This window comes from Catharus ustulatus, chromosome 1, assembly GCF_009819885.2.
Source record: "Catharus ustulatus isolate bCatUst1 chromosome 1, bCatUst1.pri.v2, whole genome shotgun sequence".
Classification (NCBI taxonomy): Eukaryota; Metazoa; Chordata; class Aves; order Passeriformes; family Turdidae; genus Catharus; species Catharus ustulatus.
In genome coordinates this window covers 113,646,051-113,706,998 of record NC_046221.1, presented here as the reverse complement: position 1 = coordinate 113,706,998, position 60,948 = coordinate 113,646,051, and the positions used below count along the sequence as shown (strand labels likewise).

Sequence of the window (60,948 nt, the reverse complement as noted above, 5' to 3'; positions counted from 1 at the left end):
CGTGGGCTGTGGTATCCTGTCACCGGGTGGCCAGTGTCCTGCCAGCCACGGAACACACACAAGAGCAGCCACCAGTCGGCTAGAGGCAAGGAATTCTGCACCCACAGCCTGCAGTGTGGCCCTGGAATGCACACAGCCTGAGCTGCGGATGTGCCCAGGAAAAAGCAGGTTTAAAATGCTTTGCTTGGGGACTTCGAGTGTCCCTGTACCCATTGCCCGTTGCAACTGTTCATTCTCCCAAAAACTGTCTTGGACGGTGCCAACCCGTCCGTGAGGCTCTTGGGCGACACGGAGATTCCCTCCAATGGCTGCACTGAAACAAATCAGTGCCGGTTTCAGCACTTCCCGCGTCTGCAGCTCTTTAATGTTGCAGCCGAGCTTCTTCTTGCTCCGTTTGACTCTCACGGCAGCGGCCCAACTCATCGGGGAAAGCGGCCCCAAGCCCAGGGCAGCCCCCTCCACTGCTCTGCCACGCTGCATGCGAGCAAGTCCTTCCTCATGTTGAAATGGAAACTTCTTCTTGAGTTTTAGCTTATGGTCATTGCTCCTTGTCTTGCCGCGGGGCACCACTCTCCTGGCACCCTCCTTTGAGATGCTTACATGCATTAATGAATTATCTCTTCTCCAGACTAACAGGGTCAGCTCCCGCAGTCTCTCCTCACGGGAGATGCTCCAGAGCCCCAACCAGATCCCCTCCAACTCCCAGCGCTGCCCCTCCTCATCTCCGGCCCCGTCCCGTCCCGCTCCGCCCCGCGCTACCGCCAGAGCGGGCTGCCTGGGTGCAACCAACTGCGGCGATGGGCAGAGGGGGGAGTAGAGATTACCGCCCGGTACAGCGCGAGCGTGTCCCCTGCAACGTGCACGCCACGGCTATCACGCCCCCCCAGCCGGCCGTACCACTTCCCTGCTATGAGGCGCATCCAGCCGGAACGTACCAACGCAGCGGAGGGAGAGGGGGTAGCCAAGAAAGGCGCGTGACAAGACTGTGTGGGGGGGATCACTTTCGAAGCGGTTCAGCGTCACCTCTCGGTCCAGTTGTTCTGGCCGCGCCGTGCGGGGCGGCCAAGGTCTCACCGAGGCGCCCCCTCGCCAGGTGAAAAAGCAGGGAGGAGCCGCCGGTCCTCCTTAACCCCTTCCCCCAGCGGGATGGGGATGGGCCGTCCCACCGGGCGCGCGCCCCCGCCCCCCCGCGCGCCGCGTTCTTCCCGGATCGCCGCCGCTGCTGGGTCCGTGGGGCGCGCGCGCGAACGGGCGGGAGCGGACGCGGAGGCTCCCGGTACCCGCCAGACATGTCGGTGGCGTTCGCGGCCCCGAGGCAGCGGGGCAAGGGCGAGATCACGCCGGCCGCCATCCAGAAGGTGAGGAGGGCGCGCGGAGGAGGGCCCGGCCCGGCCCGGGCGGCCCCGGGGGCTGCAGCTGCCGCTTCCTGCCGCGCGGGGAACGGGGGCGGCGGCGGCTCAGGCCCGGAGCGCCGAGGCCCTGGCGGGGAAGAGAGGCGGCCGGGCCGCACTCGCTGTGCCGGGGGCTCGGCCCCGGCGGGGCGCTTGCCCCTCTCTGCGCTTGGACACTTGTTGGAGGGTCCCGGGGCCGGCGGGCGATGTCCCGGGGCTTCTCCAGCCCTCATTTTTCTTCCTCCGCTTTTTGGCTGCCCCGATCGCCCCCGCGGGCCTGAATTAACCCGAGAGGATTCGGCCTGAAAGTGGAGGAGTTGAGTAAGTCCTTCCTGCGGGGGGGCCCTGACAGTGGGACCCAGCCGAGTTGTTCCAGACCCTGTGTCCGACTCCGGGCGCTGCGGGGTAGGAGGCGGCTCCAGTTCCCAAACTTGGTCGACCTGGTAGTTAAGGCTGCCTTCCCACTAAACCTTAGGTGTGATTGAAGGAGAATATTGCGGTCGGAGCCAATGACAGCAGCTCCGGACGACTCCACCTAAGCTTTTGTGGGAGGGAGCAAGTTAACTCGCTAAAGCGATCGAAGAAAAACGCATACAGGATTTATAATAATCTACAGGATTTTTTTTTTTAGCAACAAAGGAGCATGTTCAAGTTCACTGATCGCTATGTGGGGTTTGGGAACTTTACTGAAGACTCGTACCATCATTGGTATGGCCATGGATCAAACAGATATCACATTGCTACGAGCTCCTTATGTAGTGGAGTCCTTTGGGTAGATAGAGCTAGCCTCTGATTTAAAGAATTAGAACCTCTACGAAGTAGATGTTGCAGGAATATGGACCTCAAAGAAGACCCTGGAGTTGTAATGGGAGCCTCCAGGGTACCGTAGAAGTCAATGCTTGGGAAATTTAGATGAAAAGTTACATATCCACTGGGTGGAAAGCTACCCAAAGTTAGTCAGTGGACTTCAGGATGCTGGGGTGCACATGGAGAATACAGGCAATTAAGTTTTTCTTGTGCTGTAGTCAAACCATTAGTTTGCAAGTGCTCTATTAGACTTTGGTATCAAAGGTATTATCTCATTTTTTCCTTCTTTTTGTGGTGAAAATAGCCACTGTGTTTCGTACAAAACTTAAAGTTAGTGCATGTGTTGTGTGCCACTATAGCAGTGGTTTGTGATCCTCTTCAGAAAGTGCAATTGTAGCTTTGCCTGTTTTCTGAGGCGCATACAGCAGCTGAAAATACTGCGGTTATGTCTGTGTTTAGTGCTTAATGTATCTTTCCAGATCCAGCAGTTTCCAGCAAAATACTTGCACTGGGATCGTTCTAGTCCATTCTGGTGAATTACTGTTTAGAGTTTAAGAAAACTTGGCTGGCTGGCTTGTTCCTATGTTGATAGAAGTCCTGAGTGAACTGCTTAAGGTTTCTGACTCCATACTCTTTTCGTAGTAGAGGTGGATTAGGTAGAGAAAAAAGTGTCACTACTTTTATTTTTTCCCTCCCTGTGGAATTTGTTAGGGAAATAGAGGTTGTATAATGATGTTGTACTTTCTTCATGGAAGTTTGGAAGAAGGAGAGAATCTGTGGGATGTTTAGGATTCTGCTAGTTTTGTGAAATTCAGCAGCTGGGTAAAGGTATCTAAACTAACTTTCCAGTGAGAGAAAGCAAAGGAGTAAATTGATACAAAATTTTGCATTTGACAGTGAATTTTCCGTTTCATTAAGTTGACTTGGATAACTTGGCTGGTGGCTCGGATTAGCCATGGTTCTGCTGAATCTTGCCCAGTCGGAGTGCAGAGCTTGAGCTAGAAAGATGAGTGTGGGCACATGCACTCTAGGAGACCAGGTTGTGCTTATTTTTCCTATTTACAGAGCTTGGAACACTGACTTCTTGTAGAAAGTTGTGAAATGGGCCATTTCCCATGATTTTTAGAACTACTCTTTTTTTGGTTAGAAAATCAGTTAATAAGTGTTCGTTTTTATGGACACTTTCTGAAGTCTAATAGATTTATTATGCCTGCTTGTCCTGGTTCTTGCCACTGAAGGATTAATTCTTGCAGCAGCTAGGGGAGGGGTCATGGCATGGACCTGGAGGTTATTCTGTAGCACCTCACTTCATTTTCTGGGGATCAGGAAAGGGATCATGTAGTGTGGTGTGGTCAGGTGCTGTTCGGGGCTCACTGTGAGTGCTTGTATGTGAATCATTTGCTTCTCCTGTACCCTCCATTATTTGTATTTTTGCTGTTACTGTTTCTTCTCACCTCAGTGCTATTGCCAGTAAATTTTTACTCTCTAACAGGTGATCAACCTTTTGTATCTCCAGTTCTCCCCTCCACCCCACCAGCGGGGAGAGGGATGCATGGCTTGGAGTGTTTCAGTGGGATCACTAAATTTGGCAATACCATTCCTAAACCATAATGTGTCATTATACCAAATATTCATAAAATGTGGCTTAGTTAGAGATTCTCCATGTAAATATTGCCTGGCTTTGCTGTGCATTTGCTTTGAACAAATCTGGTGTGCTCAGTCTTTTTCATCAATAACAATTTTAGTGCCTTTTCAAATTAAATTTATAAGCAGTTGCTGGCTTTAGAAGGAGAAGGGAAACTGGGGGCAAAGTCTTTTAAGTGAATTTCTTGTTAGCAATCAGATAACTTGTTAGCAATCAAGAAAACTTTTAAAACTTTTTAAGAACTTGGTGGAGAATCAGCATAGGTGTTTGAACAGGATGCTTCACAAATGTAGCTGCTGATGGTAGTGCTATGAAGTCCTTAAACCAAAACCTGTAAGATTAATCAGAGAGGGGAAATGGGAACAAAGCAGCGTTCTGTAAATTGGTGAAGTAGAACTTTCTGGATAGCAACTTTTTTTGTTGTTTTTTTTAAAACTAAGAAGAGGATCGTTACTCAAGACTCAAACTTACCTTCAGTTTCTTTCCACAAAAAACATGAAATTTACTCCAAACTTCTTTATTGTTTCAGATGTTGGATGAAAACAACCATCTTATCCAGTGTATAATGGACTATCAGAACAAGGGAAAGACTTCTGAATGCTCTCAGTAAGACCTTAATCCATATCTACTGTGGACTGGGTGAATTTTCATCTAGATCATCATTCTTGATTTGTTTAGCTTACCTTACAGGAGAACTGTGCTGTGAAGAAAAGTATTGCTACAGATACTACACTTGAAATTTTTGTGGGGTGTGGGTGGGTTTTATTTACTCTGTGAGTATCACTTCTGTCAGTGAAATTTTGCAACTTGCCTACTGCAAGTTGATGTTGTGATGATGATGCTCATAAAAATACAGACTGTACAACAAAGATTTTTTTTCCTCTGTATTGTAATTACATTGTTAGAAAGAGGTAGTTTTGTTTGAAAAATTCTCAAAATCATGTAGGAAAATGGATCTTTCTGCTTCCTGAGGCCTGTCTGAAAACGACGTGCTTTTCACTTGGCCGAGAACAAACAAGCTTGTCTTAAAAGTTTGGCTTGTCAAAATATCCCTCATGGGCTTGCTGTCTAGTGGGGCCTTTGGAGAGTGATCTGAGAGAGCTACAGAAGGAGTGAATTGTTAAGGAGTGTTATTTTCCCATTACTCTTCTCTGGCATGAGGTGATGATGGCACTCATATAATCAGACAAATATTGACAGATAGGACATCTTAGTTCCTTGCCAAGAGAACTGGTAGTCTGGGAGTAGGAGGGGCATCATAAATAATAGGTACTTTTGGTTTAAGGGACTACTTTTGTTTGCAACCCTGTAGTTATGTACTTGTAATCTGCTCCAGCTTTCAAGGTTACTTTTGTGACTGTGGGGTAGATACTGAGAATTTGGATTGTGTTACTCTACCAGAAAAATTATTCCATAGCAAACTTCCAGAACTTGGGGTCCTGATGAAATGTGGTCACAATTCAAATAAATCTGTGATATCTTGAATATGGGCACGTAATAAAAAGCTCTCTTTCTCTAGTGTTTGTGATGGAAATTACACCAGACACAAACACACTCCCTCTATGTCTTCTGCTAATTTAGGTTAAGGCAGGAAGTGAAATAAGTGAGAACAGTGTCACCCAACTTTAGATTTTTTTCATAGCATGACAGCAGTACAGGTAGGCACAGATATGATGGAGACATTGGGAGAGATTGGATAATAGATAAATGTGAGGGAAAAGGCTTAAGATTCCTAGTAATGATATTGAAAGCCTCTTGAGTATTGTGTTATATAAGTACAGTAGTTTCACGAATACAAGCCGCACGGATTATAAGCCGCACCCCCGGTGCCTCGACAATGTTGCTGTCTTTGTCAATAGATAAGCCGCACCCCGAATATTAGCCGCACTTTCGTTCGTCGCGAGAATCCGTGCGCAGCTTTCACAAATTGGCCAATTAGTAAGAGGATCGCGGCATAGCGGGCTTTACTGGCTCAGGGCGGGGCCAGGCAGGCTCGGCCCGCTCATGGTTGCCGACGGGGCCGGGTGGCCCAGCTCAGCGCCACGGCTCGGCGGGGTGGCCGGGTGGTGCTGCCGCCGCCGCCGGGCTCGCTGGCCCCCCTCTCCCGTCAGCACCGCCCCGCTGCCGCGTTCGCTCGCCCGGCTGGCAGGGCTGCCGCCGCCGGGCTCGCCGTCCGTCCCGCTGCCGCTTTCGCTCGCCCCGCGCCGCGCCTCGCGAGCGCCGCGCCCGCCCCGCGCCGCGCCCGCCCCGCGGCGCTTTCGCGGCTCGCGGTTCGCGGCTCGCGGCTCGCGGTTCGCGGCTCGCGGCTCGCGGCTCGCGGTTCGCGGCTCGCGGTTCGCGGCGGCGCTTTCGCGGCTCGCGGTTCGCGGCTCGCGGTTCGCGGCGGCGCTTTCGCGGCTCGCGGCTCGCGGCGGCGCTTTCGCGGCTCGCGGTTCGCGGCTCGCGGTTCGCGGCTCGCGGCGGCGCTTTCGCGGCTCGCGGCTCGCGGCGGCGCTTTCGCGGCTCGCGGTTCGCGGCTCGCGGCTCGCGGCGGCGCTTTCGCGGCTCGCGGCTCGCGGTTCGCGGCGGCGCGCTCGCGGCGGCGCGCTCGCGGTTCGCGGCTCGCGGCGGCGCTTTCGCGGCTCGCGGTTCGCGGCTCGCGGCGGCGCTTTCGCGAGGGCCACTTTCGCTCGCCCCGCCGGCAGGGCTGCCGCCGCCGCCACCAGGCTCGCCGGCCGCCCCCTCCCGTCTGCACCGCCGCCGCGTTTCCTCGCCCTGGCCGGCACTGCAGGCCCCCGCACCGCCGGGCTCCCCCACGCTGCTGGCCCCCATTCTGCTGGGCTTCCCCCGCTGCCAGGCAGCCCCACCCGCCGGCCTTCCTGCTTCTGCCATGCTCCCCTGCACTGCTAGCCCCAGTTCTCCCAGGTTCCCCTGCCCTGCTGGCCCGGGCTCTGCCGCCCCCCTGCCCCGCCCTGCTGGCTCAGGCTCTGCCGCCCGCCCCCCACACTGCTGGCCCCGCCTCTGCCAGGCTTTCCCACCTCAGCCGGGGCCGGCCGGGCTCCAGCTTGGCTTGGGGCTGCCGCGGGCTCTCACTTCCGTGTTGGCAGCTTTTAGAATTTTGTTAATAGATTAGCCGCCCCGGAATATTAGCCGCACTTCCGGGTTTCCACCAAAATTTTGGTCAAATTGGTGCGGCTTGTATTCGTGAAATTACTGTAACTTTCTTTACATTTATGGAATTAGAGTAAATTCTGATGTTACTATATTTATGAACTAAGATTTGTTTTGCTGTGTTTATTTTGATAGATACCAGCAGATGCTGCATACAAACTTGGTTTACCTAGCCACTATAGCTGACTCCAACCAGAACATGCAGTCTCTACTACCAGCAGTAAGTACAAAATAGTGTAAGAAGTACGGAATATATTTCATTCGGATTCCTGAAGGAAAAAAAAACCAAACCAAAACAAAAAACAAACCAGACGTTTGTGATAATGACCAAACACTTGGCCTCTGATTTATTGTACAGTAAATACATGGTGCTGTCTCTTCATGCTGTATTTGGAGCAATCTCACTGCTTAGGCCTTGCGTAAAATTTGACTTAGTTAACTGTAGTCTCTTACTGTGAAGGAGATATGCAATGCTCAGATATCTGGTCTGCCTCAAAGACAATTTTTTTCCCTTTTTGTTTTTGTCCCCTCAACTGAGAACTGTAGTGGTATTGTTCTTAGTCAACTCCTACAGCAGTGCTCTTTTTCTTTTTAGATTAGGGAAAGGTGGGGAAATGAGATTTTTTCCTTTTATTTTTCACTGAAATATCATCCATTCTCTTGCCCAGTGGAATGAGGCTGGGTAAATTTTTTTCTGCTTTTCCACCTTCTGGGTGAGTCTCAAATTCTTTGCCTTCTCCTGTGTTAAAAAGCAACCCTTTTTAAGGTGGATTATGATAATAGGAAAGAAATAAGGGCCCACAGGCCCTTGAAACACTGCATCGCTTTACCTGTCTTGATATTACTTGCTATCTTTTTTTCAGCCTGAATTTTTTCCTGAGTCTGTATTCCTGAGCTCTGTATTTTATAAGATGCCTCAAAATTTTCCTCTTTTCCATTGTTTATGCAGCAGTAATAAAAGAAACAGCAGTGTTAAAATATCTTTCTATCTCTTTGCTTTTTGTGCTAATCAGAAAGCTTGGGGAGTTCATTGTGAGTAACACAAGGAAGTTCTTTGTTTTTTGGTAATAAGACTTCTCTTGAATTAATATAGTCTTGATTCATTTCTGTAATATGAAACTAAAAAGAATGTCTATAAAACAACCATTCCTAGATACTAGTTTTCACCAACTGAAATTGAATTACTTTTTCTTTGGTCTCTGGAGAAGTGTTCTCCAATCTTTGCTACTAGTGAAGCATCCTTTCAAGTTGGTACCTAGAGGACTATAGAAACAGTGCTTCATTATGTCCAACCTGTTGTGCCTGTTGAGGTTTCTCTTTTTATAAATCCATGCTTGTAGCTGAGGGGGAGGAAGAGAAACCTTTAAGAGGGCTGTGTGTGTTCCTCAGCTAATACATTTTTGGAGGCTTAATTCATATACTGGTTCTGATGACAACTGGAAATGAATTTGACCTTATCCTAGTCCCTGATGGACAGCCCTGTTGTTAAAGTTGAATGTGATGACATTCTCTTCTTAAAAGAAAATGGAGATAGGGCTGGGAAAGGCTTTTGCAGATCTGGACAGAAGTGTGTTTCTGATCTTCAATGTCAAGAATGTTCTGTGGTACTGAGAAAAATACATAGTATGTGAGTGCGTAGAGAAAGTCTCTTTTGGAGATGCGGAAGGGAATAAATGTAGCTTCTTGGGTTTTCTTTCAAAAATACTAAATGAAATTTAGATTTTCAGTCCTACCTAAATGTAGATGCTCTGACAAACAGTCTTTAAAGATTGTCCTAGAATGTAGCGTAGTCAGACAAGACGATTTTTGTTGGGGTTTATAGGAAAATATTCTTCAAATTCTTTCTGTCTTCCTAGTAAATTGTAGCTAACAGAATTTGGGAACAGGTGAGCTATCATGTTATCTTTCTTTTTTCAATGCAAGATGAACTACTTCAGAGTCTTTTCCTTCACTGGCTTTCCACGTAGGAGCTGGTGAGGCTCATACTGACTTCGAAGTAGTATGATTCTCTTCACCATACTTGTGTATCAGCAGTTGATCAGTCTTACAAATTTTAAGGTATGAATGGTAACAGTTAAATACAGAGCAAGATAATGGGTATGTAGACATCTACTTTTTTAATACTAAAATACATCAATTTTATTTACTGCTATTGCAGTTTCTTTCCACAGAAAGGTGAAACAGGTATAGCATGCCACTCTAGGGTCTGGATGAAGGGAGCTAGGAAAACTTTGAAAATCCAGTGTCATAACAAAGATCCTCTGGTCTTGTGTGCTTTCTAGAGTACTAAATTATTACTTTTGGGGTAAGACACCTTCTTTCACATGAAAAGATGAAGTGTGAGGTTCTTGAGTCAAACAGTCTTTTCTTGACTGTGTGAACAGCAGCATTATTAAGGGCAGGGCTGTTATGTGATGTTTTCCCAGCTGGATAGGAGCAGTGACTACGTTCATGCGTGAAGCTGATGCAACTTTTTGTTCTCTCTTTCTGAGTTGTGGCAGGTATTCTCTTTCTTGGATCGCAATCAAGAGTCTCTTCACCATCACCTTATGAGATAAGCTAGCTTCCCAGAAAGGGCTTTTGCACCATGAGGACCACAACACTTGCTTTCTTGTGATTTTTCACTGGTGCTGCTTTTGAGGGAGGCTACAGCAAGATATTGATGTCCTTGAACCATAGAGAGCAAAGATGCAATTAAAGTGGTGCTGAGGTATTATGTGTGTGTGTGTTTCTAAACACATGAAATTTCAAACTACAGAACAAGCATCTTATTCTCCTTAACTTGTATTTTTTTGTTTTCTGAAGTATTCAGTGCCCTTAAAAGGTAATTGAAGACTACTGAAGAAAAAACCTTCAGCTTTTCTCCTTGGACATCTTCCCACTCTTGTATGTCTTAATTTTGCCAGATATTTTTAAGGAAACAACCCGTGACCATCACTTCATTTAATATGCAGTGGGAAACTTTCCATTTTATAATAGGCAGATATTGATGTCTGCAGGAATTATTTGGGAGCATTTATGTGTGGGTTTTTGTTAGTGGTTTTTTTGGGGAGGGGTTTGGGGTTTTTTGTGGTGGGTTGGATTTTTTTTGGTTTTTTTCTGAGGGGAGGTTGTTTGTTTTTGTTTTGTTTTTTCTTAGTATAGGAAATGATTTTCTTTCAGCTTTTCTTCTGTCAGGGTGCAGAGCATGGGATTTCAGTGTGTCTTTCAAGAAGATGTTGAAAATAAGTGCTTCTGATTATTACTCACTTGTGTAACATAAAGCTTTCTTTTATGTTGAAAGTGCCAGTTTCTTCCAGTACTAAGTTACAGTCTGTATGTGTAATGACTTCCAAGAAAACTTACTGTGTCCAAGTTGTAGAAGAATCTGGATATTGCATTAAATAGTTTTTCTAAATTTCATAATAGAAATGAAAAAGTTATTAGTCAACTTTCTAATTACAAAAAACCCCTTATTTTCTTGAGCTATTTCTTCCAAAAATAAAGCTTTTTGTAGGGCTTCCAAAATCCCTTATTTTGCACTGTTCCCAAACTTGTCACACAAATTAGAGAGAAGTCCATGCCACTTTAGTTACAAAATACTTCTCTATAAGATAATGATTGCTTTTTATAAACACCTGATAGCAACAAGCACTGAAAGGCTGGTTATTTCCAAAGCAGCTGCTCCAAGAGATAGGAAAAACACAAACCAAACTAATACAAAAAAAACAGAAGACAACCACTGCCCATACGCAAAACAATAAAATACTTTCAAAAATTAACTTGAAGACAAGCTTTCATGATGTGCTAATTATGATGTTTAATGTTCTAAGTTGTGGAGCTCTGCAGGCTAAATAGGAATCTTCAGTAAAAGCATGGTTTAACTCAAACAATGAAAACTCATATAATTTTAAACACTAGATTTTTCAAAGGGGTGATGTTCAATCTGTGGTTTTAACGCAGTTGTGATGTGGTTGTAGAAAAAAAACGGAGTCTTAATAACCAAGCTATGCACTCTGTTTTTGTAGCAACCTTTATTTTGAACATAAAAGTTGTCTAAAATATATGTTGACTTACATCGACTTAGTTTTTCTTGGAAAAATGGAAGATGGCATCATGAGAATAAAAATATGACTCAGTTTTCACACTTCAAAAGAAAATTTTGAAATAAAACTTTCCTTACTGATGATGAGAGGAATCCTAAATTAATAAGATTCTTGTCCAGTTCTGTACCAAATGCCTGGGAAAGTTTGATAGCTTTCAGCTATTAACCCAGCTGCTGTCTAAGTACAGTAATTTCACGACCATAAGGCGCACCGGACTATAAGGCACACTTTTTTTTTGCAGCGAGGAACGGTGTGGCATGCAACAAAGTAACGAATTGCTGGCAGGTGCTCAATTTGCAAACATTTTTCAAAGATTGGTGTAGCCTTTAAACCCAGCCCCAGGCGCCCTCCCCGTGTAGCGGGCCCTGGCACTCCCGCCCTTTCCCGACGCCGTCTGGCATGGCTCCCGGCTCCCACTGCACAGCCACGCTACATCCTGGCTTCCACCCGGCCAGCAGCGGCAGCGCTTCTCCCCACTTTCCCGCGGCGGCTGTGCCGCTTCTCCCTGCTTCCCCGGGGCTGTGCCACCGCTGCTCCGATGCCGCCGCTCAGCAGGCTCTGCTCCGGGTTCGTGGGAAAAATTTAGTCAAAAGGGTGCACCTAGTCATGAAATTACTGTACTATGCAGCTGCTTGGTAACCCCTCACACCTTCCTTCCCCTTACAGTGGGCTAGGCAGGAGAATCAGAAAAAGTAAAACCTATGGTTGAGATAAGAACAGTTTAATAATGGAAATACAATACTACAGTGAGATTGTAATTAAGAATGAGATTGTAAAACCAGTGCCCAGCCTGAGTGTGGTGCTCTGTGGTGTGGATTATCCCTTTGGCTAATTTGGGTCCACTGTCCTAGCCATGTTCCCTCCTGGCTTCTTGCACGCCTTGCTGGCAGAGCCTGGGAAACCAAAAAATCTTTGACCTAAGAGTAAGCACTCCTTAGCAGCAACTAAAACATGGCTGTGTTATCAACATTATTCTGTTGAATCCAGAACTGAGCACTTCACTAGCTACTGGGAATAAAATCAACTCTATCCCAGCAGAAATCAGGACAGATAGCAGCATAGCAGAAAACCTGTTTCTGGTATGTGCAGTATGCTGTGTAATTCTGCATTAGCCTATCAGAACACAAGTCTGTGCCCAGTTCAAGTTGAACTATTTGTAGACTGAATTAATGGAGAACAGAGCAAAAGGAGGGTCGAATGTTTCCTGTCAAGAGGCAAGAGAGCTATTAGTCATTACTGGAGCTTGGATTTTGAAGAATAATTGCTTTGATTAAATGTTAAATAGTTTTGAAAAAAGCATAATAATTTCTTAAGTGTTACAAAAGTGAAAAAGGTGGCTGCGTTGGCACAAGTGAAAGGGTGCTGTTGGAAATGAAGTCACTGAAGGGAGCTTCTTAACCTAGCAACTGCACTAAGAAAAAACATAAGTACAGGAATTGAAGTTGATAGATGTTAGGACCCACTAGCTGCCACTTTGGAGCAGAGGATCGCTCTAAGTTCTGTAAGCTACTTTGCATGTATTGTTAATCAGGTGTGTCCACACGGGGAGCTAGTGCACTGTACACAAAAAACTACTTCTATTGCCTATGAACTTCTGTGGCTGATTTAGAAATCAGTAAAAATCACTGGCAATATGAATGAGGAGTATGCTCTAAAGTGTAATTGTTTCATACTCAAAGATATGATTTGCCTCTCTGTAGTGCAGTATCTGCACAATAAATACCTTTTGAACTGTAGGCAGTTTCCTGAGAGCTGTACCAGGTAGTCTGGTAACGTAGGTGCAGAGTCTGTATGGTTTTGCTCTTTCCCAAATGCCTTGCTGTGAGGGTTCTGCAGGATTCTCTCTGCTTCAGTTGACTTTACATAAAACCTTTTAGCTGGAACAGGGTTTTTTTTTCTTTTAGGCTACTAAATGCAAGCAAAACTTGTAAATATCAGACCAAACATTAAATCATGTTAAAAGCAAAAGAGGCAAGAGCTGTGGAACACAAAGCTTCTGAAGATAGATAGCAACTGTATTTTATGGGGGAGTTACAGAACACCTCAGAAGTTGTCTAGTTTCTATAATTCAGTGATCCCTGAGTTAACATCCACAGTTAACTTATTCATGGTCACTTACAATAAACTCATATGAATTCATACAGTTTTTAAAATTTCTGATTTAAATAATTTTTAGTTCTACTAAAGCCCCCCAGAGAATTTTTGGGGGATTCTCTTTTTAAGTATCAGAGTAGCTATTGCTAAGAGTCCATCAGATATTTTTAGGGTTAAATTTTGTTCGTTAAAGAATAGTGGGACAATAAAATATTTTTATGCAGTGACATACACAATTTGAAACAATTAAAGATTCCAATTTCTTCTTTAAATAGAATGTTTAAATATTACATTATGCACTATTTTAACATTTGTTCAAATATTAAGTAAGAATTTCTCTGATTTTTGAAAATACTGATGTAAATCAAGATGTATAAACTTGTTGTCATTCTAAATTTAGAATTCCTTAATCTGAGAGTCACAACTGGTAATCCAACAGTGAGAGCACAATTTACATTTATAATTAACATCACTGTTTAAACACGTTTGTAAATGCTTTTCCTGTAGAAATCCTCCCTACCCCCAAATACTACACTAGCTGAGAACTGATACAGGTTTTTTATTTTTTCATTTTAAGACATTCAGTACTGGAATACTCTGTACCTTGTAGAAGAAGAGTTGTCACCCAATTAAATCTCTGCTCTTTCAAATCTCAAAGCCATATTCCTTTACGATCTTATTTCCCAGTCTGACACCTCAGTAAGTACTCCACAGGTGCCATCGCCACCTATCAGCAGAGTACAGCTCTCTGAGACTGGGACAGGTCCTATGATATTAGCAATGTGATATGAACAGGGCAGAGTAACCCCTGGGAAGGGGTGTTTTGCTTTGCAGAAAATGGTATTTGAGAATTCAAAACAAAGATGATTGATTAAATCCTGAGTTAGGGCTTCTCTCGGAGAGAAAAAAACCCCCTATTTATATTTGCATTTCCTGTAGCTTTTTATTGTTATTCTGAAAGAATTTCAAGAAAACTACCTTTTTGGTAGTGTAAATATCCATTACTAGTCGTATTGATCAGCAATATTGTGTTTTAATGTGCTTAATAGTATTTCCTGGGGTGGTTTTTTTTGGTTTTTTTTTTTTTTTGGCAGTTTTTATAACAATAGATGCTCCATAAACAAATCTTTGAACCTGCTGTTGGTGGTTAGAAAAATCTTACCATCTTCAGGTGCACATTTCCATCCTAGGATATTTTATTGTTGGGTCTTGCTTTGATCTATTTTATTATTTAAAAGAAAATCTCTGAAAAATGCAGTGTAGCTTTTGCCTTTAATGCATACTGTCAAATAACTGTTGGATTTAGTAGATTTTGTTTTCTGGAGATTGTCAGTTAGAATCTAATTATTTTTCTTGTCTTTTTTTTTTGGTCACAACTATTGGGTCAGTTTCAGTCTTTTTCCAGTTGAGATTTCCAGAGTTTCACTAAACAGCTTATAATTATCTTTTTTATGCTCTGATAAATTTTAAATGGTCTTAGTGGCTATAAGTGTAATCTGTGTGTTTGGGAAAATGAGCCAGAAGTTAGTGTCTATCAAGTGAAGCTATATGTAACATTTTCTAGGTCTTTAAATTACTGTTTACTGATAGTAAAACATGTGACATTTTCAATTACATAGTTGGAATAAAATCAGCAGTTATTTTAATTTTCATTCCTTTTTGTCACACATCCAGCAAAAGAAGGGAAGTAGCTTTTCCTTTGGTTCTGTTAACCTAACTATGTTTGGATGTAATTTCACCCTTCCATATATAGGCTTAATGGCTAGGGTTAATTTTGGGCAGCTTTTCTTTCACAAAGGGTGGGCTTTTATTTTTGAATACTGTGTGATCATTTTGCATTTTAAAAAGTCTTTGCTGTATGTAGTGCATGTTCCTGGGCATAGTCAATTTTCTTTACTTCTGTAAAGAACAAAAAAGGTTAAATAATCTAGTGTATGTAGCTGGGTGGGGTTTTTTTTGTTGTTGTGGGGTTTTAAATTCAAGTTAACTTAAAGAAGTTTATTATCTGTAAAAGTCTGGATAAAGTCCAATAGAAATCGGGAAGTTGCCATTTAAAAACAATTTTTTCTTGTTTTCTTCTGTCTGCATCCACTAGAAAAGTACACTGGAGGAATTTCACTGGGGAGTAATTATATCTGCAGGAGACATTTCATTTTAATTGCTATCAGGTAGTGATTGGTTTATGATCTGATAAAAAGGCTTGTAATGTTCTTTTAAAATATCCTATATAATATCCTATGTTACTGTTTCTATTGCATATATGTATGTGTAATTATCTCTTAATCTTATTTAAACTCAGTTCTAAGATACTGTGTTGATGAATACCTCAGGTTTATGTGATTTATGGGATGTCTTGTATGTTTAATGTTATTCCTCAATTTACTGACTATTCTCCTGAGGTTTTCTTTCTTGTTAAACCATAAATTGGATCATCTACTTTTTGTATGTATCATATATTCAATTGTATTTCTGTCATATCCTCTTATGTTATATTCTCTTATATGCAAAAACAAAAAAAAATCTGTCCTTTTTCCTGTTTCAGGTGTAAACATTCGATGTTTTTGATCACTAATTGCTTCTCTTTATAATCCTTCTATTTTTATAGTATCGTTTCGAGATTACTTTGCCCAAACTGAATGTGTATTATGGTATCAAATACATTGGCATTTTTTTCTTTAATATTCAACCTTGCTTTGGTTATTACTGAAGAGAATCAGAAACTGACCACAGGTATTATGAATAGATTTTATGGGGTTTTGAGTTTTCTGTTCCTTTTGTTGCGTTTTTTGTTTTGGGCTTTTTTCCCCAGCAAACTGTCTGGATTGTGGTCAATTCTTTTTTGTTTGTTAGTTTTTTTCTGGATTAATGGCACTAGGAGCTTCCTCTTTCTGAAGAAAGTGGTTTATAGTTCAGTGTAATTGCCATATATTTATCCGTCATTTGGCACCTTCTGCTTATTCTTTCTTCCACATTTTCAGTAGTGTTGCAGTAGCTTCACATGTTGACATTTATGAAAATATATTCAAGAGATCTTTGTATGTTCTTTTGCTCTGAACTTCATGAACTTCCCTTTGGGCAGTTTCTGATCAGTGCCACCAGACAATGTATTGCTCCAAAAGGCTTTGTCAAAAAACTTGTGTTAAGAAGTTTTTGTAAATTATGCAGCTAGGTATTTTAATTTATATTTTAAAAATTTTCTAGTAAATTAGAAATGTTTGACTTTACTATATTGTCACTTTGCTAACTCAGCTGTATCACCCTTAGAATTTTATGATATTTAATTATTTTCATCATTTTACCTGTAACTCTGAGAACAAGGCTCACAGGTCCATAATTCCTAAAACTGGTCCTACTCCTTTTTTATAAACAGAGGTGCAGTGTTTATCTGCCTTCTAGTCATATGATAGGGTAGTTTCTTTTAATTGAAGATTGAATTTTTTAGCAGCTTGGACCCTTTTCTTGCATTGTTTTCGAGAATCTGATATGGATTCACACAAGTCTTTGGGCTGTTTCCATATCCAGAAGCTCCTGTTGATGAATTGCTTTCTGGTTGTACCTTTTTGAGTGTTTTTAGTTGTTTTACCAGTTGTCTTAATTCCCTGTGGTTTATGAAGTCTCTTGTAGGGTTTTGTATCTAAAGTTCTTAAACACTTTTTTCTTCTCTGTCCTTGCACGTGTACACTCCCTCATGCTGTCTTTTTGGTAATTGCAATGTTTTTCTTGAAGGACAGTTGTTTTAAAAACTTCAGACTAAATAGAGTTGGAATATATGTGGTTTTGTCTAAATAATCCTTGGAGCTTTTTTGTCCATCTTTCCACAGATGAGGGCATGTCCATGTTTGTAAAATAGTGTATGCAGGATAGCTAAAACCTAGCTATGAGCTAATCTTCTTTAGTACTTCATTGGACTTTCTAATGTTTTATGCTTGGAATAGAAGAAGTTAACTTTAATTCTAAAAACATTTAAGCTTGGATGATTTTTGACTTTGCTCTCAGTTTGCTGGCATGGGTCTGCTCTGAGGCTGACGTGGGACAGGCTCTGAGCTCTGACTGTTCATGTGGAGTTTACCAAGTGTGTTGGTTTTGATAGTATTCCTAAACATACTTTCCAAATAAAAACGAAAACAGTCTGTTTGTTTTCTTTTTTGTTTGTTTCTGTGTGTATCAGTTTTAGATAATTCCTGTTAGATTTTGTTAGATGCAAAATTAGGGTGATAGTGAGTTTTGAAGGTGAAGTGATGGAAGACTTAACTGAGGTGAAGCAGCCTTGCCTTGATTGCTCACTAGTGGAGAAAGAACAAGCAAAGTGGAGCAGCATTTCAGTTACAGTGTTCAGAGGGTAGAGCTACCTTCACCACCGTCTGCTATAGGCTGAGGAAGGAACTTTGCTTATAAAATGTCATTCTCTTCATTATAGAGGAATTAAAGGAATAAGAGTAGTAGGAATAATAGTAGAAGTTGCCTACTTGCTTATATTTTTCTTCATCTTCTTCCTTCTTCCTGCTGAAAAAAACCCAAACTAAAACCTTCATTAATTTCCTAAGGAATTTTTTAAAGTACTGCAGGGAAAATAATACCTGTTTCAGGTATTTGAAGAAATGTTGAGACAGTAAATTACTATTGTTCAACCCCCTTCCCTGGCAAGTGAATATGTCTGTTTGTCTGTGTTACCCTGCTGTTACCATCTCCAACATACGCTCACTAGGAAAACCTTAGTCTTTATTACTATATTGTATTTTGTCTTTATGAACCACTTATGTAGGCATAAGTGGGGACTGGGCTAGACAGGAATTTAGGATTCACCTCCTTGGTTCTGTCTGTGAGGGGAAATGTTGAAAAACACACATCTGGTTGTCTCATGGGGAGAGTTTTTCATAAATAGTTATAACCTATAGACAGAGTCCTCAAAAGCCAGAGAGCCAGGAATCTGCTCTCACTGAGATGATTTTTACTCCCCTGGAAGTGCTTGGCTAAGGTATGTGAGGAGGATCGTGGAGTCTCACAGGTGTTTTTAGTAGGAAAACAAAGCTGGCTACTAGCAGCTTCTGTGTCTCCTTACATTGCCATGAGTAGAACCTACCAGTAAATTCCCCCTTGCATTTATTGTTTTTCTTGCTCTCCCTCTCTGAACTCTCAAGGTTATTCAGTTATTTTCCTCACAATTTCATTAGGAAATTTGCCAAAAACATCCTTTCTAGGCAGCTGTCTCTGGACCTTTGGAGGCCAGCACTAATGTGCTTCCAGTCTGTAGGGGGTGTTTGGCACAGAATTATGAACTAGGCCTTCATCGCTTTGGGGGAGAGTGGGGAAGAGATCGCTCGCGTTTTACCACACCCAGGTGCAAATTTTTTGCTGGTCTATGAGCATTCAGAGGCTTTCATCTCATGTTGTACCTGTTTTGTCCCAGTGCAAGGTCTGTTAACAGCAACAAATTGTTGATGTGAGAGAATTACAGTGAAGACTTATTTCTCTGTTGAATGAGAGCTTTTTTGTGTGTGTGAGGGAGTGACTTAAGCAGTCATAAACTGTTCAGATGTAATTTTTTAATGAGGCATTGATTTGTGTTTTTTTTCATTTTAAAGTGTTGCTCAAAGGTGCTGTGGTGTTGTCTGCATGTAATACTTCATGTAAAATTGATTAAAATGTTAAACGTTTTGCCAGAATTAATGTTGGGAGGAGTTAAACATATCAGATAGAGAAAGAAATGCGTTTCAGCGCTTTCTTTCATACACCATTGAACAATATAGGCAAGTGCTGTACCATATGTACATATAATATATTTGTCAGACTAACTGCTTCTCGTGTTTGACTAAACTGTCTCTTTTCAGCCACCCACACAGAATATGCCTATGGGTCCGGGCGGGATGAGTCAGAGCGGCCCTCCCCCACCCCCGCGCTCGCACAACATGTCTTCAGATGGTATGGTAGGTGGGGGCCCTCCTGCACCACACATGCAGAACCAGATGAACGGCCAGATGCCTGGTAAGTTTTTCTCCTCTAAGACATTAACACCAGCGTTGCCTGGCAACTGAAACGACATGGGGGCTCAAGGGATACTAGATTGTTGATGACAAAACTGCTTTGAATGCCCCCGAGTACAAGCTCTCTTAGAGTTTGTTAGCTACAGAGCTACGTGACCTGTATTCAGTGTTTATCAGGCTGCCCTTGGGCTTTGATGTAGCTGACACACAGCATTCCTCTGATGAACAGAACTGGCTAAATTTAGTCTGTTTGAAACCATGCAGTACAGCTGGCTTTAGAGGGCTTACTGGGGAAAGGTATTGGCCTGTGGCTGAACGAACACAAATCCTTCCATAAAAAGATAATGTCAAATCATTGTAGCTAAATAATTAGATAATAATAAAATAGATACATATGAAAGATGCTGTTTCTGATTTGGGTAAATGTTTAAAAGAAAAAAGGATTGCTTTTATACAGCTTCCACTAATCTCCTGTGTTCTTTATTATTGAAGATGTGTTGAATCGTAAGGGATTTGTAAAGAAATGGCCTCCAGATTATTGTTCTAGGTGTAAATTTTAAGTCAGTTTCTATGCCATCCTGTTTTGTAATAAAAAGAAAAGTACTTGGGAGGACAGAAACAAAGCAGAGAAAGAGGATGATAAAATTCCATATTGTACCTACTGATACTGGCTTCAGGGTAACTATTCCCTTTAGCAGTCAGATCAGAGTAGAGCAGGCAATGGAAGAACATGCTTCTTTATATAGAGGCTATTTTCCTGAATTTCCACTTGTAAAATCATACTGTCTATTTCATGTGAAATGGCTTTCAGCTTAAAATTGCATTCCCAGGATTGCTTTTGTTCAGGATCCCTTTTTTTTATTATTATTATGGAGGAACTACTAAAGCTCCTCAAGGTATTGATACTTTCACGGAAGGGAGCTATTGTCAAAGGATCTTTGAAAATTCATCTCTCACTGGTGTCAAGGATAACCTTCGTGACGGCAAACACAGTAATAACTATACAAAACTTAATACAAAATAAAAAATGTAACAATTGCTGTAATCTCTAATTTCTGTGCAAATCATGATAAAATAGACTTGATAATTGCGGCTTTTCTGAAGGAGTAGCTTGAATAGCCTCCAGAGGCTGTGTGTAAGAAGTGCAATAAAAGATCTAGAGAAGTTAGTTTCATCATACATGTTGGTCATGGTCTGCATTTGGAAGTGTAAAGAGCAATATATGCTGTTCCCTAAGTAGGGCAGAGATATTCTGATTATGGTGTCCTTTATCCATCTAAAATCCATGAGTTCCCATGGAGAATAACATTGCCTCTCAAAAATCAGTCTCTTTGACCCTCAAGTGTAATCATATTATTGTTATTATAGTGATCTTTTCCAAGGAGAAGGATTACTAAGTCACAATGTGAGCATAATGACTTCACTGCAGAGCCACGGGGGAGAAAAGTCTCTCCTTAAACATACATATTTTGTAATTAGATAGAATAAGAAAAGAGCTCTTAGGAAAACATGTGAAAGGTAAATAGCTTTGTTTTGGTATTCACCTAGACAGATACTTAAATACAGTTTCCAACTAGGCTTTAATTTAGCCTTTCCTCCAACATATTCCCTTTTTGAATGTCTGTTCTTTCCTTCTCAGTTTGAAGTTTTCTCGGAGGATGTGAAGATAAACAGCTTAGGATGAGGGCATCTCTAATATCAGAAAGGCATGCTAAAATCCTTTCATAGGTAGGCATTGGAAAAAAGGAAACAGAATCATCTTGTTAAGTGTATAGCTGAATTACACATCTCTTTTCAAGTGTTGTTAGTTTACCTGCTTGTGAGCCTTTCTGTATTTCACAGAGATGTATTTCTAGTAATTTCTGCAGTGTACACATTCGTTTTTTGGTTTTAGGGCACTTACTCTGAACTTACATAAACACTTGTACTAAAAACCAGATACGAAATCTTAAGTATCTGTAGAGATGATCTGTATAAAAGGAGTAAAGTCACTAATCTTAAACTGAGAGAATCCCGGTCTGACATCAGTTGACCAGCCTGGAGAAAAATAAAATGCAGGCTCTTAAAAATCCCAGCTAAGGATTTCGGGTATTACCTGAGCAGGGGCTTCCACAGACCTGAGCATGGGCAGAAGAGAAGGGTTGACGAGGATTAGAAGAACTGCCTAGCGATCATCAGGGCATGAGTAATTTTAAAGTTCTGCTATAGACCTGTCCCATTGCCTGAAGGGCAAAGGATGATTTTTCTTGTGCTTGTGTCCTGGTTAATACAGAACCTGAAGTGCTGCTGGGGCCCTTAATTGCATCCCCTGACAAATACGTGTCTGTATTCTCTTGCCAGGGAAGACAGTCATGACAAACCTTTTTCAGCTGGTGATATGCTTGAGTGTTATCTGTACCTGTGACAGATTGTGGTTTTTAGCTGAAAAAATTGCTGTCTGAAGAGTTATTTTGAGTTTATGTGGTGGAAAGTAAGGGTGATCTGGATTTGGAAGGAGATGAGGAACTAAGATGTGATGGGGGCAAGTTGTCTTCCTGATTTCTTGAGGTTATTTTCTCACATGTAAAAAGTTGAAAGGTAAGACTAGCTATAGGGGTCTCTGACCTTTGTCGTGGCACTGATAGGTGACCTTCCTGAATACCAAGTTGTTCTGGTTCCAGCCAGAACAAGGTTAATTTTTGCAGTAGCCAGGAGGAGGCAGTAACCTGGAAGTTATTCTGACCTGCAGGATATTGTCGGGGATTCTGTGGTGAGCAATTTCCTGTGAATCCTTTGCATCTTGTACACTGTTACTAATATACTGTTGCTGTTACTGTTCTTTTTCTTGTTTCATTGCTGTTTCCAGTAAATTGTTCTTATCTCAACTCGTAATCTTTACTTTTTGTGCCTTTGGTTCTCCTCTCCAGCCCAGCACAGGAAAGGGGATACAGGGGAGCGAACAAAGTGGTGTGTGGTTTGGAGTGTTTTAGTGGAAATGGTAAATTGGGGAATAGCATTTCTATACCACAACGCAGGTGTTTTTGTGTTCCAAACAAGTTGTCTCAGAATCATCTTCCTGTCTGCAAATGTTGTTTCAAATGTATTTAGTTTGGATTACAACTTCTTGGAGGTAAGGTGCTGTGCATAGGTGGTTAAGAGGAAAAATTGCTTCTGTTTATGCTCAGGATAGATAGTTACTCTGCTAACTTCATTATAACACAAATCTAATTATATGTATCTGAGTGTAGCATTTAAGGCACTTATTTTAAAGTGGAGATACATACTTCATGCCTCATTAATTCACTCACAGTTCATTCATATTCTCTTCTTCCTATTTCATTTATCCATATAAAAAAAGAAAATCAATTGTTTTGTCCTTATGTGCAAGAGAACTTCAGATGTATTTTGACAAACCCAAAAAAAATGATATGTGGTTTTAATTATTAAAATTATTAGTGTGGTTTTTTTTTATTTGCAAGGTTTTTGATCCTATGGTCTTAACTTTTTCTCTGTCCTTGTTTTCTAGCTTCCCACTAACAAACCCCCAGATTTTGACCACAGAAAGTACACCTCATATTTCATATGACAGCTTTTTCTTATGAGTACTTTCTCCTGTTTTAGTGAAACATGAAGTGTAAACCAGCCTTCCTCATTTTGCTTCTTATATTACCAGTTTTTAAAAACTTGCTCCCCTGTGTACTTGCCTAACTCTCTGAAATATATCATTGACAATGTCTTCCTTTAATCAGAAAGAAGCGGAACCACTCCCAAGCCCTAATTTTGTGGCACTAACCCTGTGTGTCCCTTCCTTTAATTAGGGAAGTAGTCTCCTAGTATATCTGCAATAGTTTCTTGGCACTACAGTGGGAAGCTTTTCTTCACCTAAGTGCACATTCATGATTGAGCTCCTGGTTAGAGACTAGCTCTCTTTTTCATAATTAAACTGTCTCCTATTCTCATTATTATGTAATTAGGCAGTGTTGAATTGAAGAGGGACAGTATGGGCATCCATAGTACTCTTGTGGGCATAATCCTATTCACTGAACTACTTTTTCTCTATTTGTTGGTGGACCTGTCTTTGTACATTTCAGCAATCTCTACTCACCTTATTTTGCAGGAACAGTGAACTGCATTTCAGCTTTTACACTTTCCTTGACAAAGTAGATTGGTGATTTTTTCAGTAAGGTGTCTAAAAAAGGGCAAGAGGATAAACACATTTTTAAACTTATTTTCTGTTTCTTAGCTTTGGCTTTAGTAGCCATGTTCATTTATCAGTTGTCTTTTTCTTCTGCATCTTCTTTTTTCAGTCAGTATTGTCTTTGTGACCTTGTGTGCAACTGTGTCCTTGCTTCTGCTTTCATTCTACCCTAGATTAGTGCAGTTTTTTCATTAGCCAAGAACTTAGGTGCTGTTTACTTCTGAAGGCAGAGGGGCGTGTGTGTGTGGTTCTTTTTTTTTTTTTTAATTTTCACTGGGAAATATGTAAACAAATCAGTACCTTCCTACAACTCTACTAGTGTAGTTTCTTTTAGATTCCTCTTCTTAGACTTTCTAGCATAACAAAAAACCTGTGGCATGTGTAACAACAGCAGCATCTTTTTGGTGAAATCTGTACAGCATCTTTTTGGTGAAATCTGTACATATCTGCATTTACCTTGTTTACAGTTGACCTGGTCTATAATTTCCACTGGTTGTACATATTTTCATGAGGTCTTCATGTGGTACTTGTCATGGGCATAATCCATAAATTTCATCTACTTTTTTTACTTGTCCTAGTTGTATCCAGTCCTGCCTCTTACTAATTTTAGTTCTAGTAGCTGTTCACCTATTCTACCTAAAGTAATGAGTAAATTGCCCAGGTGGTATTGTAATGTCATACTTTTTAAAATACCTATTGAGAGTAGATTGAATTCAGATAATAATCCAAATTCAACCTTTGTTGTCAGGAAGAAGGGAAATAAAAGGTGAAAAGTTGTAGTTGGCTCATGGTTGTGTGAACAAGTTGCTTTTCCTTTGCGTCATCACAAGTTGAACTAATGATGAGGTCATCATCTCCTACACTAGTAATCTGCAAATAGAGTTGCAGAATATTGCCTGTATAGTATATGATAAAAAATGTTACATAGTTCTTCAGCAATTTTTATTCTACATTGTTTCATACTGTCTGAATCACTGCAATGCGTCCATCAAAAATCAAAAGCATTGATTTTTTGTTGTGTTGAAATTCTCCACCTTTTTTGCTAATAGAAAAGATGCAGCACATTGTCTGTAACATTTTCCCTTTGTTTCTTTTTTCACACCTTTCTCTGATTTCCAGAGTTGTTCTTTTACGCATGCACAGAAAGGTGATGTGTTTACTAACATAGGTCACTAAATGCTTTCCATTTATATGTCATTCTTATAAAAAAGTCATGATTGAAGTATCAAAAAAAAAGGTCTTGATATCTTACCACGAAGATTTGTTCTCATTCCCATCTCAGGAGATAAACTCAGGAGTTGTCTTCTTGTCATGAACAACTTCTGGTTAGATTTTTATCTACAGGGGCATTAATACAGCTCTGTAGAAGAATGAGTTTGGCTCACAGGTTTTCCATAAAAGCCTTTGCTGTTGTATCTGGTCCATGCAGTCAGTGCTTGTCACCTCTTTCTTCTATGAGTAGCTGTATAATAATTTGAATGAAAGTTAGCCTAATTTAACATTTAGTGGTGTTCTTGGCAGTGTTTAATTTGTTGTTGGACTTGACAATCTTGGTGGTCTTTTCCAAACAAAATGTTTCTATGATTCTATGTGGTTATGCCATGTCAATATTAATACTGTCTGCACTTAATAATAATTGTTAGTTTCAAAAACTTGTCTAACATGGATTGTTTGAATACACAGAAATGTTATAGCCATTGTAACAAGTACAGCTCTGATGGAGTTATCAAGCTGTCTGTTACACTGGTCTTGTGCCATTCAGAATGAAATTCAGGCTGTGTTATACACGTATGAAAATGACTGGTTTTGTATAAGCTATGGATAGAAGATTAGCTATGTGATAATGCAAACTGTATTTTAAATTTATTTTCATGTAATTGTGTTTAATGACTTCTGTTCAGTTTTGTGTTTCAGTATGACTATTTTCACCTGCTTTTATGCTGCTTAATGTACAACTTTTTTCCCTGTTTTTCTTTCTAAAGGACCCAACCATATGCCTATGCAAGGACCTGGACCTAACCAACTCAATATGACAAACAGTTCCATGAATATGCCTTCAAGTAGCCATGGGTCCATGGGTGGCTATAATCACTCAGTGCCATCATCACAGAGCATGCCAGTGCAGAATCAGATGACAATGAGCCAGGGTCAGCCCATGGGCAACTATGGGCCCAGACCAAACATGAATATGCAACCAAACCAAGGTAAGTGAGGTGTTTGTTAACTTCTGTAAAAGGAAAACTTATTAGTGGGAGATTTTTTTTAGAGGTCTTATCTTGTAGATTCCCTTCTTTGAATGCATTTGTACCCTGAGGTTTGCTCAGTTGGTTAGAGCATGATGCAAAGAGCACAAAGGGTGTTACTTCAGCCACCCTAAGGGCCATTACATAACATGTGGACTCAATCATCCTTATGGAAGGATCATCTCAGAATACCCTGTGAATATTCTTTACCTATGGTTGGAGGATTCTCCATCTCTTTTCTCCTATGTATGTGTGACTTCTTGTTTATTTGCAGACATTGAACTATTTTCAGGTATTATGTGAGAATCTGCGCATGGATCTACTTTCATCAGTTATAAGCTGGAACTACTGTTTGTCTTTTTCAAACTTTACACTTCTAGCTAGTCTACACTTCTAGTTAGTCTTTACTTTCTGCTGCATGCTGTTTTAGCGTGGAATGTCTGTTTAGTCTTAGAGAAACAAAATTCAGTTCCAGTACTCTCTTCTGTTTTCATGAGATGTCCTTGTGTAAGTAGTAAAAGTCAAAACTAATTTTGTATCTAAGATTATTTCTGTTGGTGTTTTGATGTCCTTGTTGAAGTGCAAGGACATTGTGGAATTAAAATACTGCATTAGAGCCACAGCACAGCAAATTATTAAGTTGTATATGCACTTCGTATTCGTGTAGAGTTGCTTTGCAAGTCAGTGATCAGTATTTTCAGCTTACCTGTTAGGTCTATTATTACTGCATTAGATCTGTACATAGCACCTGCTAGAAGACATATGATAAACCAAAGCTCCACTTTTTTATATGTAGATACCATCTGTTCCTGAGGTGTACAGACAGACCAGGTCATACTGATGGTTACAGAAAGGTGCAAAACAGATGAAAGAGTAGCTTAATGAGAGGTTAAAAAAAAACTCATGAAGAGAGAAGCTGTTTCTGCACTTTTCTTACCAGTAGAGAAAGTCGGAGGTCTAAAGACCTTCAACATCCATGTTAATAGCATTTTTCTTAAAGTATAACAGCACAAGAAACAAAAGATAGGCACATAGCAGTGGAAATCATAAGTGGGAATATTTTTAACTATCTCTCTGAACTGGCAAGTTATTTCTGTATTCTGGGCAATACATAGTGTAGTAATTTTGTAAATGTTGTAAGGTGCTATGTAAAAACCCTGTGTCATTTCAGTTCAGATTTTTTAGTTGCAGAGTTAGCAATAATTATGTAAGAGTATGTGTGAGGGAGCCATCTAGTAAGTCACTCCACAGAAAAACAATTTTCTGTGACTGGCCTAAAATTTGGGAGATGATTCCATCTCAAAGTAGCATTATTTATTCTTCCTCATAATATTCCCCTTTTGTGTTTTCAGTACTCTGTCAAACTTGAAAATTGGAAGCAGAAATAAACTTAAAAGGTTTCTGTTCTGATCAAATAAGGGTACTGAAGTGACTTTAAGAAATAAAAGAATAAAACTGTATTAACCAAATAGGTTCAAGAACAAAAGCAAAATGTTTAGTTAGAACAATGGTACTGTTACCATTAGGGCCACAGCAAGCTTTCACATTGTGTAACTCTAATTCTGCCAAGTTTTGACCTTTTAGGCTGAGACTTTTTCCCTTCCAAGTGTCTGCTTCAAGGCTGGTTCTGTTTTTGGTGGAGGTTTCACAGAAGCAGAGGGGTGAAAAATTATATTCTTTAAAATGTTTCAGTGTCTCAGAAAAACATTAGTAAACAGAGCGCTTATTTTATAAGTGTAGGAGTGCAGGTTCCCCTTTCTTTAGAGTAAGGCTTTGAAACTTGTCTGTTATTGCAAGCAAAGTGGTATTTGCTGTTAAATGAAAATACTGTTCCAAATATCTGTGAGAGGAAGCCGTAAGTCTGTAGATGGGCATGTTTGTTACTTTGATCTAAGATGATTCCCAATCAGGTCTGCTTCGTACGTGTCCTCCATTTTCTATTCTTAGTTGTTACATGTGTATAGAAGTTTGATGACAAATTAGAGAAAGTATTTTTGTATCATCTTCACTCTCTTGTGACTCCAAGACAGCTGGGCATAGAATGACAGAGTACAGTAATGCCATGACTATAAGGCACACCCTTTTGACTAAAATTTCCCCTGAACCCGGAAGCGCACCTTATAGTCCGGTGTGCCTTATATGATGGACAAAGTTTGGAAAATTGCAAAGCCGGAAGTTTAGAGCTGCGAGCCATGGGGGGACCCGGCAGGGCCACAGCTGCCAGGTGGAGGCAAGGCAGAGCCCTGGCAGGCATGCCCCGGCTCCGTGGAGGCAGGGTGGAGTGGTGGCGGGCATGCCGTGGCCCTGTGCAGGCGGGGCGGCCCCCCCACAGGCATGCCCCGGCCCTGCCGGGTACAGACGGGCCCGGGGACCAATGGCTGCCAGGTTGAGGCAGGGCCTTGGCCAGCAACCGCGCAGGGGGAGCTGGGGGCGGATCCTTGCTGCAAAAAAAAAGTGTGCCTTATAGTCCAGTGCGCCTTATGGTCGTGAAATTACTGTAATCTGTGAGACCATGAGAAATTCAGAGGTAGGTAGCCAAGCCAAGCATGGCCACTTCAGGCTTCTCACCTAAGTAAAGAAACAAGAATGAGCTGCTAGGAAATGCACTCAGTGCAATTTAACAAAAGGGGAATAAATGGATCGTGACTCAAGGATTTCTTAACTGGTCACATGTGCAACAATTCACAAACACAAGTGAACCAAAATTTCTGAACCTCAGTGTTGTTGTCAGGAGACATTTGTTAAGCCCTAAGTATGCTTTATTTCTTTGTCTTACAGGAGTGATCTATATTGAAAATGAGAGATCCTACTACATCTGTCAGTTAATAAAATCACTAGCTAAATATAATGCTAAATATTCTGCAGGATGAGGTCTTAGCATCTCAAGTTGGCTGTTAAAAATTAGTAGATGTTTTTGACCTTAATCTTTCCCTATATGGACTCTTCATCTGTAGAGGAATGAATCTGGTGGTAAATTACGATACCATCTGATTTCACAGGAGAGTTGTCAAAGTATATTCATTATGAAGATATGGACAAATTACTTATGGGTGTCATAAGAAAACCTATGAATAAATTAATAATTCTGTCTTCGGTGTTTGACTAGGCATCACATCTCATATGAACTATTAGGAAGAAACAAAATACTGAAATAATTTTTCAGTGGGTAATACCTACTGTGTATTGAGTAAAGCCAGTGTTTCTAGGGGAAAAAACGCCTACTATTATATAATACATAAAACCACCATAACACTCAGAAAGGCTTGCTCTGACACTTGGGTTATGCTTGAGCATAACCTCTTTATGTGCACTTGCTACCAAAATATCTTGCTGTATATATGCCTTGTGAAGCAGATGGTGTTAGCAAGAAAAAAAATGAAGAAGTACTAATTAAGAAATAATATGCATAGTAACAGAACTGTTTGCTGGATTTACTTCCTATATCCACTCTCTACTCATTATTGATTTGCGCTGGTTATAAAATGCTATTCAGAGGAATACCTTAAATGAGAAGCAAAGTTTTCATGGGATTAATTGTATATAGTCAGTCCAGTTTAAAAGAGGAATTCTAGTAATTTTGGACTTAGATAGCGGAAAATGTTAGAAGTGGAAGATTCTGCAGATAATATCATTGAAAAGTTAATATAGCAGCCCGGGACATCTGCAAGGAATATTGGTTACCTTTCTGGAAAAGATAGGAAGCAGAAGAAACTGAATGAATTGGAAGAAGCTGTGTTCTTATGGGTGCATTTCTTCTTGCGTATGATAAACTACTTAGGTTGAAAAAAAATTTTAAGTGTTGCCAGTTTTTGACTTTTCAGAGAGGAGATGTAGGCATGATTTTTCTGAAACTTGAAACTTGCATGGAAATTCCTCTTTTTTATGTTGAACAAATCTTTCACACTCAGGGAATAATACTTGATAGTAAAATTAATACATTTTACAAGTAAGGGCCAAGAAAATGTAGCTTGGTTTTCTCAGAAATTCTGTTTGCTATGTGTGGCCATCCCACAACTGTTTCTTATTTCTCACATCCTTTTGCTGGGATTCCATTCCCTTGCTAGAAGAGTTTGATACGAAGTTGCCAAACTCCCAGCCTCTTTGAATGAGCATTATGTGTTGCCTGTGGTAAGGGATGGGAGCTAGTTTACAGGTGACTTCTACAGGACAGTATCATGTTGACACAGTCGTTTGGAGAACAGTTATCAAATCTGGTGCTGAAATTTTTTTAGTGATAGTTTCCTTTATATAACCTTGGAAAAATTCCATTAAAATTTCAGACCTCTTTCACTTATGAGCAAATATGAAGATATGGAAAGAGTAGAGATGAGGCAGATGCAGCTTCTGGTTCTTTTGCTGTGCACATAAAGAATGGAACGTAAAGATAGGAACATCCAATGTTAGCTAAAATATAAACATATTCGGGTATGGCAGACCAGGATAAAGTGATTTCTGAGTTTTACTACCTTTTGTGAATGTCTTGCCATCTGTTCACTCCCATGTAAGCTGAGACTGTTAGGTACCAGTACCTTGACTGCTTACAGCAGTCAAGATGTTATAGGAAAAGCAGGGCAGTCTTACTTATTTTTGAAATCTAGCCTATTAAAGGGAAATAAAATTGCCTCCATGTTCTGAAACACCATCATGCTATATCTGCATTGCATAAGATGTCTAACTGTAGAAGACGCTGTAGTTTTGTCATGAAAAAACAAAACATATAAACAGCTCTCACAGAGCTTGTGCTTTCATCTTCTTTCCCTAGGGTAAAACATGAAAGGCAATGTTGGTAACTAAGGAATATTTGTATGACATTTTATGTTATAACGTTTTTTTTAAATCATACCTGAAATTATGGTTCACTTTGAGATGAGAAATTTGTGGAGTAATAAAGTGTGCAGAAGTGTCTACTGTCTTCAGTTTGCAACCTGAATCATACATTAGGAGCAACAAAAAGTTTTGTATCCTCAAAGTCTTTTGAGATAGTGTTTAAACTGCTCGTGGTGTTAAAACATCTTTAGGATAGTGGTTCATTTGACTAAGCACATCTGAATTGTAGTGTTTGTCGAGTTAAATTGACCCTGCATTATAGTTTCTGGGATAGCTCTCACAAGGCTTAAAACTGTCATTGAAAAAACAAGTTTGTTTTTATTTTTAACATGAAAAAACAGCAAAAAAGTTTTGCTGAGGGCTGCTACAGTGATATGTATTTTGTTATTCTTGTAACAGTAGACACAGTGATGAGATTGACCATAGTAAGTCTGGCATGGTGGGCTTTGCTGATACTCTGCATATGGATATCCAGTTGCTTCATCTATACAGGTGTACATTGTGAAATGCCTAAAGAATAGACCTCTGGGCAACACTACCAGCATAGTTTAGAAGACTGAAGAATCAATAGCTTGTACTGCTGCTTTTTGGTCATACCCACCTATTCCCATAGCTCTTTAGTCAGAGCAACAGAGCCACCAGTTCATTTGTGAGTGTGGTTCCTCACTTCTCTGCTTCTTCAAAAGGTTCAGCCATGTCAACAGTTTTTCTTGTCCTCTCATAGTGTTTATTGCCAGTATCTGAGCTTCAGTATAAGGACCAATGCTAAGGAGACATTTTTAAACCACTAAACTTTTCTGCAGCTCTTTCATCCTCTGCACTTCTGGTCTCAGGTTTGTAAGCTTTATCTAGGACCTACTTTCAGCTTGTATTTCTGTTTCTTTCTGTCTGTCTTACCTGTGTGAAGACTAGGTTATCAGTTTCCAAAAGTCTTGTCAGGAGACTTCCACTGTGTCACTGTACTTACAAAAGATCAGGTAGTAGTCCATAATCCACCTATCTTTTCTTCCTTCTACATCAGACCTCCTTATGAGATACTGACTGTAGCAGAAGTTATTTTTTCCCACAACTGCTCAAAGTCGCCTACACCTACTCAACAAAAATGTCTATTCTTGACAATGTAGACCAGTTAAATTCTGTACTTGCATATTTTACAGAGATAATATTAACACGATATTTCTTTGGATGCATTTTGAACTATGTACAATTAAGATACTTTGTCCTCTCTGGATTAAATCATTCTAGAAATTTACAAAAAACAGGGTTTCTATGGAGAGTTTTTGTGAGCAGTGAGCATTCTCTTGCAGTTCACAGTTATGTGAGCTTTGTATATGAAAGTCTTATCTCCAGGTCTGGAAGAGATCATGACTTCCACTAAATGTAGTTTGTTGTAACCTGATTGGAGATTCAAGAGCTGTGTTTCAGGGTGCTTGTAAAAATATCTGCCACAAATATTGGAAAACGTTATAGAATCATTGAATGGTTTGAGTTGGAAGGGACATAAAATGTCATATAGTTCCAGCCTCCCTGTCTGTGCTACAGCTAACGCAGGTTTCTCAGAGCCTCATCCATCTTGGTCTTGAAGGCATCCAGGGATGGAACATTCACAACTTCTTTGGGCAACCTGTTCCAGTGCCTCACCACCCTCACAGTGAAGAATTTCCTCTTAATATCCAACCTACCCTCTTTCTACTTAAAACCATTGCCCCTTTTCCTGTCACTATCTGCCTGTATAAAAAGTCCATCTCCCTCCCTTTTATAAAGCCCTCTCAAAATACTGGAAGGACACAGTGAGGTCTCCCTGGAGCTTTTTCTTCTCCATGCTCTCTCAGTGTTTCCTTATAGGAGAGGTATTCTCTCCCTCTGATAATCCTTGTGGCATCCTCTAGACTCACTCCAACACGTCTGTGTGTCCTGTGCTGTACACCCTGGAGCTGGATACAGCACTTTGGGTGGGATCTCACCAGAGCAGAGAGGGGCAGAATCGCCTCGCTTGACCTTCTGGCTATGTTTTTTCATGCAGCCCAGCATATAGTTGTTTTTTGGGCTGCAGGCCCACATTACCAGATCAGACCCAGCTTTTCATCAATGCAAACCCTCAAGTTTTTCTCAGGGCTGCTCTCAGTTAGTTTCCCACTCTGAACTCATGTCTGGGTTTGCCCCGACCCAGGTGCTGCACCTTGCACTTGGACTGGTTGAACTTCATGAGGTTCTCTTGGGCCCGCTTCTCAAGTTTGTCCTTGTCCAAATAGATAATGAATTCATAGTCTCAAGATTTTTATTAAGTTTTGGGATTTTATGTCATATTAAGTATTACACAACGAATAAATGTAGCTTTTTCCTAGGCTAAATTTTTCAAATGGAAGAATAAATTCAAAGTTCCCTCATCCCTCAAAACTGCTGCATAAAACGATTATGTTCCATGAGGCAGTAGAGACTATGGTGATTCTTTTAGGTATCTTCTTAATAAGAAGAACCAAACTGGAAGAAAGCCAGGCCGTCTGCTATGAGCACAACAAACAGCCTGATACAGGGTAGTGAATTCTCATTGTGGCTCTACAAAGCGTTAATGAAGTTCTAATTTAAAAAGCAAACAGAAAATCTCTACATTGCACCATGGGGACCCAACACATTTTATCACATTGTATTGTGACTAATATTAATATTGTTAATTAACAAGCTTTCTTCAGATCTAGGAATATTATGGCAACAAGTTTCTTTTTTTTTTTCAAGACTGCCTAATGTTTCTCAGTAGCTCCAAACAGAAGAGCAGTGAAATGGAATAATTGAAATTGCCTACTTGTTCAGAAGATCAGAAAAGGAAATGCATTTTGCCAATAACTAAGTACATCTTTAACCCTTTTTTTTAACTTTAAAGTCAGGACAGAGAAACTTGCCCTACTGAAGGATAGAAGCATAACTAGATCTTCTTAAGAGTGGCCAATGTTTATCTTTAGAGGAAAATGAAGCTTAGACCACTTTACTTCTCAAGAAGAGATCTCACACAGGGGTTTTATGGGATTTAACTAATGCACTTTGAATTCATACCATTAATTAATTAGTCTTAACTTTCCCTCATAACTCTGCATAGACAGGATCTAAGTGACTGCATGTTCCTTTGCCTGTATAAATCCACTGTCACTTGACTGTATCTAGGCATTTTCCCAGTACTGTAGTTTCACACAGGACTTTCTGCTTGTTCTTCAGCACCTACTTATTTACAAATACTAAATGGAACGGAAAAATCTAAGCATATGGAAAGTAGGTGATATTTTCCTTTGTCTCCTTGGATGACACTTAAGGGTGACTCTGCTAGTTTGATGTTTGATGTCATGGTTTGTTTTAGTTTTTTTTTAGTGAAGACTGCTAGTTATTTGTTGTCTTTGGGTTTCACCATTATAGACTGGGTATATCATACATATAGTATGTGTGATGTGGTTTGAATTAATACATTACAGAAATCTGTTCTTTAAAAACATTTAGCTCCTTGTCACAACTTTCTCCTCCTCATGTTTTTGATACTGGACTAACTCTTTTCTGAAGTGGTACTACAGAGGAGCCACAGAGGCTGTTCTTTGTTAAATGTTATATCAGTCTAACCTACAATCTCATATAATGAAATGGTGTAATCATCATTTTCATTGCTGTGTGGTGTCAATAGGGTGCTCTTTAACTGTCTGTTTTCATTACTGAAATTTGCATTTCTCCAAGTACAACCTTAATCAGATTTTGTCAGTTGATGGACAGTACTTGATCTTTCCTGGTCTCTTCCTGTGGTTCAGAGAAACCTGGTGCAACTTGGTGTGAAAGATTTTTTGTTACAGGCTGTTTGGGACTGTTCAGTGTCAGGCAGAGCCTGTTCTGTGGATCTTCTGCATATACCTGTTGTGTAATTGCCTGTCTGGTTCACGTGGTTGGAGGCTAAATAAAATTGTTGATTTTGTGATAAAAGCTTAGTGGTTTGTTGGTGGAATATAACAGCAACTATGTGTGTATTGAAACTATGCTCTAAGGAGATCACAAACATTAAACAATTTTTCTTTGACTTACCAAGGTTTCACAATCAAGTTTTCACCTACACTTTTTTTGAAGGTACTTTTTTAAAACAAAAAGTCTTAAAAGTGTTTCAATTATCTTTGTGTATGTGTAAACTAATATTTGTGGTTTTGAAAAAAAATAATCTAAAAAGCAACCTTATTTAGGCTGACTTCTCTTTTGTAGTGTGAATTGTTCACCTACATTTGCATAGGTCCAGAAACAGCAAACCCTTATCAGAGCAGTGGATATACAGAGTCTTTTTTGGTCCATTTTTAAAGGTTGGGTTTTCCACATTCTTTTGTAAAGGTTTAATCACAAATAAGTTTTGTATATTTGACATTTTTGCTGCTTCTTCTTTTGCAGGTCCAATGATGCACCAGCAGCCTCCCTCCCAGCAATACAACATGCCACAGGCAGGTGGCCAGCATTACCAGGGGCAGCAGCCACCGATGGGAATGATGGGCCAAGTTAACCAAGGAAATCACATGATGGGGCAGAGACAGATTCCTCCATACAGGCCGCCACAGCAAGGTAGGAATTCACTTCAGTATTTTTAAGTTGATTTTAAATAACCATGTTTAAAACCATTCTACACCACTTTCTTGCTTACGACAAATTGCTATCAAGTCATTTCGTGTGACAGACTTTGCACACTCTTTTTGTTACCCTTTTTAAGGGTGGTTCTTGCAGCAAGAGATTACTGCTATCACCGTGAAATGTGAAGACATGTTTTCTTTTTCTTTTGTTTCTTTCTGAGATTATGCATTCTGAAATATGCATCTCAGATATGCTGATGCAGAATTTTGTTTTGATATTTAAATGATAGGTACAGAAAAGGAACAGAAGGAACAGAACTTGGTTCTGAATTCATTCAATTACAGAGAAAGGAACTATGTTCCACGATATTGGTTCTCTTTTTTCTTTTTAGTCCTTTCCAACAAGGAATAATTTTATTTTTAACATCCTAGTCTGTTATACACATATTCCTAAAATGAGCTCAAAACTGAAGTTTGATATATATGTAGTCTCAGTCTAGTGCAACCAAACAACTGTGTGTTTGTATATGTAGATAGATACATTTACTTATTTTTTTTAGATAAACCAGATTACATATGTTGTCTGTAATGCAACAATATGGGTGGGGAATACATTTGAGAAATATTTCTCATACTAAAATCAGAAATTAGCAGGCATTTTATAACAGAGAAAACAAGTTATTTACGTATTGACTGGTTGTGGTTTTTCAGGCCCACCACAGCAGTACTCAGGCCAGGAAGACTATTATGGGGACCAATACAGTCATGGTGGACAAGGTCCTCCAGAAGGCATGAACCAGCAATATTACCCTGATGGTAATCTCTCATAAATGTTAACTTTCCCATTTTCTATACCTGCCCAATACTAATGTAGTCATATGCCCAAAGTTAGGGGATGAGGCAAGAATAGTAATTGGATATCATACCTCACGTTTACAAAACCTTCCAAATTCAGAATTGTTACTGCAGTTTAAGTTACTGTGACTAGTTAAATTTGCAACTTAAAGCATATAATCTGTATTATTCCCATTTGAAACTCTCAACAACCGTTTTAGTATTTCAAAATAATGGAAATAATTGATTTCTCTCAAAGAATGGAGAGTTCCTCAGCATATCTAATATAATTGAGATGAATTTAAACAGTCATAACTTTATTATCAATAAGAGAGGGGGCGATATCCTTTTATTAAGAATCTTACTAAACTGAAAAAACTTGCTAAAAAGATGTGGATTTTTTCTGTAAATACTCTGCTTTTATAACTTAGTGTTTCGTTTTCTATAAAAGTCGCACAAATGTGTTATTGCTGACATGGTATGGGCCTTCACTTTGACATTTAAATAGGAATAAAGTGGTCCCTGCCCTGAGGATACTGGAAATGTGAATCCTCTATACATGTCCTCTCAGTGCTTTCAAGACAAGACTGAAACTTTGAATTTCATAAATCTGTCCTCCTACCTCTTGGAATATGGAGTGCTGAAGACTATTGGATTGTGTTATAAGTTAGAAAAGTTGAAATGAACTTGTTTTCAGGCTGAGCAGAGACTGGGAGAACAAAGATGCTGACTCCTGACTACTGTGATAACCATGTGTGCAACTCAATGGTATCTTATGAAGCTCAAGAAATGTGGTAGATGTTAATATTTAAAAAAATGTATACAAAGCAAAGCTGTGTAATTGCCCAAGCAACTACTCATAGCAAATAAAGGGATGCAAGTCAGTTGTTTGAATTTAATTTCCATCAAATTGATTTTAAGGTACACCAAGCTATATCTGTATAAGCTTTCATGTGTTAATTTCTGGAGATGTGTGTGCAGCATTATTTTACAAGTTGCATTAACTGGTAATTATTCAGCTTTCGTTTTGGAACATTTATGCACACACATGAACACTAAATTGTTGCAGGCAATTTACTCTAATAAGGGCAGTTTTATGTTACCATCAACAGCTCTGTGGCAGCACGGATTACTTCTAAGATCTATTCCTTCTAAAGAGTCATCTTTATCATTACCTCATTATTACTCTTATGTATAATATAAGGAGTATATTTTAAGAGTTGTTTTGATGGTTATGTATGCATGTAAGATTCACTCAGTGATGTACAGTTGCAGACCTGATAACAAAACCATTGAGTTTAAGAACTGTTTCCTCCTTTCCTTACTTGTATCTAAAATTTTTATTCCAAATTTATATTATTTAATTTTGAATGTAAACAAAGTTTTGGCGCGTATTCTTGACCAAGCTAGCAATAAGATATATTTTGATCATCTGTAAGACAAAATACATGTGTACTAAAACCAACAACAGGTGGGGTGCTTACTGCATGTATTGATTTCTTAATCAGAGATGCCTATAGTCTCTGAATAGAAAGGTTTGTTTGTAATGAATCTGCTCAGGACTGGAATGTAAGAGGAAAAGTTTTCTTAAGACTTTAGGTAGGAATTCTGTTTGTAGGGAAAACATTGAGAGTGTTATGTTTCTGTCATTCAAAACCAGAATTTAATGTAGATTATGGTTCATAACTTCGTTGAGCTTTATTTGTTATATTTCACACTGCTTTTAGCATATGCTTTTGAATTGGAGATCAGCAGAACAGGTGTTAGACAAAGTATGATAATTGCTTTCTTTGTTCATTCTAATTTAATTCAGGTTATTTACATGTGAAAGGCCTAAATGCTTTCATTTTTTTTTTGAGTGAAAGATGAAGAACTTCCCCCCCCACTCCCCCAACAAGGATTATCGGAAGGTTAAGACCATCCCTTGCTGTGATGTTTCTAGAGCTACTGCATTAAGTTTTTTTTTCCCCCTGTCACATGTTAATTCAATATGAAAGGAAATCATATTAATAAGTCTTTGGCTAATACAATTGAAAATTCTTTTTCATGTATATCCAGTTGAAATTTTTTTTTTCATTTTTCTGAGAAATGAAATAATTTTAGGATTTTCACTCAGAGGCCATTAACGTTTCTTCCTGTCTCTTGTCGAATTGATGTAGGTCATAATGATTACGGTTATCAGCAACCGTCGTATCCTGAACAAGGCTACGATAGGCCTTATGAGGATTCCTCACAACATTACTACGAAGGAGGTATCTATATACCTTCACACACATACGCACATACATTCCCTTTCCTCCCCCACCCTCAACGGGAACAGAAACTTGCACAACACAACTTATACCCATGCAAAGCTCTTGTAGAATACTAGTTGCTGGCTGTCTTGGAAATGGCAGGGAACTTGAAGCCTTCAGAATAATTTCTTGCAAACACCTAAAATATATAACCACAATTTGCCATTCTAACAACAGTAAAATGACTAAAACACTCTAGAGAATTTTTTTTTTTTTACCTCAGTGGAAATTTTTATTTTAACATAAATTTGTTGGTTCAGTTGTATATCTTTTTGTGTGTGTATATATTTTGTATAATTATAGTGCCGTTAGGAAACAGCTTGCTGATCTTGTGTAGCTAGTCTGTGCTCTTGTAGCTGTCCTTAATTTTGTCTTTTTTTTTTATTTTATTTAGCATAGTCATGATCTTATGACTGTGATGTTCCAGTAAATGTAATGCTCGTTTGGCAGAGATGCTGAAAATGCTGCAGTTCAACTTTGCAAAATTGGCTTTAACTGCAGTTTGTTTGGCCGAGTTCCTTCTGTTTGGTTTGAGTTTTCTTTGTTTTGTTCAGTTTTTGAAATCAATATTGCATTTTCATTTTGTTCTTGTGTTGTTGGCTGTGCATCTTAGAAGGAAAAAAAATTATAAAATAGCTATCTTTATGAGTTTTTGCTTTCTTGCAATGATCTTACAGGAAACTCGCAATATGGTCAGCAGCAAGATGCATATCAAGGACCACCCCAACAGCAGGGTTATCCACCACAGCAGCAGCAATATCCCGGCCAACAAGGCTATCCAGGACAACAGCAGGGTTATGGTAAGAACCTGAGGACACAAACAGCTGTCACAGAAAGGACTGAGAGACTCTTGTTGTGTGCTATTCCAGCCCTGTTTGACTGTGTCCAGAGGCCAGGCTTGCACGGAATCAGCTCTGTGCCTGGAATTTCACTGGGATGAGACAAGAAAACATAAAAGCAGTGTCTTTTGGGAATTATATCTGTTGGCAGTCTAGGAGAGAGTGTTAGCACAGAAAACCGAAGGTGACGAAACTGCATTGTAATGGGTGTCTGTAATTTAGAAGGACCCAGAAAGATTCTGTCCTTTTCTGTCTTCTGTAGGTGAACACACTCACAAAGATGACAAAGAACCTATTTCATCAGTGGATTAGCCAATTAAAACAGGCTTTTAAAAACTGGTTTAAAACTTCATTCAGCCTACATGAATCATTCTTTTCAAATTCTTGTCCTGATCAGTAGAGTAATGACTTTAAGCATTGACAGTGCAGCTTTAAAGAAACTGTGCCTTATAAATTCGCACTAGTAGTCCAAACCTTCTGATACACAGCAGGAATGAGAAATCCTCTGCCACAAGTCCCTGGATTCAAGGAAAACTTCCCAAAAGGGAAACTTAAAGCAGTACTATGTAATTTTGGTAAATTAATTCTAAAAAACTTAGTGTCAGAAGAACATACTGAAACTACTGCTCTTTTAAGTTTTACTTGCTTGCATACTGTAAAGTCATATATATTTATGACAGAAGAAGGAATCTCTGAAATTCCATGAATTCCATTAATTCCATGAATTCCATGTATTTTAGCTTTCAGCCCTTTGCAGGCTTAAATGCTAAAGCTTTGTGTGTATGTACAGAAATGCGTGGGTGATTTGTTTGCCATGTAGATAAATGCCAGATTCACATGTACAGTAATTTCACGATTACAAGCCACACCGTTTTGACTAAAATTTTGCTCCCACCCCAGAAATGCGGCTTACACTCAGGAGCGGCTAATATGTGAATAATTTTCTGACATTTCCAACCCCGGAAGTGGAAACCGAGGTGCCGAGTTGAGCACCTGACAGTAAAACCCGGCATTTACACGGTTGTTACAAATTGGTTACTCTGTTTCGCGGCGGGTGGAGCCGGCTCAGTGCTGGCAGCACAGGCGGGGGGATGTGGGGGCTCCCTCCTGCTGGCCCCGTGACTCAGGGGGAGGCGGGGGGCTCCTTCCCTTGCTGCCACCGCCGCCGTGGGTGCCAGCGGGCTCCATCCCCACCTCCCACCACTGCCATGGGTGCCGGCGGGCTCCGTGCCCCCCCTGCCACTGCGGCGCAGCGCCGGCTGGGGCGAGCGAACCCAGCGGTGGCAGTGGCTGGCCCCGAGCAACCCTGCCGAGCTGGGCTACCTGGCCCCGTCGGCAGCCCCGAGCCCTCACGGCCCAAGCCGAGCCAGTAAACCCTGCCATCCTGCGATTCTGTTATTATTTGGCAACTTTGTTGCACGCGGGTCCTCGCTGTGAATGACAGAGCGGCTTATAATTGGGTGCAGCTTGTGTATGGACAAAGAACGAAATGTTTGCCAACACCCAGAGATGCGGCTTATAGTCAGTGCAGCTTGTAATCGTGAAATTACTGTAATCCAGTTATGCTGAGACAGAGTTAAGTTTTTAGAGGATCCACTGAGATTTACCAAGTGTTCTACTTCTGGAGGTTATGGATGAATTGATAGTTCTAAAGTAATACTTGTACCTACATTCTACTAAACATAATATGGGAACAGACTGAAGATCAGAGTGGAGGTCTGTGTAGATCACTGCTCTGAACTTTGTAAGTAAAGAAATAAAATCTGATTTATTCTGAAAGTTTAGGTTAAGAAATACTAGAAGAAAAGGGATTAGGAAATCTTCTGTTGCCACTTACTCAATATAATTTGTAAAACAGAATAACATATTTTTCAGTTTCTGTTTTTTGGCAGAAATTGTTACTGAAGTTCCATTTTTTTCCCTGTGAAATGTGTCAATGAATATTTAGAATTCAGCTATAAAGAATTACCATGAATAAATAAACCCATGTTCATTTGTCAGATGAGCACAGCACTTCTAGGATGTCGTATTCTTGCTCAATTTAATATTTAATTGCTTTCTAATTTTCAAAAATAAATCAATATCTCAGTCATTATTATCAATCTTTAAGGTTTTATTTCACTGTGGAAAGCTGAAACTGCATAGTTCAAGGGGATTTGAAGCCTGAGGAGAATGGTAATAGCTTATGGAGCTTTTCCTCTCCAGGTCATCTTTTCACTGTCTTATAGATCCAGAATTACTGATGGAGTTACCAGCTGATGTCATCTTAATGTCAATGTCTGTACCTAAAACTAGCCCTCAGTAAAACTGAATCACAGTTGCTAAAACACATCTCTTTCTTCTGAGGAGAGGGGAAAAAAGTGTTGGTTTGTTGAAAAGAAAGCACTTCTGAAGAGCTGCAGATCTTCAGCTCTGAAAGTTTTTAAGGGATGGTGTTGAAAAAGCTAACATATCTACCGCAAAGGATTCATAGAGAGTGCCACTGAAATACAGAGTACATCTCTCCCAGTGCTGGAGGGGATGGGTATAATTTTGTTTGGAACATGGCTGCACTACCTGATGGTGGTAATGTGCAGCTTCCAGTGGTAGACAGGCCAAGTCCCTGTGAATAGTAACAGAAAGTTATACTTGCAAAAGAACTAATTTTTTTACAGACAAAAAAGACTGGATTCCAAGTTTTGGGTTTTTTTCTAGCCTTTTTCCGGAAAGTTACTATTACCAAAGGAGCATGGAGTAGAGGGTGCTTTTTCCATCTCACAATAGCTTTTACTGTTTGTCACATCTCACATTTTATTCATATATAACTTGCTTGCCTGACACCCTGTCCATGATTGCCTGCTGTGGTGTGAGACTTCACTTTCTGGCAGCACAGTACTGCTGGTCTCTAAAAGTCCAAATGTTAAACATAGCTGATTATCTGGCTGCTCTTGGCATTAGAAAATTCTGGAACTGAAGCAGCATACATCAGGAGACTGCCTTCCAGATCCTGGAACGGGCTCATGTTTATAATTTCTTGCCTTGTTCTCCTCTGTCCTGTGATCTTGGATGTGCAACTACATGCATTGATATTAAATAATGAATATATGAATAAAAGTAAATGCTTCTGTGGTTGGCGCACAGGCTGTGGCAGCAAAGGTGCTTTCCTGGGGGAGGGGATGGGCCACTCAAAAGACCTAATTGCTCAGTAGTTACATTTCTTAGTCCTGGTTAGCTGTAAAATCCAGTGGTTTTCCTTCTCTCTTCTTTCCAACATCTTAAGCACTTTTTTTTTCCATTTAATGATCCCCAGGTCCTTCCCAGAGTGGTCCAGGGCCTCAGTATCCCAATTATCCACAAGGACAAGGACAGCAGTATGGGGGATACAGACCCACACAGCCTGGGCCACCACAACCACCACAGCAGAGGCCTTATGGATATGACCAGGTATTTCATTTGATGAGAAAGCTGTGATTCTTACACACTCATTTGATAATCTTAGATTCTGGACATTTAAACTAAGAAATTTTAGGACATATCTTTCAGGTGTGTCCGTACAGTTCTCATGGAGTTTATTTCTTGGTGACTTACCAAGAATCATTTGTATAGAATTGTGATTAGTCATTCTCTCCTGAGTTTGCTAAATTTTAATGCAATTTGGCAAAGTGAGGTCTTCCCAGCAGTATTTTTGGATGTTAAAAATTAAGGTGATGTGTTTCATAGCCTTATGGTGAATGACTAATATGAAAGATGAGATTTCTAAATCTCATGGTGGATCATTTTTCATTACTTCTTTGCAATAGATGTGGTTGAATTTATTTTCCACAAACACAAATCCTAATCAAAATCTTCCTCTTCAGCTGCAAAAGCACCTCAGGCATGCAGCTGAGGTCCTTCAGCTGCAGAGCTTATGGGGAGACATAAAACCTCTTTTTGCACAGATTTTCTCTGAGCGGTATAAGGGGGCAGCGAACATGGGAAAGAAGTGACCTGAAAATCAACTGCTTCATTCCTATGACTGCTAAGACAAGATTAAAACAAGCAAACAATTACCACCAAAACTTTAGGCTGGAGTTGTACTGAAGGGCTCATGTAAAAAACTGTCTTAAAATTAAAGGATGAAACAGGTTTTGTTCCTGTAAAAGGTACTAACTTGTAAAAATCCAAACTTTTCACTATAAATCATTCAGAAATGTCATTAAAACATACACTTGCTTTCCTCGGTATAAATAATGTAAAGATTAACTAAATAATAAGATTGAGGTTCTGATGTTTAACTGAAATCCTGTTATGTCAGTAGATCAGTTGAACTTTCAAGAAAAACTTATCTGAGGAAGTGAGAATTGCCCACAATTTTGAAGAACAGTTGGCTTTCTTTCTACAGAAATTAGAGAAGACAAGGAAGAAGGAACAAAGTCTCAATGTGGTAGTTTAGAGATGCAGTTACTTTTAATTATTTAACAGATAAAATGTTTATGCACTGAGCCAGTAGCTTCCTCTGAAAACAGTAAACTACAGGAGAATTCTTTGCTTGTGGCCAGCATAGGGTCAAGCAAACTTAATCACAATTTTTCGAGCTTTCCTTGCAGTACAAGTGGATCACCTTCTTTGTTGATGGGCTGTGCTCCTCCAGTTTGTGCAGTCTTGAGTTCCACTGGGAAACTCAATTATGGAAGACCTCTCTTTCCTACTGGCCATTCCCTTAGGAATTGTGCTGCTTAAATTCTCATCTGGCAGCTGTTGTGAAACTCTTCTTCATGGCTGATTGTTATATTATAATGGAACATAACTGACATTGCAACATAAAGCTAAAATGTGAAATACTGCCTTGTGTTAGTTCTTTACATGGAATGGTGGCAGGACAGTTTGGAGCATGTTCACTTCCTAGCACAGTCTTTCTTTCTGCAAGCCTTGAACCCTGTGGTGAAGGATCATGGTAAGCTTATAGCATTGATGCTTTCACCTCTGCCCACCTCTGCAGTGCATGAAATTCTGTCAAAAGAAATAGAGAATATAAACAGGGGTAGTAATTCTGTGCATCAGATCTATGGAATAATTGTCTCCTGTAGACTAGTTCTTCATATTCACCAGGATCTGCCTTGGTTTTGAAATACATGTACCATTAGTCTGTTAATGCTTGGTAGATTAATAATTTTAGATACCTCTGTGTCGTGGTTTCCTAAATTACTTTGAATTTAGGTGACTTTGACTTTTAGAAATAAATTTCAAAGTTTAAGTGGGAAGTAATCCCCATCTTTTGTTTTTTGATGATGTTCTGCTATTTTCACAGCAGCCTATTGAATGTAAAGGTATACTCTTTTGATCAAATTAGGTTCCTGGCCTTAAATTCATGTCTCTGGTCTTACTCCTACATTAAAGCACATTGTATTTTTAGTGAGATGAAACTACACTAGTTACTCATGTCAGGATATAATTTTATTTGTTTCCACGTTTTACTATCACAGTTTATTTGGATGGTCTTCCAATTACAACTTTAAATATAGAAAAATATGCCTTGTGGTCTAATTATGTATTTTGAATTTTTTTTTAGGGTCAATATGGAAATTACCAACAGTGAAAAAGTACTCACATTCCAGTAGGCAAAATTTATTAGCAGCCATATTGTCTCCTCAGCACTGTGGACATCTTCCCGAGATGAGAACCTCCCATTCCATCTAGATTTTGGAAAAATCTTGTGGCTGTTTTATGGTATACAGTCTTTATGGGTTAATTGTTAAAGACTGTAGATTCTCAGAAACTAGTTTCACATCTCTACTCTAGGTGGCAATATTGGACAGAAAATCTGTGACATAACAATTTGCAGTTAGTTGAGAACTGTATGTCAAATATACTGTTACAGACTGAGAGGTGCGAACAGCTTTGTATGTTTATGAAGGTTATGGGAATTTAATATTTTTTCCACAGATTTTTTTTGTAGGGGGAAAGGGGAAATGCACACTTTTTACAGCAGCAATATTTTGTATATTATGTTTTTCATGTGGTGAATATGCAAGACAGTACACTACTCGCTGGGCAGGATAGCAAATCTACTGTTAAAAATGGGTAGGGGCATGGTAAATGCTTGATTGTATTAGTCTTGAAATGGTGTACAATAAAGATAACAGTGAAAAGATGGAGAGCATTCTATGTCACTGATGGGTTCACATACAAAGATTGAGAATCCCAGTTATCTAAATGGGAACATAATTAAGGACAGTGTATTACAGTCTTGTGCAAAGATGAATTTTTTAAGCTTTCCAATTTTTCTGAGTGAAGCGGTTTTGTAAAAATTATTTCTAACATAATTTGACAATTTTCTGCAACATTTTTTGGGTAACAAGATAAACGTTTGGGTTTTATTTCTCAAGTGTTTTGTCAGAGCTTTGCATAAGCAAGCTGTAATCCTTCTTAATAATTGCAATAACAAAGAAAATGACAAGTGTTAATTTTACTTGGCTTGAATATGCAAAGAACTTGAAAAAGAATATGGAGAACAGGACTGTATTGTATAAGTGTATTTTAACCTTTAGTTGAATAATTTGTATGTATCAAAATAGCCTAGAGGACTTTGTAAAACCTATCTAAACTTTTGCCATGGTTTAGGAATGGTATTCCCCAATTTTAGTCTTCCCACTGACACACTCCAAACCACGTGCCGCTCGCTTGCTCCCCACACTCCCTCCCCTTCCCTTGTGGCAGGCTGGAGAGGAGAATCGGAGGCACAAAAGGTAAAGATCACGGCTTGAGAGAACAATTTACTGGAAACAGCAATGAAATAAGGAAAGGAAAGTAACGGCAACAATACCAGTGCCAGAGGGTGCAAGAAAGAGGCGAAGGCTTCACACGCGTTGATTGCTCACCAAGCAGAGCCCAGTTCCACCCCACGCTGCACAGCCTGGAAGGGTGCCTGGAAAACGAGGTGTCCCCTCCTGGCTACTGCAGAAATTAACCCCGTCCTGGCCGGAACCAGGACAGCTTTGCTAACTGGGAGTTAGTAACTTCAGAAAAAGGGCATTTTTGTTTGTGCCCATTTTTCTTATTGATTAACATGAGACCAAGGGGATGTTTTACAACATTAAGTATAAAACCTGTTGGTGAGGCAAATGCCAAATTTTGTTTTGAACTGCATTAATGCTTATAGTGTTGCATGTGAGAGAGAGGCAGCACCTTGATCAATAACAATAGTACACAAAAAAATGGGTTTTGAAACTGCCCTGCAACCGTGTATCAGATAAATAAATGGATATTCTGTTCTGCAGAAATATATGCATTCAAGAATCCCTGGGATTTTTTATAAATGATAAAACTTAAAATTAACCCAGGAGGAAAATAATATTTTGGTTTTTTTCAGTTCGCAATCAATGTTCAGGGAGAAAAAAACAAACAACTGGTGTTCATAGTATGTATGACATTATATATGGAAGACAAGATTTTCAATTTGTGTATCCTTTTTAAAGGGAAAACAGGTTTTTAAAGTCAATAGAAAATACACATCAAGGTTTCAACAGATATGGCATGAGGAACATTATTATGAATTAAAAGCTGTAGGTTCTGTGCCAATTTTCCACCACTGTGTACTTCATTGCTATTTAAAACTGTACTCCATCAATTCTAACGGAAGAATAAATTATTTGTGATTTTAATTTTCTCATTTGTTTCTTTAAATTAGATCCCTATCACTCTGATGTCTCATCTGGAGACTCTGCTGTGGGTTTTGATTTTAAAGACGTTTGGCCAGAATAACCAAACCTTATTTGCAGTCTAGGACTTTATCAAAATTCTCTTGCCATAGCCAAGTTAATTAGAATTAACTGTTCAGTAATCAGCATGTTGTGTAGGTTGTTTGTTAAGAAATTCTTCCTCTGAAAATGAAGGTCCATGAGGCTATAATCAAGATGACTGAATTAGATAAATGAGTTGACGAGGCAAAAATGTGTTGAACCCAACCTGGTGTAGATATGTTATCTCATTTGAAATAGGCTCAACTGACATTAAGAAATAATTTGTCTTGCCAACCCATCTTCTGTTGTCTTATTCTCCTTTTTAATGGAAACTAAAATTGCAGTTTTAATAAGCAGAATTTCCTCCAGGGTTTCCCTCCTAGAGACTACTGCATTTGCAAGGTTTAATTGTTTTATAACAGTCCTGTTTCGTAAAACTTTTTAATTGGTGGTGACAAAAATTACCTTATTCCTCTGATACTATGCCAAAAGAACAACTTGAGACGAGATAGCTCCATGCAGAAGTATTTCTACTAAAACTATATATTAAAAAGGAATGTGTGTTCCCTAAACAAAAGAAGAAGCAGGAGTCCATGACAGGACCAGGAGGAAATGGCAAGATAGAAGGTTCATTTTAGTAAGTCCTCCTTATTAAATAAAATCCAGCCAACAGGAAACTAGTAAAAAAGGTGTTGCAACTGGCATTTTACATTCAGCATATAAAAAATAAGAGGGGGACTGACACAACAAGTCAAATACAGGAGCAGAAATGATAAAAATGTTAAAAGAGTAAAGAGGAGGGGTTAATGCATTCAGTGACTTTTAGTTATCATAGAGTTATGATTTTTGCCGTTATATTTTTCTCTATTCAATCTGTTTTATTTCCTTTTCTACTCTGTGAATGACTCGCTGAAGGGAGAAGCTGGCTTCGTGTTTCAGTTGAAATTCACTTCACAATGTTGGCTATAAGGAAGCAAATGTGCTACTTTATAGGCAGGGTAAATGTATCATTTTGCAAAAGACACACTTCCATTTTCATACCTAAATTATTTTAAAATGTGCCAAGTAATTGGTTTTTGGTGGGGGTTTTTTTGTTTGATTTTTATTTTATTTTATTTTTTTGAGAAAATGCACCTGATTAAAGAGGGGAAAGGACTTCAGTGCAAAAATATTGTTGTATTTCTACAGTTTTCACCACAGAGGATGCTGAAAGACTGCAATGTGATAAAAAAGTCAGACTTTAGATTAAAAAAAAGAATACTTAAATTTACAAAAAAGAAACTGTTACTTCAGCAAGTCTAGGTGGAGATCTGCCAGAAGCCCTGAAGAAGATAAAAAAAAAAGTAGCAGGCTTTCCCTACATGAACAACAATTGCTGTATCATAAAACAGAAGCATGAGTGAAATCCTGTGAAATGAAGTCAAACAAACCTTCTGACAAGAATAGATACCTGGCAAAAATAGTAAGTTAAAAGAAAAAAACAACCTAAGCTAAGTGATATGTTCATTAAAAAAAAAGAAAAATACAATAAAAGCTGACCCTCAGTCTGATGGAATTATGGTAACAACTCAAGCACAGTTTGATGGAATTGATCTTTATGTTCACAAAGTTGAATCACTGAGAAGCTACTGTCATAAAAATAAAGCATGGAGTAAGGTTGGCTGTGAAGCACTAGGAATGGGACAAGATGGCAAAGGGAGAAGAGGAATAAATGACAAATGTCATTTAAAGTGTAGGAGATTGGTAGTAAGTTATGCTGGAGCTCTCTAGGGATCACTGATCAACACTTAAAAATAAATTGGAGAAAATAATGGGTATTTTGATAGCAACACGAGGTGGAAGTGGTGCTACTTAGATTATGCAGGACTTAAAACTAGAAATACAGTGGAACATACATAGCAGAACTTTAGAAATTACTGATGTTTACAAATACAGTACTGGGTGAGGTAATTCCTTTTTACCTGTGCCCTTTTACTCAGCTGTTCAGCTGTCAGGAATTGTCCAGCAGCTAACACAGTAAAAGTTCAGTTCGGTGAGTGTCAGGAGTCACACTGCTACCAAAATACAAAAAGCTGTGCTGTGGAATGCCTAATGAAATATCAGAATAGTGATAAAGTTTTTTTCAGTTCAGCATTATTGTCTGTGTTCAACCTTGTCTCTCCCACATCAAAAAACTCAGGTAAAAGGTAAGTAGGTAACAAATGGCCAAGGACAAATACAGCATATTTGGGATTATTTCAAATGTCAGTATGTGTAAACGAGCAGTAAGTAAGAGATAATGTAATTTTTGTAAGGATACAGACAACATGACCAAAATTTATAGCAAAAACTTTGAAATTGATAAAATGCTTATGGCATGCAGAACTGCAGACTCAATCCCATGGGTTTAGTAGGATTAAAAAATGAATTGGATAGATGTACAATAATGTAAAATTGGTTAGGTTGGAAAAGACCTCTAAGACCAGCGAGTGCAGCCAGCCATCAGGCCAGCACAGCCAAGTTTGCTAGTAGCCCATGTCCCCAAGTGCCACCTCTATTAAATACCTCCAGGGATGCCAACTCCACCACTTCACTGGGCAGCCTGTTCCAATGCTTGACAGCCCTTTTGGAAGAGAAACTTTTTCCAAATATCCAATCTAAATCTCCCCATGTGCAATTTGGTAAGTTGGTGAGGGGAGAATAGGACTCTTGTGCTATCACTTGTTATTTGGGAGAAAAGCCTGACTCCCACTTTGCTGCAACTTCATTTCATGTGAACAATTACATTGGGGTAGATGAAAAGCTCAATTTGAAAAAATGTTAAAACCTTGTGTTTCACAGCTCGATGAAGTAAGCAGCATTTCTAGAGTGTAGAATGTATTTTTCTGTGGGTGCCTTGACAGTAAATGTTGGGAGTAAATTTTGGGTTTTTTTATAATTGTCACATTTAGAATGTCACTCTGCAAAACCTGGGAGCAGGCAGCACTAGCAGAAGACTGTTGATGTATGTTCCAGAATCAAACTGGAGCTGAACTTGGGTAGCAATGTTCTATTCAGAAAGGTGTTTTTTTTTTTCCTGTGGTGAAATATAGCTCCAAAATAATAGCGAAATACTTGCATTTCAGTCTTGCAGTATGCTGGCTGGATACTTTCACTCAACTCTTAAGCTTCCCATGACATAATTTTTCAGGAAAAATTCTGACTAATCCAGCAGAATGTCTGTTTTCTCCTGCTTGAGATCTGGTGATTTTACAAGAGATTCTTCTGTTTTGTATAGATAAAGTTTTCTAATTTTCTCTTAATTATTCACCTGTTGGTCTTAGGAAATGAAGGTAGTTCAGTATGTCAGTTTTCAAAACACCTTGGGTTTTTGGTAGGAGGGGCTGGAAAGGAAGCTGCTGGAATAGCCAGACCCAATAGTCTGTGAACTCTTCAGGGCACTGCATTATTTTCTCTTGCCTTGGCGCTTTTTAAGCAAATGGTGTAGGTGAATTGCCATATGAATGCTTTTGCATTTTGGTTCTTAATTTTCATTTAAATTCAAAGTTAATTTTACAGAGCATAAATTCTAATCACCTGCTGCAGTTGGTGTTGCCAGAAGTGCGCTGGCATCTTGACACAGGTTCATTACAGATACTTCTACAGAAAAATGCCATTTGCCAGGGCAGGCTTGGTAGAAACACACATTTTGTTTTATGAAATTAAGTTCCATCAATTGGACTTCCTCACGCTTTTAGCAAATTTCAAGTCAAGAATTTTTGGTCTCTGGTATTAAGTTGCCACATTGACATTTTTCCACAAGTAGCTTTTCTCAGCCCAGAGCCCTTAGACTTTCTTTCCACAGGGCTACAGTGTAAACAAGCACCACAGCTCTTAAAGAGTTTCTTTCTAAATGCCAATTACGGCCTTACTTGTTAAGATAGTTTTTTGGCAAGTTGATGCAGTGTCAGTTTCAAAGGTTAATGATCAGAATCTATTTTTTTTTTTTTTAACCCTGTCAAGGATACAGATTATTTAAGAACTAGCTCTTGTTTGAACACCTAGATAATGGTATCTATCTGCTCACAACACGGTTTCCAGCTTGGCAAAAATGTTTGCCTTCTATCGTGGGATGCCTTCTTTAGAAGCTTACTGGTGTGTAGAAAGGGTTCTGCCTATAACCACCAAAGTTTCTGATTTCATAAGCACGGAGATCCTGCCCATCTGAGTATGACGAAGTATTTGCTAGAGTGACACTGGCTTAGGATTCTATTGCCCGCTTCAGTGCCCATGTAGGCTTGGGAAAGGTATGCATGTGGCAAACCTGAGGCAGCATGAAGGTTTCTGTTGTATCCCCCGAGTTTTTGGTTGATGGCAAGAGGTTGATTTTAGGACCGAAATAGATGCATGGTGAGTACGAGGATATCTGTCACGGCTACAAGCACCTTGTGTGCATGCTAACGTGTCTAATGGAGCCTGTATTCATTGGTGCTTGTTACAGCTGTTGCTGTGATCTTGCTGTAAAGACAGCACTGATACTCTGTTGCCTCAGAAGCTTAGTTCTAAGTTGCCTGTGTTATTTGCCCATCAGTTTCACATTGCTTCATGTTTTCTTACTCTCTGGCTGCAAAAAAGGAAGGCAGAAATGCAGGAGTCTTATGTGAGACTCACTCTGCTGACAAGGAACTTGAAACTAATTGATTTGACTGCTTCAGTTGTTCTTTTGACTGTTCAGAAATCTGGAGTTTAAAATGTGGCAGACCTGAGATCTGCAGGCCAAGCATGATAGAGATGACCAGCTGTCCAGGATTTCTTGATACTGTGCCCCATTATCACTGTTTAAGTGACCACTGACAGCAGCTGGTCACCTGGCACCTGGCTGCACGTCCAGCTTGTTTGCTAAGAGTGAGCTCGTGGGTCAAAGCACCTTTTGGGCTCCTGCTTTTCACTGAGAGTTGTTGCAGGAGGATGCTGCAGCATGCTGTGGTGCTGATGAGTGTGTGGTTGTGTCTTTGCAATAGGTTGATCCAGTCAACTTGTAGGCTACCCCATGTTATGGCATCAGTAGTGCAGACAGTTTGTATAGAGATGAATATTAAGAAGCTCTCTCCTTTGCTGCTGTTTCTCATAGTGGGACCATGTTGCCCATTTGTTTCTGTAAGTCACGGCAGTTTACCTTTTGACAATAGTCATCTTCTAGAAGGGTAACAGGCAAGACTCTCCTGGACACCTGACAAAGATGCAAAGACAAAATTGCTGCTGGAGATAACTGGGGGATATCGTTGTGAGTAGGCTCTGAGTTCAAGAGATAGCTGTGGACTAGTGGAACTTACACTATATTTGGAAGCAGGGCCTTTGGGTGAAGATCTCTGTAGTGAACTTCCCCCTGAGTTTCTAAAACATCACAGCATCTTCCAAGCACCAGTGCACGTGAGAGAAAGGGTGTCCAAGAGGTTTGACTCTATTGCTGACTCACTGATGACCTAGGAGTGGGAAAGTCTACTGCAAGGAAAGTGGGCAACAAAATCTGCCTTGGCAATTTTTGCCTGGAAAAATCTGTAAGGTTGTGTGGGACCTATTGCAGCACCAAGTCCTCAGTTTCTAGTGGTATGAGCACCTGTGACTCTATCAAGAAGAAGAGTTTGCTGCTCCTTTTGTATGAGGATTCCTAGATTTTGACAGATGTACTGACTGACCTCACTGTCCCGAACTGGGACACTCTTCTTTCCACTATCTTCTGCACAAGTAGATCTTGACAGTGGGAGGGACCAGTGCTCCTGTTTTCTCCAGATAAATAAATATCCAAGGAGAGTGGCTCCCTAAGTGCACTCTGGGAAGTTGTGCCACAGTTGTGGCATAGGGTCATGAAAATATTCCATTTATCCATCCTACTGCACGCTGATGAATCTGAGAGATATGTAGACTCTCAAAGCAAAAAAATGATGTTTGAGTAAAAGGAGGGTATAGAAAGCTTAGGAGGAGGAATAGATGATGAAGCTTAGGAGGAGGAATAGATGATGAAACTTAGAAACACCAATTAGCATAAAGGTCCTTAATGTAACCCAGGAGACTTGCAAGGACAAGGGAGGGTCTGTAGCACCAGTGCCAATACAGATGGGAAAAGGGGAGAATTTGATGGTTTACAACAACTTTGATGGCTGATGACATTCTCAGAAGGCAACAAGTCAGATAATAAAATTATACACATTGGAAGGCGCCTAAGGAGGTCTCTATTCCAACTCCTGCTCAAAGGTAGTTCAAATCAGGTTGACCATCTTCTGAGAGCAGATACTGCACAGCCTCCCTGGAACCATGTTTCCCACTTTCCTCCTCCATGTGAAGAAGTTTCTTCTTTTAGCAACCTCTTATGCTTCAAGTCATGTCTGTTGTCTCTTGCTCTCCAGCCAGGCACTGCCATGACATTCCTGGCTTGGTTTTCTTGTTAACCTACCTTCATACACTTAGAGGTACACTGCTTCTAAGTCCCATCCCAAACTATCAGCTAGACAAGCCCTGTGCCCACTACCTCCTCTCAAATGGCAAGTGCTCCACCCTGGGGGCCCTCCACTGAATTTGGTCCGCTTCATCAATTCCTTTGCTGAGGGTGGAACAAGCCTGGACACAGCACTGCAGGTCTCAACAATCAAAGATGTCAGTGCCCAGAAACAAAGTGTCAGGAACCAAAGATTTTGTAGAACAAGGTGGTTTATGTTATAAGGTCAGAGGATGAATAGGAATGAGGATTATGAATTGAAGCTTAAAACTTCAGATGTTTGTGCATTAATGCAGGAAGTGCAGGAATATACAGGAAGATCTCTAAGTGTGTGATTGAAGCTATAGCTACACAGGCATAACAGATACACAGTTCTATTTATTTATTGACTGGTTTTGAACATTAACATACACACATCTTTTTCTCAAATTGAAGAGAGATGTTTTGTCAGTGTATAAGGCACTTTGTCAGTGAATAGGGCAGTATATTTTCTCAGAGGCATGGAAAATTGGCCAATTGAGAATATATGGCAACAACAAGTTGGAAGAGCCCAAACACAGTCATTGTGGTGAGATTTTACCATAGGAAACTTTAATGGAGAAAGAAGTCCAAAAAAGGAGTTCAGAAGAACAGGTAAGTCCCTAAAGAAAATTACAGTATGGTATATGTACAAACTATCCCAATGTGGAGGATCAAGAGCTCATCAGTGCCTTCAAAGAAGAAACTGTACTGAAGGCTCTCATTGTCAGGAATAGGCTTAAAATAGCAATAGAACACATTAAAATAAAATCAAAGCAAGCAACAAAATGAACTATAATTATTGAGAGATACTGGTAAAAAAATATAATAAAGAAGAGGTGGTCCATTATTTCTCTGTCCAAACCAGGACATTCTCAGAGAACAAAAGCTGTTGACTGTGTTGCTGAAAAGTATTCAAGCTTAGGACAATATTCCTAGACTTAGGTAGGAATAATCAGTTACCCAAATACCAGATGAAGAGAAATTCATTACGTACATAGAGTTTTACTATTGTTGCCATGAAGATTGCTAGCCCTATTGTAGGATCAAGGAACTAGTAAAATAACAGTAATAATAGCAATAGAGTTTGGATTTGTTATCTTATCAGACCAATTTATGACAGAAGGAAAGACAGTGGGCACATTAGAGGTAGGATCTTGGTGGGGATAATTATCCCCAAATGACTACTGGCAAGAGGTGAGTATGGAAAGATGATGGTGGGGGCATCTCAGAGGGGAATAACATCTATTGATCATATTTATCAAACACAGTGAGCTGACCACAAGATCCATAATAGCATATTGGCTCATTATAGTACAAAAAATATATTAGCTCTAACATAGATTACACCTTTACTTTTAATCCCCACCAGCGCTGAGGGAGTCATGAACTTCCAGCAAAGGATCTGATGGGGAGAGAGTAAATAAATGGTCTTGCAGAGAACCTGCCAGCTGCCGCATTCCATGGAAATGGATGCTGGGAAACCAGCAGATAAAATCCATTTTGAACATCAGTTGCTGCTGTTATTCAGTTTCACTCTTCCTCTTTTCAACTTCAGAAAATATTCTTTAATTTTAAACTTTGCCTACACCAATTCGTAATGTTATGATTCAGTGGGTCCTCTACTCCTGAGTGTTTGTCAACCCTATTGAGCTTTATTCCAAGATTCCTAACTGGTGTTAAGAAACTCTGACTCTGGGGAGGTGAGAACTCAAGGTCTTTACTAATTAGGCTGTTCTGAGGAACCATCTTAGAATCAAAGAATAGCTTGGGTTGGAAGGGACCTTAAAGGTCATATAGTTCCAATCCCTGCCATGGCACACCTTCCACTAAGTCAGGTTGCTCAAACCATCTTCTATAGTTTTTTTCTCTTTTTGATACCAAGAACATAATGCTGCTCAGCATATCCTCCCATCATCCTCTTCAGCTGGGTTGGAGATGTCCCAGCTGGAGCTGCAGACAGTGCCTGTGCTAGGGAAGGAGGCTGAATCACCATCATGAGTAGAGTTTCCTAAATTACTCAACCCTGGGTTTGAGTTGGGAGGAAGAGGAGATAAAGAAGATCTTGTATGCTTCCTCCTTCTCTGGAGGAAGAAGCAAATGTGCAGGGCAGCTGGGTGCCAAGTGCAGGGGGAATTGCACTTCCTAGAGTGGAGAGCATTGGACTGGCACCACAGATCCCTGCAAGACACGGAGCTCGGGAAAAACTGGGTTTCATAGTTACTTAACTGACCCACACCTGTTTGGATTGTGCTGGCTGAGGTGTGCTGATAAAATGCATTTGTACCACCTACAGATACTCCTTATCTAGTAAGCACAGAGATTTGGGAGCAGTGGAGGTGGGATATACTGGGAAACAACAATCCTAGTATGCATCTTTTGGCACTTCCTGGGATGTCTGAGACCACAGGATCAAAACCATTTGTATGTTACCTCCAATCTCCTCACGCTCTTAAGACTCTTGTGACTCACCTCAAAGGTTTCTGAAAAGAATCCTAAAGGCTGCATCTCTCCTCAGCAGCCACAGCTCTACCAAGTTACCAAGACCAAGTCCTTTAATTTCAACATCCCATCCTGGAAAGTTATGGAAGCTTCATAGCAAAAGTTGAGTACTTCAAACCCTGCCAGTTAGAGCTCAGTCCTCATTCCCACATAAACACAACCATTTTGCAAACATGATCTGATATTAATTACCCCCCTGGCACCAAAAGTCAGGATTTCCTGATGCAGCCCGCTAATGTAAAATGCATTAGTGAAAATGCTGGCTCCAAGGGGTTAGGTTCTCTAAATAAACATAGCAAAGTTCTTTTTTATTTGCAACTCCCAGGCTATTCTGAAAGACTGATTTCTCCAACAAGACAAAAAAAAAAAAAAAGACTAAAATCATCCTTGGGTTTTTAATAGGTTATAAATGCCTTTTTTCTATTCAGTTGCAGGAACTGAATGTAAAGTTGTAGATCAATGAAATCCGAGTCTTTGCCTCAGAATGAAGTTTGTCCAAGCTCCTATCCACAGCTGTGTGCTTTGTTGTGTCTTTCAGGATCAACAGGGCAGGACTGCAATGCTGACTTTTGAGCTAAGGTAGCAACACTAACATTTGTAGGAAGTTTGCAAGAGCTAGGGAAGATTATAATGTAAAAAAAAACCAAACAAACAACCAAAACTAAATTTCTGAGGCAGTGACTTAGAATTATTTTTCTTCCAGTGAAAATCAGGAACAGGACTCAAACTAAGCCAGCTTGCAATGAATGAGGAACATTTAGCTCTGTTAACAAAATATGGCTGTGAGGCCAGTGATTTCCCTCTGAGAAACTGCCTGTTCCTCATTGGCAGTACCAGCTTAAGGTACCACCACTTTCTGCCAGAACCACAGTGCCCTTCCTTCACTTTTATGCCAGGACTTGGACACAGTCCAAGGAATTTGATCTGGCTTGAGCAGAAAAATAAAACCTGAAAAAGCCCCAAACCAAAACAAGAAGATAAAGCCCTCAATCAATTGCCAGTAGTACTGTCCTGACACCTGACAGGCACAGAATGGCAATAAGAGGGAGCAGATGCAGGGGATAACCCAGACAGGACTGCTCAAAGCTGCCCATTGCTGATCTGCTGCTGCTCCCCAGTGCCAGCAGCAAACAGCTGGGGCTGGAGCCCTGTGGTTTGCAAGGCTGGAGCTGCCTGTCCTGCCTGCACAGGGTGTGGCATGCTGGGGTTGACTGGAGAAGATCCCAGCCTGGGCAGGAATGGAAAGGATCAGGGAGGGCTGAGCTCCATGTCCAGAGAGGTTCTCCTGGCTCTCTCTGGACAAATTCCTCCAAAGTCACATACTGTAAAATTTCCACACTGGCTAATAAAAGCATCCCTTAAATGACTGTGGGAGATGCTACAGAAATCATGCACTGGGCACCTCTGTTTCACTGGGAGCTCCCAATCCTAATTTGTGCCCCAAGTTTTAAGAAGGGCCTTTGGAAATTAGACCAAGGTATCCATCCTTGTTCTGCTGCTGTTTGTACATCTTGTTCTTTGGGATGAGAGAAAGAAAACATGTTGAAGCTCTAGTCTACCTTCTTATGTGGTAAAATGAGGCTGAAACAGTGGTGGGGATTTCAATCCAGAAGCATATAGCTAGTATCATATAACAAAATTGTTAAAAAAAAATCTACTTGGTCCTCTTCCCATTTCAGAACAACTAAAAATATGTGCACTGGTATGATAAGATCAGGTACCAACACAAGCATCTCATCCTCACTTGATTCAAAACACAAATGCCTGTTTAACATTACTGAAAATAAATTTGTATCTGAATTGCTGTTCAGCATATATAATAGAGTCTATTCAGATAATGGTCCCTTCATATTTATAAGAAGGGCTGAAACCTTCTTATATGTTGAAGGAAAATTCAATTACAATTTCAAAAGAATACTTGTCCAGGTCAAATTTTGTTTGAATCATCTAATAAGGCACACCTAATAGCTGGGAAACTGCAGCGTTTTTAAGACCAATTTTCAAATGTTAATTCTGAGATTAAGTTCATCCTTTCATTCAATCGTTTTTCTTTGCCATGTTTGGTTATAAATTTAACTTTCTTGATTTCAGCTAAAGCAAGACCCCTTTCTGTTTTGGTGGTCTAACCTTGTATATTCTGTTCTTTCCTTGAATCAAATCCTAGAAAATGTTTTACTTTTATCTTCCATGCTTGTGGAGGGATGAGGGGAATGCCAGCTTCAGTCTACACCAAATTTTTTTTTAATGCAAAAAAAAAAGTTTGCTGTACAAGCTTTCTACCGGGGTCAGGATCTAGGGGAGGGGGTAGAGGATTCTAAAATTTCAAAACTAAATACCTCTTTTCTACCCAGAGTTTTCAGAATTCATTCTTTGTCTTGCAGGTCCAAAAGGTTAAAAATAACTGTACCTCCTGAGACTTCTCCCTGGGCTGTGCTCTTCCCTGGGATTCTGTGAGCTTTTTCCACCCAAACTGGGTCAGCCTCGTGCCTAATTTTAAAATCTCTGGGATCCAACGCTTTATAAAAATCAATGAGAACGTTCCCATTATATAATCCCAGCAGTCACATATGATATGCTCTTGCCTGATTCTGCTTAAGCTTGATTTCATATATTGAAATGATGATTATTAGTTTTAAAGAGCTGTGAGCTTCTCTTGAAAAATTATGGGGAAAATTCTTCATGCATGGAGTCTTTTCTCTATCTCTTTTTGCAAATTCTTCCCTTTCCAGGCAGGAAGACTACAGTTAAAATGAGAATGTTTCCTGACTGAATTTAGGAAACTGACTTTTAAACTAAAGGCTGAGAAAGTACATTTTCTTATATTTGCTATGATTGTGTTTGTGATCTCTTTTACTCTCTGAAAATGTAATTACAAGAAATATTGATGGAGATGACAAATATCTCTACAAATCTGTTTCTCTAGACATTTTGATATCAAAGTTATTCGTGCAGCTAGCCTGCAAGGTCTAGCACTAAATAATATAGGGGTCCATAACTGTCAGATCAATGAATAAACCAAAATAATTTCAGTATTTATGTAAAATACATCATTGTTTTTTCAGTCTCTGCTTAGAGAGACTCTTCTTTGCTATAATGCCTACAAAATATGTGACAACTCTTTGACTGCTGGCATGCTGCACCAGTGCCCATCACACCCACTTGTTGCTGTGCTCTGGCTTTCCTGATAATATCCAGCTGTTTCTAGACTTAGACTGGGTACTGGAATGAGAATTTTTTTTGATCTTTTATGCAGCACCTAGCACAGTGTCATCCTGATGCATGGCAGGAGCTAGAAGATGCTCCTGCAAAGCAAATTAACAGTGTCTCTGGGATTTGGAAATGACACGAAGAATTATTCAAGATCCGGCTCCAGAAAGTAAATCACTAAGTCAAATTGTTAATGATAGCTGTGACAGCAATGCATGGTTTGGAATTTTATTGGAAAGAATTTGACAAATGCTTTAGATAATGAACAAAGTAATAAAAAATCAATGTCTATTCCCAGATAATTTGTGAAAAGGAAAAGGAGTTTATTTATCAACTATATTGTTTCTGCAAATAGTTCACCTCATGATTTCAGAGGGGAAGTAGGTAGGAAGAGAAAATGAGCTTAACAAAACAAACATTGGTTTATATGTCAATATTCTTGTAAATGACAACGACAAAAGGGAAATACAGCTAATACGATATGGGAACAAAATAACTGCTAAAATGAAAATTTTGTTGTGACTCTTCTAATTCTTGCCAGCTCCATAACAATGACAGATCCAACAACCACCTAGTGTACTCTGATATTGAACATGGGGCTGCAGGAGAGCTCTAGCTATGCTGCTGCAGTAGTGCTCCCCAACTCTCCCACTCTTTCAATCACTTTTTGGTGCCATGTACTTCCTTTTACTCTGTTTGTCTGCAGAAAATGGTTGTTTGGGAAACCAACAGGCACATTTCTGTATTCCAGGGGAACAGCAGGCTGACTTACAGCAGATTTCCTTATGACTTTTTAAGAACAACATTGATATCATTTATAGTCAACCTAATAATTCCCTTTGACAGAAACAACTGCGGAAGAGGGAAACTTCTGAAAGATTGACTCTGCCTTGCTTGTGACTTCTTCCTTAGTCAGGAAGCCAGAGGTGTATGTCTGAAACCTATCTAGGATGGAGCTGGGCAGATTTAAAAACCCCAGGACATCTATCAGTTCAAGATCCAGCTACCCCCAGGCCTGGCCAGGGTGCAGGCATGTCTGTGTGACCTTTTGTCACATCCCTTTGGCATTGAGTGTCATGGCTCCCTCCCCACCTTCCAAGGTTTTCATTTCACTCTGATGAATTACTGTGATGGTTTTAGATGGGGTAGAGTTAGTTTTCTTCACACTAGCTGGGAAGGGGCTATGGCTTGGACTTGTGCTGTAAACAGCGTTGACAGTACAGGGGTGTTTTAGCCATTGCTGAGTTGTGCTTACACAAAATTAAGGTTTTTTCTGCTCCTCACATCACCCTACCAGTGAGGAGGCTGAGGGTGCAGAAGGAGCTGGGAGGGAGCACAGCCAGGACAGCTGGCCCTAATTGACCAGAAGGCTATCCCAGCCCATATGGGATCATTCTGAGCAATAAGAGCTGGGGGATGAGGCAGGAAGGGGGGATGCTCAGCGTGATGGAGTTTATCTTCCCAGGTCACTGTTAGGTGTGATGGATCCCAGCTTTCTTGGGGATGGCTGAACACCTGTCTGCCCCTGGGAAGTGGTGAATGAATCCCTTGTTTTGTTTTGCTTGTGTGTGGCTTTTGCTTTACCTGTTGAATTGCTTATATCACAACTGATGAGTTTTCTCACCTTTACTCTCCCAAATGTCCTCTCCCATCCCACAGGGGGACGTGAGTGAGGGGCTGTGTGGGGCTCAGTTGTCAGCTGGGCTTTGCAGGCAGAGGGGAACAGCTGCTCCAGAAAGGTACAGTAACTTATTTTGTTTCCAACTGGAGTCATTGTCATTTTTTATGGCTTATTTTTAGTCTGATCAGATGTGGGAGAGGAAATGGGTAACACCATAGCAGAGATGGGGATGAAAAGCAAAGCCAGAGGAGTACAGAAAGCACAGCTGAACTCAGTCCCCCTCTTGCCTGCAAACACACAAGTCTATGAACTGAGAAAGCACAGCAGTCAAGAGAGTGTGTGTGTGTGTACATGTGGGTGGTTTGTGGGGTGGAAGAGCAGCATGGGCAATGCTCTTCTGCTGGTGGAACGGCACACGGGAAAGTGGAGCCCTCGAGGTGCTCCTGGGTCCTGCACACCTGGCAGGGGAAAGGATGCTGTGGTCAGGGCTGGAAGCTGCTTGCTGGGCTGT

General features: G+C 40.1%; 1 protein-coding gene across 3 annotated transcripts; it reads left to right on the top strand.

Annotated features, from left to right (window-relative positions):
- Window positions 1-1,195: 1,195 nt before the first annotated feature.
- On the top strand, window positions 1,196-46,560 carry SS18 (SS18 subunit of BAF chromatin remodeling complex). Of its 3 annotated transcripts, XM_033070237.1 has the most exons (11): window positions 1,196-1,358; window positions 4,373-4,449; window positions 7,129-7,213; window positions 19,001-19,154; window positions 25,313-25,534; window positions 34,802-34,969; window positions 35,686-35,790; window positions 37,968-38,060; window positions 38,780-38,902; window positions 42,231-42,364; window positions 44,469-46,560. In XM_033070237.1, the coding sequence occupies exons 1-11, from the start codon at window positions 1,290-1,292 to the stop codon at window positions 44,493-44,495; spliced, it is 1,257 nt and encodes a 418-aa protein (XP_032926128.1). In that variant the 5' UTR covers window positions 1,196-1,289; the 3' UTR covers window positions 44,496-46,560. The 3 variants fall into 3 exon arrangements, with proteins under 3 accessions (XP_032926128.1, XP_032926111.1, XP_032926121.1); XM_033070220.1 differs by lacking the exon at window positions 37,968-38,060; XM_033070230.1 differs by lacking the exons at window positions 35,686-35,790; window positions 37,968-38,060.
- The last annotated feature ends 14,388 nt before the right edge of the window (window positions 46,561-60,948 follow it).

Coding starts and splice junctions, on each gene's coding strand:
- SS18 (XM_033070237.1), top strand. CDS start 1,290: ATGTCGGTGGCGTTCGCGGCCCCGAGGCAGCGGGGCAAGGGCGAGATC. Junction 4,450..7,128: donor AAGACTTCTGAATGCTCTCA/GTAAGACCTTAA, acceptor TTATTTTGATAG/ATACCAGCAGATGCTGCATA. Junction 7,214..19,000: donor TGCAGTCTCTACTACCAGCA/GTAAGTACAAAA, acceptor GTCTCTTTTCAG/CCACCCACACAGAATATGCC.